At 40.3% G+C, this 72,089-nt stretch overlaps 1 long non-coding RNA gene across 1 annotated transcript; it reads left to right on the top strand.

Moving 5' to 3' along the window:
• The first annotated feature begins 36,842 nt into the window (after positions 1–36,842).
• On the top strand, positions 36,843–44,087 carry LOC114063716. Its single transcript, XR_003572599.1, has 2 exons — positions 36,843–43,239; positions 43,786–44,087. It is a non-coding gene; the product is annotated as an uncharacterized LOC114063716 (long non-coding RNA).
• Positions 44,088–72,089: the final 28,002 nt, after the last annotated feature.

Genomic DNA, 72,089 nt, shown 5'->3' with positions numbered 1-72,089 from the left:
TAGAAAACAACAAACAAATTGCAGGCAGAACCTAAACTCTAGATTTGGTAAGAGTGAAACAGAAACAACAACCCTTTGACTGTCTGAACTATAGAAACGATACTAATTCAACACTGAAGCCTCCTGCATCTAGTACCCAGAGGTTTTTGGCTTCCAGTGACTTTCTTTAGATTGTTTAGATTGTTTCATAAGTGACACTAAAAGGTACAAAACAAAATCCTGAAAGGTCTGCCTGCTCCAAAAATTTTAAATTTTGGCAGCTTTACTGCTGTACAGCAGGTGGGGAAACCATAGGAGATATGGCTTGCAAAAAATAAATGTTTGTTCCATTTTCCGTTTCTTTATTACAACTCTCCCTAAAAAACGAAACAATTCTTAAAAAATGCTTCTATATTATTGCCCATCTAACTTCTGATTTCTGCTGCCTCACTTCCAAGTAACTGCCTTGAACACATAAAAATCTGCTGATGTACTCTTATCCTTCCTCTTACCCCCCCATCCTGACAATCAGGGCCATTTAAAATAATGTTTTGTGAACTGTTGCATTATTTAGTTGCTGGTGTCACTAGAATGCTGGTAGGTTTCAATCAACCATTGAAATACACTTATGTGCTTCAGAGCATGTAAGTACATCAGTTTCTTATCTCAGGGTCTGACTCTGGAAACAAAAAATAACCCTGAAATACTTGGGTTAAGTATAGGTATGCAAAGCTTTGTTTCCTGTATGGCAGAGGCACCAAAAACATTGAAACCTCTTATGTCTTCTAGCTTCAGTGACTGTGGGCTATGCTGCATACCTAGCTTCACTCAAAGCTGGTTTGTCTACTTTTTGGAGGGAGGTGCAAACTGCCTAAAGGGCACTGGTTTCTTGGCAAAGCCACAAGCTAATTTTTTATGATAAGAAATGAGAGGTGCAAGTTAATACCCAGTCCCCAAGTGCACCCATTTTTGTGGTTCTGACTTAACGTGCCTTACAGTGACCAAAGTTCTACCAGGTAAAAATAGCTTATGGGGGTCATAATGCCAAACACTGGTCATGTTGTTTTACCAGCTTGTAACTTAAGATAATTCTGGCTTTACTGGAATTTGCTCTCACAAAACCAGGTTTTTACCTGATAGCAGAAAAGTAGGTAAGCCAGCTGCTCGAGAAGAAAATCTGCTCCGTAAAAGTGAGAAAAAGGTGCCTAGATCTGCTGCATGTGGGACAAAACGACATCTAACAGAGTTCTACTCTATCCCATTTTATTCTGGCAGTCCGTAGTCACCCCTGAGCTTTGACTGCTCCAGCGTACGATCTGTGGTGTGGTGTTCAATCACTGCTGTGAAAATGTGTGTCACCTCGTTGCAGAACTGTCCTCTAGGCCAGCACCTCGACCTTGTGAAAAGCACAGCAGACTTGCTTAAAAGGATGGGATTTCCAAAGGAGTCTAGAGGATTTGGGCACAACGTGTGCTGCTCTACAGGTTTTCATTAGGGATGTGTTCTCCTGCTCTGCAACTGGAGCACAGGAGCAGGAATCAAGACTGGTACCTCTGCACTAGTGGGGACACACCTGCAGGTGGCTTGCCTGTCTTGAAACTGTGAAACCAGAATGTGACATCTTCATTTTCATAGTCATCGATACTTCCCTTCTCATCAGGCTGTTCTCTGTGGCATTCAGGAGAACCCTGTAGCACCATGGAGCAAGAGGCACAACCCAGCTACTGGCCAACACTCCTCTTCAGTGTGGCCATCACTGACATGGGGTTACCAAGGTTTAGAGGGCCCCTTGGGTGAAGATGCTGTGAATGATGGAGTGAAGCAGCTGGCAGAGGGGTGTGCAGGGTCAGCAGGCAGCGGGCAATGCTTGCTCTTCGCTGGTGTTTTATCGCAGAGGGTTTTCCTATTGCCTTTTAGGCATGATTTCTCTCAATCTGGCAGAGCTGGGTACCTGGCAGAGCAGCTGTATGGTCAACAGCCACTGCATGGCATGTCTTGCTTCTTGGTGTAAGAATGCTGTGCATCATGTGTGAGATCTCTGCCACGGAAATGACAATCTTGCTTGAACCTTGAGCCCCTCAAAAACCAGAACCCCAGCCTCTTCCATGGCAGCTTCCCAGCCCATCCTTGGCCACAGCTGAAGGAGATGTGCACAGGAGGTGAAAGCAGAGAAAAGAGCAAAATGTGACCACACCAGGGCATCAGCTTTGTAAAGCAAATTTATAACAGTAATAACTGGACTGGATAGTAGACCTGAGCATCGTTAGGGCACAGTGTCTAGATCTCCTTTTGAAGTCTAAAATCTACCTTGCCAACTGCCAGCTACTGATGTTCAACTCCACACACCCACTCTTGCTTTTGGACCGTGAGCTGTTCAGGATGCATCTGGAGGGACCTTCCTCACCCAATGTGGGCACTGATGTCAAAAGGTTTAATTGATGTATTTGATTGTCCATCAAGCTGAAAAAAGGTAGGACCCTAGCTTAAATGTGCTGTTTCACCTCCTCTCTCCACTGAACACCTCAGAAACCTCCATACTTGATACTTATTTTAGGCACTTGAGGGATGCACCTCCATAGACTTAGCTTGCTGTGCTGCGTCAGAGACACAGCACTGTAACCTAGTGACAATAATCTAACACTAATACATGAACAATAATCTCAGATTGTTTTAGAACGTATGTCAATGATAAACATTTATTTTGTTACAGAGAGCATTTGTGACAGCAGATCTATTCATGTTAGAGTATAATTAAACGGTCTGTGAAGATGTAGTCACAGCATAGGATGATTCCCATATTGCTTTAGCCCGACGGGCTTTTAAAAGTCGCTTGGGCCAAATTCTTTACTTCGTTACACCTCGTATCATTAATTCCACCAGGGAAAAAAAATCAATCCAATCAGTGCAGTCACTGTGCAAGAGAGATGACTTTGCACAGTGAGAAGCAATCAGGAGTCTGAACTGCACCGACTTTAGTCCTTCCACAACTTAATTCTCCACCAACTTATATCTTACCTGACTTTTCAAGAATTAGTGGCAAGTGAGATTATTAACCACTGACCCACTCTCTGTCTTAATTATAGGGGAGTATTTGTGGCGGACTGGCAAAAAAGAGAAGTTTTAGGCACGCCTGAAAGTAATATTGCAAGTCTGAGTTTGATTATTACTCTTATTATAAGTGTATTCTGCGTTTTCACTCTTCCATCACTTTCCCAGTACAGATGAGCGCAGATATTTGAAAAGTAATACAGACCCCTATTGAAAACAATGGTTTGGAAAATTGCAATAAATGAATGGGTAGCAAATTGCACACCTTTTCATCTGTGTATTACTTGTTTAAAGCCAGTATGAAGGTGAACTTGCTTAAAATAAGCGTTTTTTAGAGATTTAAAGGTTTCTGCACCAGTGATTTGGTTGTGTCAGTCCAATTGTCACTGTGGTTGGTTGGACTCATAGTGGACTCATAAATGAAATATGGTTATTTCTTGAACATAAAGATGGACCCTAATCACTGGGATTTTTACCACCTATCACATCTCTACAAGAAGGTATTTGCTTACTGTGACACAACAAACTACTTGACGCAATCTTAAGTGAAGACATGTGAGTATTCCCAATGAAATCAACAAGTCTTTAGCACACCCTGCAGCTACTGGGTATGGGAAACATTATTCCAAAACTGAGCATTTTCTTTGCAGAGTTGAAGATTTAATCAATGTTTAATTATAAAGGCTTCTATTTCAGACATTTTACAGGTAAAGTATCTCTATATGTAGGACCGTTTCACAAAAGACATTTAAGTAAATGTACAGAGGGAACACATCATATTGCATAAGGCAGCCCATGTCTGTAATCAATAATGTGTTTTGTGGAGCTTATACTTAATGGAAACACAAGAGAAAATTGCATCAGGAAACTAAAATACGCAAAGATGCATAGCAAGCATTTACGGTGGTCTCAGTTATATGAAAAGTAATAAAAATATGAAATCCATCCATATGGTTTAAATAAATGGAAGCGTGTGTTCCGAGTTAATGAAACATGCTTAGCGGAGAACCATTCCTTCTTCTGCTGGGAAGCTGGGATGTAGCATCACCTTGTGCTGCAGCCAAGCCAGGAAGGCCCCTCTTCTGAGGACCAGTGCCAGTATTTCCAGATGCGGAGTGGTGTAGTCAAGGCTACTGTGTTTGATTCTCAACTCTGGCCCTTGGACACTGGGGAGGATTCCCTTGGCCTGAAGGGCCATTCCTGGTAGGGTTCTCATGCCTTAGTGAGGTAAGGTCAAGAGAAGGGGAGAAGGAGGAATCAGGTGTGACCAAAAGTAACTGCTATTGCTACAGTTGTAGAGCGCAATATTACTACGGCAATAATAATTTCTAAAAAAAAATAGCCAAAATTTGTAACTGCAGCTAGTCCTGAAAGCAAGCTGTAAGCTCCACACCGTTTGGCAGCTGAGGGATGGAGCCAGGCAGACGGCTGGAGTTTTTAACTACTCAGCAGTACCCTGCTGGGCTACTGCTGCAGTCACAGTTGGAGAGACTTTGGTAGGCTTTGCATTGCCCTTGTCTTTTAAAGAACAAAAGCAGCTAAATGCAAAGCAGCAGTTCTTGACATTGTGCTTTCTAGTAAACATATGGTAGAGTTTCCCATATACCACGTGATAATACAGCTAATAAAAAAAAAATTTACAAATACATTAAAAAAATCAGCAAGTTATTGACCTCAGCTCTTCAAGATCTTTTTAAAGTGTCAGAAGTATCACACTATATATGCCATGAACAATCTTAACTCTGGCTCAGTCCTGCCTCTGGGTGGAAAACTGCTTGATGTGAGGCAGCAAAGAGGCTTTTGAAGTTCATTGCCAATTCCCTATCAAGGAGACCTTAGGGTGAATCAGATAAGGGCCTGACTGTACCCCTTAAAACCAGACCCTGCATGTGCATTCAAGTATTCTGTGTGAATGCAACGAGTAAGAATTGAATAAAACTCCCCTCCCAGTCAATATATCTTACCATTTTTGGTCTAAGAGAGATGGTTTGAGAAAAATCTATGGGGTGCAGAGAAAGAGGAAAACAATGTAACATTTTATGAAATCTCTGATCATGCATTATTTGCTTTCTGTTCCACAAACTATCAGTTTGATAGTATCTTCAGGCTATTCTCCTGATGGATGAGACAGGATCATCCAAACAGGGAACAGAGCCAACATTACAGGACCCTTGTAATCATGGGCAAAAACAAAGTGGGAGGAACTGTGCGTGCAACACACACATATGCAACAAAACTCACTGAGTGTTCTTAATTGATTATGAAACAAAGACTCAAATTGCTACCCTCATGAACAAAAAATGTTAACTATGTTTGGGTAATTAATATATCCAGTGAAATGTCAGACTAAGTGCAGCTGTTATACAACCACAAAAAGCAGAAAATTTGTGTATAATTGCTCATTCAGCTATATTAATTGATACTGCAAAACAAATACTGTTTTGTGTTTATGGGAAATAGAAACTTCAACAGTAAATTAAATTTCATCAATGAGATTTTTCTGATGAAACTTTACTTATTGGTTTTCAGCTTAGCAACTTTTGTCCATCTTTTCCTTTGAAAAAAATGGGGATTTTGAATAAGTAACATAAAATAGGATCAGATTTATGGCATTACAGTTGACCCTCATACATTTAGTCACCTTAGAGAAAGTCAGAATTATTTAAACCATGAACTCCTTCATCAAGTGGAGTGCTTAGCAGTCACAGCTAGAGGAATGCATTTTATAAACATCTAGTGGTATTTATTTCTGAAACAGTTTATGCTTTAAAGGACTCTTTTTGATAGACATTGTTCCTGGTGCATGAAGACTAGAGAAAACATATGATTAAATTATCTTTTTTTTGCATAGCAGTGCAATATATGATCAAGTAAATAAAGATGTCTATATGGATAGAAAATGTATCTCAGCTCAGAACCACACAAAACCTTGTAAATAAATTTTTGGCCTAATAAAAGCTATGTGATGAATGTATGGAATTCAGAGAATGTATTTATCTTGGAAGCTCCTGAGATCTTGTTCTTCTGGAAAGTTTCTCTGGAAAGTATATAGCTACTTCTTTTTGTTGGTGTTACAGGATAGGACAGGTACTGGGAAGCATTTATGAAAATAGAGATGAGATGACCTTGAGGCACTGAAGATTGCAGTTTATTACAAGGGCTACAGAAATAAAAAAAATGCTGTGATACATTTGAACCTCAGTAACTACTTCAGAAGCAGTTTTAAGGCAAGCAACTCAGAATGCACTACATATCACACTATGCATATTTTGTTGGAAGTTGTGATGTTTTCTTTAAGGAGTCAAGGAAAAGAAAGGAGGGTGGGAAAGTGACAATTACCCTGCTCTGCATCAAGTGCTGTCTCACCTTCAGGAATCTCACAAAGATTTTGTTGCTCCACCAGACCCAAAGAGTCTCATGGACATAAAGCAGTGAGTAGATCCTCCTCTACAGCTCTACATGGAAAAAACCAAACACAAAGCACCAGAGAAAGAGTTGCTGGCAGCAACTTTAGGGGGTGAAATTTTATATCCCATCACACTCAAGGATGAAAGGAAAAAAGACAAAAAGAAGTGATATTCAGCTCCTGCTATTTTATTGTTAGAGGTTTTATTGGCTGCCCTCTAGTGAGACAGCTCAGTGGCACAGTCCCTAACCTTGGTATAGGAGTTGACTGGGCAGGAGTCAAGATGCTGTGCTTAACCTCCTTATCTTGGTCTGTAGTATTTAGGTTTGCAGCATTGCATTCTCAGTCAATAGTGATTAGGCACTGGACATGTGTGGAGGGGGCAGGAACGAGAAGGTGTGTGGTACTACTCTGGAAATTTCTCAGCATTGTCTTGATGACAATTAAAGGGTGAATTTCTCATTAAAAACATGGGTAACAGCATGTAGTAGCTTTTCAGAGTTATTTTACATTCTAAAATTTAAGGATGGATGATTGCTAATTGTTATCCATAAAAGATCATATTACCCATGTGTTTTAAAGTCTAGTTTAGCTAGCTAAGTGTGATACTCATTACAGGCCACCATTTCTTACAAAATCCGTCTTGCACATAAAGTTGTTCTTTCTTCACTTCAAGTACCTCAAAACCCCTGTGAAACTTTGATATTCTCAGAACCTTTGCAGCCACAACCTCCAGCATGCTCTGACTTCCTAGGGGAGCCCTACCTAGCAAAACCTGTGTTCAACTCGAGGTTCAGGAGTCCTCTTGCTCAAGTTTGGTGCTGGTCAGACCTCCACTAGCAGAGGAGCAGGTCTATACACTCAGAGTGTGCTTCCACACCTGGGCATGCTGCTAGCCTGTTTGGCTTAGCTCATGTTTGACTTTTGAAATAAAGAGGGAAGGTCGCGCCACATGAAAGAGGTTTGATAACTCTGGGAAATGAGACAAAGGCTCCTTTTTCTGAGTTGCTTTCAGTTCCTATGACCCACATATTCATACAAGAACATAATCTCCCAACACTCACTTGACGTGCAGAGGCCTCTCTTGAATCCATGCCTGTAAGGGTTGCATGGCCTGCTGTTTTAGTTCTCTCCAATACTACACTTTTTCCCCTGACTCTTTGCTCAAGCTGTATTCACAGGGAAGGGTCTGAGCACTCAAAACAGTTGTGAGTGAGGTGCTCATACTTTAAGAAGGGTCTGCATCAGCACCTTCACATGTTCTATGTTAGTGGGAGGTGGAAAGGATAGGTCAAAACTGTATGACCAGAAAGTTGGAAAAGGCCATTTACTCACCACCTGTGGCAATGGATATGTTGTAAGAAAATATTATTTTATAGCACTTCCAATTTAGTCTGCAATAGTCATAATTTGGCATATACCCTCTACCACAGCAGGCAAAACTCTATTAAGTTGTGTTAGATGTAAGGGAAAAATAATGAAATTTTTCTTCCATAAATCATAAAACTCTAAGTCTTTGGAATCTTGTAGTGGTCTTGTAATCCCAGTCCCTGCTTACATTACTTTATCTTTATGAAGGTGATAAAAAAACATAATATAGTGTACTTGATTATAAATTATAATTTTATAAGCATCAAAAAATGCAAACTTGCAAAGCTTTTGTTCATGCTTATGTTTTCACATGCTTAAGTGCCAGCAGATGTTCAATGATCAATAAAACTCAATTTATATACATTATTCTAAAGCCTCCTTGATCATAAATGCAGGCTGGGAATGTCTAACTTCACTCTGAGTAAGAATGATGATAGTAGACTACAAAGTTGCAATACAGAACGCTATTGTGGCAAGTTTTACTTCAATTCTAGAAATGAAACATTTCTTGATTTTCATTGAGACTGCTGGGACAGAGCCCACGATTTAGAACCTGCACTGTAGATTCATGGAAACAGCAAGTGACTAAAATTAACTTCAACGTTGTCAGGCACGGTTGACTGAGAAGGATCTTGCTTATTATGGTTAACTAAATGTCCCCAGAGGCTATAGACTTCATAACAAGGTGTCCCTGAATTGTGGTATTTGCATTTGCAAGGATAAACAAACATAGCTTTATTGAGGGGTGACCACTGATTCACACAGAGATCGTAGGAAAGCAGGTTCAAAGATGAACTTCTTTCCAGAACCGACTCTCCAAAGACAAAAGCTTGGAGTGTGAGACAATGCACATGAGAGTACATCTCATGAGAGTATGACTGGAAGAACAAGCTATTCTGAAACCAGGTGTCTGTCAGATGTAATAGGAGATGGTTAAAAGTGGAGCAAGAAGGGCCACTTCTATGCACTTCCTGTGTTAAATAAAAAAGATGAAACAAACAGCAGAAGCAAAAAGATGAAGTGTTATGTTGCCTTGCCTTTTCCTGTCTCTTCACTCCACTTTGTCCACAGAGTTAGCAAGCCCAGCAGAATTAGACAAGAGTAACAAGAGACCAGCTCACTTCCCCTCAGCCACAGAGTTACCTCAGTACTGAAACTATAATTTCTGTCTTTCCAGATCTCTGCACTTTACCCCTTGCCTTGGATACAAATGGGACATTTGGTCAGTCAGGGGCTTTAACTTTGCTTAGACAGTCACCAGACTCCTGTTCCTTCAGCATGCAAAGCCAGCTGTGAGATTGCTGCTGCCCATCCCCTTCCAGCATGGACATTGTACAACACCATTCCAATGCGTCAGTGAAGAATTTGCATTCGGGAGAAACAGGTTAGGCCAGCCACTTTCCAACTGTAAGCTCCCATAAGAACAATCGTGCATAGTTACAACCCTCAGGTAATTTTTCAAAGTTACTTCTTTCTGTAAACTCCAAATTGTTTTTTCAAATATAATCTCAAATTACTTTCTCTTTTGTTAAAATACTTCCTTTTAGTTGTCAGCTGTAGTTTAAATTAAAAAGAAACCAGCCTGCAGAATTAGTCTATAAATCTTTGCAACTGCCTTACATGGAGGAGAAATTAGCCTAATAATTATTTTCCTTTGCTACTTAAAGCTGGATTTTTTTAGATACAAACAGAGCTTATGTTATTCTTGGTTAAGACTAAGCCTGTAAGAGTATACCCATGAAATTTTCAGCTGTAAATTTTCTTAGTATAAGACTCCTTTGAAACATGATAAACTGTGGAACTCAGAGATGCTTTTGTTCTCACTGTAGATGTTTATTTTTGTCATATAATCTTCTGAAAGGGTGCATGTTGTAATTTTTAGTTAAATCATTCATGTACAGGCATTGCCTGTATCCAGTTCTACATAATATCTGTCAACAAATTCATTACTGATGGTGAAAAGGATTTTCTGCCAACACATTTTTTTCCTTGCTTATCCAGCTACAACCCTTCTTTCATTCTAAGAGTCATCCTGATTCAGAATTCACAAACTCAGTTGGCTCTTTATTGCTAATGATACTGGGCTTTCAATTGGGTTCTTTCTCCTTCTGTGCAGTGACACAGTACTGCTAGGGTTTTCTTAATCATTTAGTGATGTACTGTTCAGATATTTGTACCTAACCCACCTGTCATAAATTTCTCAAGAGGCTGTAGTGCAATTTTTTTATATATAATTCTCCTGCCAAACAGTCTCTTGAACCCCCTCACATGCTAGTATGTTCATAAGTGCTTTCACATTGAAATGAAGAAAATATCCTTTCTTGAAAGTATTGGCATCTGTTCTTGCTGGAGCAGTCTGAACTGCATACACAGAATGTCATGCTGCCCCTGAGACTGCGACCTTGTTTCTCAGAAATGTACAATGGAAACTTAGCATGGGGAGGGAAGACCCAGCGTTAAACCCCAAGTTTCCATGCAAAGAAAGTCTCATTGCTGGTTCAGCAGGCAGCCTTCCTGTTGCATTAGTACTGAACCAGCATTCCAAAACATGATGTGGCACTTTTCAAGACATGTCATCTTCAACTTGTTGCTGTTAAACATCTCCTTATGCCATACAGTAATTTACTGACCTCCTCCAACCACTGCATGTGCATGTGTGTGCATGGCTGGTATTCATTTAAGATGCATTCACAAATATCAAAAATTGTAGAGTGCCCTTTCATAAGTCAGTTTTTGAGGCAAAGATATGCCTTTGAGACAACATTATTGTTTAACAACTCTTATTAAAACAAACTTAGTTTTACACTTGACAGGACTTGGTCATGTCTAACTTCAAGAATTATATATTTAATCTTTTCACACGTGTATCTTTCACTGGTTAAACTGAGCAAAAATTATGGACATAATTCATGGTGACAACACAGCAGACAAAGACAGGACATGGAGCCAAGTAAAGAAATATGATTTTCACCTTAGTAATAATTTCTAGGTGTTCTGATATACAGCTGGAAGCTGTAGTTTGGATGTAAAGTTTTTGACTGCATTTTTAAAGGTTTTCTTCTCTGAATATTTTGCCAGATCCACACGTTTTGCTATCGATCTATACGGACCACTGCACTTGAAACAGACTTTTCCATTGAGCTGCTTTCCCAGAACAATAGCAATACCATTCATGTAGGTTTGTGTCCAAGGGACACAGAGGTTGGGCTTGTCTCGTCGCCCTGAGCTCCAGGTGTATGTGGCTATGCGTCACAGCTGGCACCGTGTGCCTCCTTGGGCTCTGTGGGACCTTCTTGTGTAAATAATTGCAGAGAGTTGATAAACGGGTACTTTGTATTGTGCTAGTGGCAGGGTTTTGTTAGCATTTCCTTTGATCGTTTCGTAAGGAAACTGCTGTTATTTATCCAGGAGGTACTCACAGTAATATGTTCATTTACTAAGTCGGAACGTAAAGGATCAAGCCTCATTGCCTCTAAACTGCAGATGTGCTAAATGCTCCCTGTGTCTGGAAGAAGTCACACCGAGGAGAGATGTGCTATCTGCAAATAATTTTCTAAAAACCTCCAAAGAGTAAGGGACTCTTATTTAAAAATTCTTTTATTTCAGAAATCAATGTGTCTGTCCTTCTTTTGATCCTGAATTGCCTTGGGGAGAAGCATTTGAGCTTCCTCTTTGGAAAAATACTTCTTTTACACAGCTGTCTGATATATTGATGGTGAAAATCATTCTCTTCTCTGGAAAAACTTCTAGTGATAAGGGGAAGAAAGAGTGTAAACTTCAAAGGCAAAAAAGACAGAGGTCTTCCTTTCCTTTTAGAATATAGTCTATAAGTCCTCCCAATTTCTCTAGATAAAGGTGGTTGAGACCCCAAAATGCTGCTGCTGGTATTCATGTAGTCATTGAACACAATCCCATAAGCTGTGTATGGAGTGAGGCAGAGACGACCTGACCTTACTGGCAGTGCCCCTCACTCTTGAGATGCCTTGTCCCCACATCCTGCAGGTTTTGGAGAGTGGTAGTGGAGACTGCCTAGTCAGCAGAACATTTGCTGTTTCCTTGGTCCTTAACTGGACCTCTTAATTGATGTCTGGTATGCTGGTACCACCAGAAGTCCTCAGTTTGTACTGAACTTGGAGCAAATTAATCTCTTTTGGTCTCTGTGCCAGCACAAGCCGTGCATGCAGAGCTCTTATACAAACCAAAAGAACCGTGGCCTGGGACTTCAGCATCTTTCCCTGGCATTTTTACCCTATGCAATTGGCTTTTAACCACAGAAATTCTGTATTGAACTCCAAGCAGCTTCACATGATGGAAGGAACTTCTTTAAATTTCCCAAATTCCTCCAAAACTATCCAAACTTCCCATGAAAAGCTTCAAGCAGGTGATCTCACTGCTCCTATATACCCATATCATCTTATTGCAGTGTAGTGTTGTAGGACTTACGCTGAAACTCACTGGGCTCTTCACAGGACCAGTTCAGTTTATGAAGCTGGCAGAGAGCTGTGCACAGTTTTCTGATGGCTTTAGTTTTCTCCTGAGCTCCTGAGTCGGAAAGGTCTATGGTGGGTTCTGCTGTACACCAGACTCAGCACAAGGAAAGCTGACATGGAAACTGGAGCCAGCAGTGAAACTGAGAAGAGGATCTTCTTCTGTTTTTGGAACCAGCACTAATCAGATTTGATCAAGTCATGTTGTGTGTCTTCACTCTCAGATAGTCCTGTGGGGCCTTCTATTATCAGTGGAGGAATATAAGTCCTTTGGACAGTGACTAGAAAGCACAAGTTGTCTCTGCAAGCAGGTCCTATGCTCATACTGATCTTAAAAAGGTACTCTTTTCAAAATTAGGAGAGGGTTTTTACTTTTGAAGTTTCCTCATTCTCCAAAAAAATCAGAGGATAGAGACCTACTGTGCTAGTAAGACAAAATTTTAAAAGACTTCTCTAGCTTGAAGTTTTCATTTGTCTGAGGTTAATGCCTTACCAACAGCAGTTTATCCTCAGAGCCAAACAAACAGTACATGCTTCTCTCAGCTTTCAGGACCTTTTATTCCAGTATTGCAATGCACAAGATTCAGAGGCAGAATAGGAAATTTGCAACTTCCTAGTATGAAGTGCTACTCTCTCACCCTCAGACAGCATACAGGAATTTTGCAAACTGCCTTAGAAAGATAAAAAACGGTAAAATCATAGATAGAATGGCAGATTCTGCATTTATCCCCTTGATAATGCTTGAAAAGAAAAATAAGGCAATACTGGTTGTGGTAGAAAATAGACACTTCAAACCTATGAGGATTTATTTAGAAAACAGATTTCAAGTTGTTCTGGACTCACACAGCCTCCTATAGCTTCACCTCAGGACATCAGATGGCTTCATTTCCTGGCATGGAGATTAGCTGGCTGACTCTCTCAGTAAGAACATTTGATCTGAACTCCCAAACATCCTGATTCAGAGCAGAAAATACTGCACAGAACACATGTATTCTGCAAAACGGGGAGATTAGCAATATGGTCCTCACCGTGTCAACTGCCATCGTGCTGATCACAGTGTCCTGATATGCTGCAGTATCTTCTGGAGAAAAAGAAGTCAGGAACATGGTTGACCTTGCTAAGGGTTCATTCTAACACCCTTCAGCAGTGACATATTGATAGATGCTTAACCATAGGCTTCTGGGACCTGTCTGAAGGATATGTTCAATGCATCCAAATCCTATTTAAATGTTCAGATGGGGCTTCCTTATGAGCAGCTGCAAACACAACTTAAATTGAAAATTTAAGCTTTTAACACTTCACTTCAGAATATGCAATCAACAAAACCCACATCTATTTACTGTTTCCTTGTTAATCACCTTTCAGAAAGGTGAGGAGCTTACAAGATTTATTTACAATGCTGCCACAGATTGACTTCCAAGAAGACAAATTTCCAGTATGACCTCATTCAAAATACCATTTCAATTTCCAATTTCTGTTGAGATCACATATTTCAGAGTTTGTGTCTTGGAAGTTTGGGGATTTGCCTGCAGTTATGTATGGTATTTAATTTCTCTGCAGTAGAAAGAAATAGGGTGGGGTAAGGGACATACTTGGCAGCAAGAAATTCTTTCCAAAACACAGCATGCAGTATGAAGTGCCTGGCCTTGAACATGCTGTGAGAAGCAGTCCTCATTGGGGTGATGCTTTATCACTTTATCTGGCTCTGGTACTTTTGTAGTGGCATCATTATTTTGTCTCACTTTGCAGCATCAAACAACCTCAATGACAGAGGAAGGCAAGGGTTTATTCAGTAAGAATTCTGGCAAGAGTTTTGGTTATGAGATTGGAAACAAAAGGCTGCAGGAAGGACAGGTGTGAAACATGATTCCAGTTAAAGTGCATCAAATGGATATCTTGGCAACTGCTTATTCCTGTTTATTTGGGAGACTTGAGGTGTCTTTGCTGTTACGACTGGGGCTGGTACCTCCCAGCAGCACCCTGATTTTGAGGGCTGTCCTTGGGTTTGCAGAAGGAAGGCTGCTCTAGGAACAGGTTGCTCATGCTGCTGCTGGGCTGTGCCTTGGCTTGGGCTCTCCCCTCCTGGGCAGTAATTTCCCTGCTGCTGTACCAGCCCTAAAGGCGGCTGGTCTGACTTGCATTTACTAATTCCCATATATGCACAAGCAAGTAAATTTTTTTCCTCTCTCTCTCCCCTCCTCATTTACTTTGCATACTACTTCCTGATTCATATTTACTACTGACACAGTCTGAAAATCTTCCACTTGCCACGTAGACCGGTTCACATGCCCTGCTCTGGACTATTCAGGCAGCTACTCATGGCAGGTTTGTTTCAGCCTGGAAACCTGAAGAGCAAGCTCTCCTGTGCTCAGCTCATACCCAATCCACCTGTGGGAAGATTCAATTTGCACCTAATCTAAACTGTTACCTTATGCATTTAAACAAGAATTGCAGCTTCCAACAGCTGATATTTGATACTATAGAGGATATTAGTTATACATGTACTTTACATACTATAAAGTTCACAAAATCATACTATAAACAGGGATCTGACCAGCTTTCTCTGAAGCCCATATGCACCACATGAGCAAAGCAGCTGATAAAGCCAGTGACAAAGGTACTTTGTCCAACTTTCTGATGGTTTTAGAGGTTCTGCCGTCCAGCTTTCCCAAACCGCAAACTAGCAATACAAAACGCTGCAACTTGGATGCTGTCTGGGTGTCCTCACCATGCAGCAAAAAGCCTTTCAGGCCACGTTCTGGCTTGAGACCCTGGGTGAGGACAAAAACTGCTTGCTCAGAGGCTCTGAGCAGGCTCCTAGTAGCTTCTCCTAACAATCAAGCTTTCTCCTTCCTTCCTCCAGCCATTTGTTTCCACCCTGCAAACATACTAGCACATCCTGGCACAACTATTCATGTAGTTACATGGGCACCTGAACTGGGGAACTGATCCCAGTTAAAAATAACTCAAGCAAAAGGAAAGGTTATTTTTTAACCCAGCTGAGTTCCCCAGTCCAGTTTCAGGAGCAGTTGTAATGCCACAGGGAGGGTGCAGCACGAGACCTGCAGGAAGCGACAGCAGTGAAGGGAGAGGTAGGAGCTGCCTGGGCTGCCACTGCTGCTGGGCAACATCCATGTCATCCCTCACTGCTATTTACAGCTCCTGTAGAAGGTGCATCAGGTAAGCTGGTGCTTGTGAGCTGACAAAGGCAAGGACACAGGATAAGATTCTGCCAGCCTGGGCAGGGAAGGCTAGTCTGGCAGGTGTACCCAGGGGTTTCATCACACATTGCTCCCTTTGACTCAGCTCTCATGGCAGAGACGGCGACTGTGTTACATGGCTGTAATGGCCTGAAGATGACCTAGTATCTGTGTATACAAACACATGGAGAGAAAAGTCTCTTGTGCTGTAAGTGCTCATTTTCTTCTACTGCAGATTGTGAAACATACATTAACCACTGATATGACCCTATACTCCCACATTTCTGAGTAGCTCATAATACTGATAGACAATCACTAGATCTGCAAGACTTACAAGAGAAGAACGGTCTAGATTTTTCCTCCACACTGATGGAGATCAGGATTAGCTTTGGACACTGATTTATGCCTGTTTGAAACCATTGTGAGTAGTGGGAAAGATCTGGAGTGCAGGCAGAGGGGATCCTCCTTCCACTTATGCTGATGCATTTGGGTGAGTTGCTTTCCAAGAGTTCAGAGATAGCTGTCTGCAAACATCCTTCCCCTTTAGCCTTTGAACACACTGTTAATGATGTGATTTTCATCTGATGTATCTAACAGGCAGGTATTTCCTTCCTGCCCTTCCCCTTGCTCTTTTGGAATGGCTACATAGCTTCTTTTTGGCAGATGTACTTTATACACTGCGTTCAAAGAACTATATAAGAGCAACAGCATGACAGACAACCCATAAAACATGAAAGGGCTGCTCATATCACCGTGCGTGTCAAGCTAATGTTACCCTCTAGCCATATGCAACCATTATACGTACCCTAATCGTTAAAAACTGTATAAAATGCTTTGCAAAGAATAGCACTGCCTTATCAAGGGATAGCACAGATAATTTAAATCTCCACTGCCTGATACAGTATTATTTTGTATGTAACTATACAGTATTACTGTAAATACAATATAATGTATATGTATCTTTATATCTGTACAGGATTACAGTATAATTATCCTCAGAAAATGAGTTGCTTCCTTCTGAAAGTAGCAGGCAAAGATCTCTAGCTTTTCCTGTCATACCAAAACAAAATAGGTTTCAATGGGGTTTCTTCAAAACTGTTGGAAAAATGAAAGCATCTTCAGGTTTTAGTGTGAGCTCCTTTCAGAAGATATGGCCCTAAATGAAGCCTTGGAAAATAATACTGAAAAAATGCTGCTTTGTATGGCAAGGGGAAATGTATGTGATCACTTAACTAGCACTTGAAATTTATTATGGTGGCTATTACAAAACCAGATGTTGGAACAGACCATTTTCATATAAATATAAGATATATGAATTTTATTACAATGCATTGATAAGATCTATTGCCTCAATAACTCATACGTTTCCAAATGAGCACGGCATCACAGACAAAGAGGCTTGTAGGGACCTGTGAAAATCATCTAGTTCTTATCCTTGTGCCTCAGTGGTTTGTGTAACTGAGTTTTAAAAACCTCCAGTTCAGTTCTTAGAGTTAGAAAAAGTTTTGTCCTAATGTTTAGCTTAATTCTTTCTTCATTTTAATCCCATTGTTCCTTGTCCTTCCTACATGGGAAATATTTCCTTTTTGGAGTCTTCCGTAAAATACTTCATGACTTTTCTCTTGTTGCTCAGTTTTCTTTTCTCTAGATGAAACATCCCCAATTTTAAGATCTCCAAACCAAATTCTGCCATATTGGTCTATATCTTTCTTGAAACTCATTTCCTAAAACTGGGCACAAGCCTCCAGCTTAGCTTCTATTAATGCTGAGTAGAGTGGAATATTACTTCAAATGTCCTACAGACAATAATTTTCTTCATTCATCCCACTGTGATATTTACCATTTTCATACCAGGGGGACCTTGTTGATTCCTATTCAACTTGTGATCTACAACAAGCCCCGGAACCTTTTCTGCAGAACTCTTCCCTACCCAGTTAATCCTTATTCTTTCTTTGTGCAGTTAATTCTTCTTGCTTTAGTAATTTTGCTGTTGCAAAACCTTTTGCTTATTTGATTCTATTTTATTTCTAGGTAATTTCTATAGTTTGCCAAGATCCTTTGCAGTTCTTCTCCTTCCTTCCAGCCTTCCAGGTTTGCATCTGTAATATTAATGCATACACATTTTTCCATCTCACAAATAAAAAATATGAAAAGTACCTTAAGACAGACTCTTTGAAGACCTAATAAATACTTCCTGATTAGTTTCTGGACAATTTTGTCCCCACTCCTTGGCAAGTTCATTCCTTTATATTTACTTAGCTAGCCCATTTAGGGAGTTTTTTACTAAAGGCATGAAATATGGCAGCTAATCCTTCTCTGTATTCACATGGTCCACCACCTAGCAAAAATTTAGTTGCTTTGGTCCAATTTGTCCTTAGCAAATCAGTGTCAGCCATTATTTATCTCACTTTTATTGTAGCTGCTTGTAAACTGTTCCAATGTTTTTCTGGAAATTAAATTTTGGCTGACTCCATTGCTGTTTTCAGCCTCCTTTACAGACAGTCGTGTCTCTCCCTCTGTGGTGCCCGGGGAAAAAAATGCACGAAGCTATTTAGTGTCAGGGGATGCCTCTGTTACACAGCACAAATTACATCCTCTTCTCATGATGGCACATGAGATGACAGACATATAAACTTTTTCATCCTTCCGTGATCAGATTACACCACGCAGTTAGTAAAGAACTGGGATCACTGTATACTTTTTCCACCACTGGTTCCTCTCTTGATCACAGGTTTGCAGGCACTAGGCTTATGGTGTAATTCAACTGAAGCAAAACTTGCATCAGACTCTGCCAAGTACACTTGGGTTTTGAGATAATAGTGACCAGCGTACCATGACCCACAGCAGATCGTGAAGTAGACATTGCTTGGGCAACTTAAAAATGCTTCTTTGCTCTTCTTCTGCCTGTTCTCCTGTTGAAAAAAAGTCACACAGGCATTAGCAACATCTCCATTCAGTAGTATTAAGTCATTGACACAAAACTGACTCTTCTTATATCTAATTTGAAGTCAAGTTTTCTTTCTGCTTTCATTCTCTGATTACAGGTTTGAATAATGCCCTTTTGTCTAAGGAGCTTGCAGAAAATAACAGATTAGGAGGTAATTCATTTTTGTGAGGCATCATGGGTGAAGCTCTGATCCAAATAAAGCTTACAGGATTTTCACCACTGGCATGTCAAGAATCAGAGTTTCCCTCTGAGCAGATTTTTATATTTTTTAATACCAATGACAAAAGACTGGAATGAATCATCATTCACCAGTTGTCCTTGGTGCAAATACAGATGTGCACTCTACTCCTCAAAGATTGTCTACAAATTTCCTCTTTCCCAGAGAGTGGTGCTTGGCAACTGTCCAGATACCAACATTTTCCCTTTGAAAATTATTGATTATATAGTCCTAACAATTGATAAATCTTTCACTGTTTGAGCCAAACTCTGTCTTTGTTTAGAGGCCAAAAGGAAGATTAGGAAACATTCTTGTCTTGAGGTAAAGAAAAATTATCATATTTAAGTGGAGGGAAGAAAATAATAGTCAAAAGAATATGTAAGGCATCTGGCTTTCATATTCTACAATTTGTTTAAGCTGGTGACTATTTTCTGATGAAAAAAAAGCCTTCACAACAAAACAAAAGAGAAATCAACAAGAGCCTTTACCTACAGCAAAGTATAAAATAAATTATCTAAGCATACTGACCTGTTACAGCACATTTATAAGAACAAGTAATTTTCCTGAATGACAATAGCACTCTCCCTCTTTTTTTTTTCAATTTTTATTTTCCAAACTGAGAACAAAGTTATTTCCTTCCTTTTTTTTTTTTTATTTATTTTTTTTTATTTTTTTTATTTTTTTAATTATTATTATTATTTATTTTTTAAACCACAGTGCAGGTATGGTGTTCCTAGTTTTACCCTTTTTGTTTTGTTTTGATTCTTTATCCTGCTCATCTCACTGTGGATGGAAACACGATGGCAGCTCGGCTGGGATATAACAGCTCTGACACTGGGTGTTTCCAAGCACCATGTGCACAATCCCAGGCAACTCAGTTCACAGCACTGTCATAGTTTTAGTGGTATGTTCTGAAATTTTAAGAATATAATCCCTTTTGTGATTTTACATTGTTTTGCTAATGTCTGCAAAGCAGAAATGCAGCTTTTTAAGCAGGGAGTATCTTATCTTCTGTGTGCAATGGCTAAATAGTTTCACGTTGAGACTACTACTTTAATGGCATCGTTCTTCTGGTGCTGCCATCCTTCACCATGTGTTGCAGACAAATGAGTAATGATGACCTAGATGATTGTATAGTTACTCATAAGTTATGCTGAAGTGGCAAACAGAAATGAATTTTCTGAAACCCAGTGTGGGCAGGAGAAGATTATTTTTTCCTTGACATTTGCTTTTTCTTTTCCATCTATCTGGATAGCTTCCATTTCTTTCAAGTCTTTTCTTGATATCTTTCTTGCACTCCTATTTGGTCCTGTATTAAAAAAGTACATTTAAAGTAGAGGAGATGGAAGTGCCAATGCTCAGTCTCTGTTGATATGTTGCCACATGAAATCATAGAAAACTTCAGAGATAGCACAACATAGATTACTCTTGGAAAGGTCTGGAGAGTCTCACTTTCAGCGTCTCACTCCGTGTCAAACAACAAATAGGAGATTTCTGAAACAGGGCAGGATTTGTGTCTGAATCTTGTGTCTTTTCCATCAAATTTTGATCCCTCTGTTTTGATGTCATCCACAGAAAACAGGATTTGTCTTGTTATTTTAAGCAACCATGCTTGTGACTAAAGGTTATTATATTAACACATATTAATAGTGTAGGCCCTAAACATGTCTTCAAACCATCTATAATAAAGGTATATTTAAGGAATTTCCGTAGGCATAAATTAGCTCTAACTATAACTTAAGAAACAAGTACTTTTAATGACGCAGTATTCAGTGGCTCCTGGGCACACACATCTGACATACTTACCTAACAGCAGCACTCACACAGGTGGGTTTCAAGGAATCATGAGCCTCTAGCCAGGGTATGGGTCAAACTTGACTCTGAGGATTCTTTACTATTCAAAATCAGATGCAAAACACTGAAGTAGACTGGCTGAGCTCGGTATGGGTTCATGGTGCCAATGCAGAGAGCACAAGTTGTAAGAGCACTTCCTCTCCAGTTAATGTTTGTGATGACTATGTACTAGTCCCTTCACTCATGGCAGTCAAGGAAGAGCCCAAATTGGTCTAGTCATGCCTGGGAGAGGTAACAAGGAAACAGATCTGATGTTGAACCAATAACACCTTTCACATGAAATGATAAAGTAGAGCTTGCTGAAGGAACAGTACGACAAGCAGATATTGCAGGAGAAGCCAAAGGTCCATAGTCTGCTAGTGATGATGAGTCATTCCACTCCTTTTCCAGGATGTTTGCACTCAAGGTCCAGACTGTGGATATCCCTATTCAATTTCCGTAGCCTTGCAGTGTTGTTATGCATCAGACGAAAATGAAAGGATTGACTGCCAGGGTGTTTTGTGGGGGAAAAAAAAAATCTATGACTACCCAAAAGGGAAGGTAGAACTGGAAAACACAGCAAAGCTAAGAGCACCTTGATTTGTCTAGTAAATTTTGACCATCACTTCACATTGCAGTAGTTCCTGCACTCCTGTAGACACCTCCAGCCAGGGAGAGATTCCAACCAACCTTAGCTCTCATTCAGGCTGTTAATAGAGAAGATACCAATCACTATAATGCAGTGATAATGGTAGTTGGTTTAATCCTTGGCCTTTATCATAAAAGGACATGAAACAGTCCTAAAGACAGCCTCCCAAGACAAAGCTCCAGGCAGAGAACTCTTAACATAAAAATTGCTGCAGAGTGGTATTCAGAGGGGATTTGGGGACATTGCAGAGTAGTGCTCCTCTTTCTTGAAGGCAAAGGTGTATTTAGGGAGTCATGGACCTTGAAAATGGTGGCTTTTGCTATAGTGTGGTGGATGCACGTGTGGGAAATCATCATGTTTTTTGACTAATGATGATCTTCTAATTAAGACCCATACTGTTTGGGCTGGCCAAACTATATTTGCTACAGGGAGAGGGAGCAAGATTGATTTGGTGTGGAAGAAAAACTGAGTTGAAGCAATCTTTTTTTCTTTTATTTCTGTATTCATTAAGAGCATACAGTGAATTCAACAGCCACTGTGAAGAAGGAAATATAGTGAAGTGACTGCTCTGAACTGGCATAACAAATTGTATGATCCAAGAGCTCCAGAAGAGCATAACAAAGGCATGGTAAAACATGTCATGATAAAACATAGACTATACACATCATGAAAGGGTCTCAGCTTTTGCTACTGTATGCAGTTTGACAAATGATGCAAAGATAAAAATAACTGATAAAACAATGAAAAAAAGCATTACCAGGATACCAATCATTCAGTGGAGCGCAAAGCAGAACACAGTGAGATGGTAGGTAATGATAATTATAGTGGTGAATAAACATGTGAAGCAGGTTACTAGTAATCCTTGCATGTATTGGGGAAGTCAGGCTGGGATGCTTAGTTCCAAAAGAAAATTTGCTTTACATTAAATTGTTTTATTGTAGACTTCTTGCTGCTATAAATGTTCAAAATAAAATCCTATTCCTAGGAGGGAGAACTCTGCAGCCTTCATTATTGTATTTGCCCAAGTAGCCTCACAACTAGGATTTTGTCTTCACTCTAAGACCCGAATCTTCTTTGCTGCTGACAAAACTCACTTCTTTTTGTCCTACCAACTCCCAATGGACCACCACCCTCTATGTGACAAGTTTATGCACTGGAAACCAGCTGTCATGCCCCTTGTCATTCCCCTCAGGAAGGAGGCGACTCAGTCTCTCCCACCATTCTTCATATGTTCTTATCACTTTTGTTGATTCTGTCTACTACTCTCTAATTCACCTATCTTTTTAAGTGTGTCTGGAGCTGGAAAGGGGATTTCTGTTGAAACTTCCCAACCTCCACTTCTTACACACAGTTTAGCTCTGAATACACGTAACAGTACCATGTTATTAGTTCATTGAGTTTGAAATCTATCATATCTTGAGTAGGCTTTTTTCCCCTGAAAATATTGTGTTTATTTCCTATTGTATAAATGTTCATTTCATTTCATTCCCAAGTAGAATGCCTTGGATACATTTTTACTGAACTTCATCTCATTTGTTTCATTTGGAGTGAAGACTATTTTGAATTCAAATCAAAGCACCTGGAAGCTCTCCCCTCCCTATTCCTCACTGCCACATGTGAATTTTGTAGGTGTATTTTCTGTTCCAATATTCATATCATCCATATCAAGCTGAAACCAGATATACAAGATCTTCCAGTGAGATTCCATTTAAAACATCACCCGTGTGTGCCACATAACTGTGTCTGTAACTTTCTGTGTGCAGTCATTTAGATAGCAATTTTACTTGCACTTAACCAGACAACATTTTCAGTTGGTATCCAGCTTGTTCTTAAGAATGTTACAAAGAGTCATGCCAGAGCTCTTACTAAAATAAAGATACAGCATATTGAATGCTGTGAGCGTGAGTTATCTGGGAAACGAAGGAAATCAATGGGACTGGGTGTGGCTGGGTCTTGGTTTTACTTCGTAACACCTTCCTATCCTCCAAGTGCTTGTAAGTATATTGCACACTGAGTTGTTGGAGTCTCTTTCCGGCTGTCAAAGGTGGGCTGGCTGTTTTATGATTAATTTTCTCCTTTTAACAGACAGGTATTGTATTATATTTATACTTTTATCTATTCTAGCCTATCCTAAATTTCCCTCTTGTCCCTCAGGTCAACATACTCCCAGGCAAGTTCTAACAACTCAGACATGACTGTGACTTGTTCCTTCAGTACTTCTGGATGAATGTGGTCACACCTTGAATATACGTTTAGATAAGCATTTCTAAGTGTTCCCTTTGTGCTCTGGTCTTCCCCCTTATTCTTTTGTCTAAACTAATTTCATTAGGCGTTCCACACAACAAACCTCTTTAGAGAAGACCGAAACAATTAATTATTTGGCCTCTGTTGTGCAGTTTGTTATTTGCTCTCTCTGTTATATATCTATACTTCTTTTGTCATCGTATGTTCTGGTAACATTTTCTGCTTCCCTTTTATGCCTCCTACTATTTGTAACTTCTTGTATGCCCAAATGTTTTGCTTTGTCCTTCTATATTGTATACTCAGACATAGAGAGGTGTCCTGATTTTCCAGGATTTCTATGGGGCTTTGATTTCCAGGTGCCTAAAGAACACCTTAGAATACCATATCAATCTGCTATTGTGCTTTCTTTCTTTTTTTTTTTTTTTTTTTTTTTTTTTTTTTTTTTTTTTTTTTTTTTTTTTTTTTTTTTTTTTTTTTTTTTTTTTTTTTTTTTTTTTTTTTTTTTTTTTTTTTTTTTTTTTTTTTTTTTTTTTTTTTTTTTTTTTTTTTTTTTTTTTTTTTTTTTTTTTTTATCTGAACAGTTTATTAAAAAACCTTTAATATGTATTTTCTTCAGTATCTGCTAGTGGTCCTCTATTCTTTTATGCTTCCAATTACCTTCTCAAGAGACCCACACACCAGCTTATGAATTTTTAGAAATCTGTTCTTTTGTAGTTTATCCTTAATAGTAAGGCTCTTCTTGAAATAGTGGTCTGTCATTTCACACTTGCTTTCTTTCACGCAGACTGCCTTCCACACTTTTAAGCAACCTCTCATTATTAGCTGAAACAAATTCAGTTTAGCCGTGTCCCCAGATGTTGTCCTTCCCCACACCACACCTTCTGAGAGAAGAACTGCTCTCCATGTATTACATGACCCTGTCAGCTGTCTGTGTCCTCCTCTATTGCTTTTTATAAGACACTATGCTATTCAATGTGCCTCGTAGGAGCAAGGTCAACTCTTAAACTTCTCCATGAGTTGTTCAAGCAAAAACAGCCTCATGTATTTCTTCTTTCCCATGATTTCGTTTTCTCCAAAAGACATCCAACAGAACATCCATCTTGTTCTTTTCTCTCCTCATTTTCACACAAAGGGAGTAAGGAAGCCAACTTCTTAGCTCTCACTGAAGTTGAAAGCAAGTATACACATCTAAATGCCTTGTTGTGTCTATTCTTCTGGGAAAGAAAGCTGTGTCTGTGTTCCTGTTCCGTCTCCCTGATTTGTTCCATCAAAACTTCATGGCACCTATGATGTCATGGGTTTGTGCATAAGAAGACTTTGAATTTTCCTGTTTAATCAACATATTACTGATGTTGCATATAGCTATTTTGGATATTCAACTCTTTGCCCCATCACTCTCTCTCAGGATTTTGTGCTTTTTGGTAACCTCTTCCTTATGGAGACTATTAAAAAAGTACTTGTTACTGCCAAGTGAAGGGTATAGTGGTGGCTTTGTGATGCAGATACTGGTCAACCAGGAACTTGACTGAGACTGCAAAGTTACTGTAATTCCCATCTATCTCTGGACAGGCTCCAGATAGTAGTAGCTTTCAGTCTCTGCCAACCTGGTTTGGAGCAGTTTCCCTGTGTGTGATTTCTTATGTCTGTCGGCCAAATCAGAGAGCCAGTCCAAAAATCTTGTACTTTGAGGGTGTTTGATATCCATGGGAGCTGTCTGGGTCAGGAAACCAAAGACTAGTTTATAACAGATTGGAAAAAAAAAAATTTAAAAAAACCGTAGAAATTATATGGCTAGCATTTTAGTTACAAATAGAACTGTCATGTAAATTAACAATGTAAATCAGAATATCTTCTTTTTTTGTGCAAGTGTTGCCTGGCAGTCCTAATAAAAATTGAAGCTGAGCTGGAATTGTTCATACAGAACAGGAGAAGGAGTTGCAGCCTCCCCTGACGTGTGACATGGTTGTCAATGAAGTGTCACATTGGCTGTTTTACAGAGCCCACAGTGTGCAGCCTAGGTGGAAATCACAGCTGGAGAAGCTGCCACTTAGAGTTCCTTCTCTCCCCTCAGGTGCAAGTCCTTCATCAGAGAGTAACACCAAAAGCACTGAGAAAATCATCACCCTTTACAAGGCATTAATGGCAGATCTCTTAGAGCCCTAACCTATATATATAGCTTTCCTTTGTATACCTCAGACATTATTACTTAATTCAACATTATGAGTAATTAATATGTATAATTAATAACATGTTTATATACTTCATACAGTATAAGGAGGAAAATGCTAAAGCTTGTCAGAACACTGTCAGTTGTTATAAATGACAAATAGGCAACAAAACTGACAGTGCAATTTGCCATTCATGTGAGTTACTTTCTAACTGGATTTTATATGTATACTGACTTCTCTGTTCCTGATTTTCAGGAATGTTTGCACATTTTCAGATAAAGACAGATTTGTGCTCATCTATTTCTTTATAGATGTTTCAAGGAGATGAGTAGGAAGCCCATCCTGGACCAGACAGATAGAATGTTCTGAACTACATGTTCAGAGGACAAATGACTGAGAAGTCCTATTTGTTTTCATTTAACACAGCAAGTCAGACATAATCACACATTAAATACCATTATGAACTATGACCGCTAATAATCCATGTTTGCCAAGTGTAAGAGAAAAGCCAGTTTAAGCACTCCCTGTTCAGCAAATCCTTCCCACTAAATTCTACCTTTTCAAAAATCTCAAGTCTACAAAAACCCTTGCAAATCTAGTGCACCAAAGCAAAGCAATAGTCATGATCCCTTTACTAAAATCTACCTGTCCCAAGCCTGTAGCTAAGCATATCCAGATACCATTTGCTTCTGAATCTCAGTTCATCTCAGCTGCTGGGTAAAACCACAGAGACTCGTGTTTTAGATACTTGTGGCAAGGCTAAAATTATAAAATAACTCACATCCAAACCTTGAACTGCACCTGGGTAGAAGCAGGAACTAACACTCTTTACAGAGATGTGTGTTCCTCGTACACAAAAGTATAGAATGCTAAAAACTGATAATTTTGGCTTTAAACAGACAGAAGGACTTCTTTAACGTCTGAGAAGCCCTACAAACCAGCTGACCTACCCTAGAGACCGGGCAGCTCAGAGCAGGATGCAAGATTTGTGTCTTTAGTGAATGTACAGAATAAGCCTTTTTTTTTTGTCTTCTCCAGAATTTATTCAAGCTAATATCTAATTAGAACTGAGAACTTGCTGTGCTCTTTGCTGCTGCTGCTATGACAGTTCCTAAAAGCATTTTGTGAACATCAGTTGTGTGTGGTAGTTCTGCGATGAGTTCCCAAGCTACTGAAGGAGAGGAGAGGGACAATATGAGCTCTGTTTTATTATTGCACAGTACAGATAATGATACACTAACCATATCAAAAGGAGCTTTGTAATTATTGGCTCAGGAGCTCTTGTGGTTATTTTACATTTAACCCACATACCAATTTGGTGTCTGCTGGCACATGGTGGCCATATGGAGGGCAGAAAGCATTACTGCCTATCACAGGAGAATATAATCTGGAGAGCGGAGGCATTTTCATGTGTTGAACAAAGTTCCACCCACATCATAAATTGGTCATTCTGCCACATCATAAGCTGCAGAAAAAAAAATCACTGAAATCTTCACAGAGACTCTATAGGACTTCAGTCAGAGACTGTCTTCTGTGCAGTCTGTGAATGCATTTTGCTGCGTAATACTGGTATATATTTTTGGAGCAGTGCTGAAAGGCACACAAACTCTTTCCCCTCCACGAAAAATGTTAACGAGACAAGTTGTCTCCTGATTAAGACGGGCAAAGAAAAGTATGGAAATTTATGCAAGGTGAGAATCCATCATGATTACTTGTAATTGCATCTTTTCACCTATTGACTTTCTGGAATCAAAGTTTAAAAATGGCTGAAGAATATATATATGTGTGTATATATATATATATATGCAACTTTGTGTTGATTATTTTATCACACACAAAAATATTTCTATGGATAAAACACACTTGCCTGTTCACCTACATAAATGTGCTTTTATTTATGTGTATGTGTGTGTTCCTCTGCCTCTGTATTTGTTGGGAAGGGGTGCTGTAGAACTTTCATTCAAGTCCTACATGTATTCTACTATTTTGGGCAAGGGGTATGATTCCTTTTCTGAGGGGAGACTGAAAATGAGACCAAAAAAATTCATTTGAAATTAAATACTCAGTTGTCTTGCTGGCCTTGTACTACAGTATAGCATAAATGGCAAGGGAACTTAAACATATGGAAGGGGGGATTTTGTTTGCATTGCCTAAACAAATATTTTTTAGTAGTATAAAAATAGGTGGAACAGGAAGATAGGCAGGACCAATGCAGAAGAAAAGCATGTTTGTGCCCAATTCACCAGAGAGATTGCTACAGAACATTTTATCATAATGAAAACATTACCCTTGGAATGCCAGCAAGATCAATGTCAATTCAAGTTGCCTGTTCTTTTTACTTCTAGCCGCTAAACTTAGACTTGTCCTAGAGCTTTTGTGACTAGCTGATTTTTTTTTTTTTTATTTCAGAAAATGTTCTCTTTCATTCACGAATCAATAGCTCTTTGCTAGTCCTGGCTTTGCTGCTTGCACTTCTCTGTCAGCCCTTGCTAAGGGCTGTTGCTAAGGGCCAGAGGAAGTGTCCTCTTGCATTCTGCTCAGAAATCAGGGAGGAAAAGCACATTTCTGTGAGGTGCAAATGAAATACTTTGCCCACTGCTGTCCTGCAACATAGGAAATATGATTCTAGCTGGAACAAGCTGCTCATGATTAGGATCCCCCTGTGTTTCAGAATTTTGACAGGCTATTCCTAATCTCATAAAATTAGGAGACTTCCATGGTGGGATCTAGGGAGCAACATTTTTCTTACGGTAAAGGACTCCAAGGAATCTGTTTCCAAAGGAAACTTCTATAAATTTTCCTCCTTCACTTGATAAAGCTAACAGAAATCTTTCTGTGGATTTCAATGAGAAAAGAAAATCCTCTAGTCAAATAGCTGCTTTATTTGAAAGCAACTGAGTGGGAAATATGTAAGTTTGTGAAAACTTCTATAGACAACTAATTAAAAAATCTAGTGAAATTCTCCATTTAATGATACAGATTCTACCTGGAGGGAACAGAAACCTTCAGACCCATGCAATAACCCTCATTTACTTTCTGATGTATTTAATTTTGAATACACTGTTCATTTATTCTGTCTTTTTATTTAATTACATTTCATGGTGCATTGTACAGCTAGCTTCGACAAAATCACATAGTTTTCAAAAAGAGACATACTCATATTATGGCTTACTATGCCTAGGAAGTCTTGCACAGCCATTACACCACTCTTTCAAGTTACTCTATTAATACCTGATGACTGCATCAATTAGTAGTTTTACTGCATAGTTACCCTCCAGCACAGCAGAAATACAGTTCTTTGGAAAGTTGTGTGCAGGGGAAGCTGCGCTATCCAGGTTTCTCATGCACATGAGCTTGGGATCAAACAGCCTGCACTATTGAGGTCATGTGTGCATTGATAAGGAACAATAGTGAGGGTTATATGATCAACATAAACATGAATACATAATCCAATCACATCAGGAAAGCCCATGTGGTTGCATCTGCACTACCCTATCCAAGGGCTGAACACTCCGTATATGCTTACTGCTTACAGTGCTAATGAGCCTGTCTTGTTCCTCTGAACAATTTGTGCTGGAGTTGGAATATGTTTCCTGTGGTTCATCAGAAGAACTGGCAAGCAAACAAGGCTGATAGATGTAGTTCAGACTTATGAGGATTTCCTGGTAAGATTGTTTTTTCCCTGTTCAACTAATTATGAAAGTAATGGTGGAGATGAATATCCATTTCCCTTTGTTTGCAGTTGCAAAAGTTTGGCATTCACTGATGTTTCCTGATGGTGTAGAAAACTCAGAAAAGTAATGGGCTGCTGGAATGGTTTGGCCTGAAGATTCTTCCTTTGGACCTGAGAGGATGGTGAACTGAATTATGTGTCCCACAAGGTGTAAGCTGTAAATCAATCCTGAGCAGAAGTGAAAGTCTGAGTGACCATTAATGTTCTGAACTTCAAACCTCATTTCACCCCTTCAGGACTTGGACAGGACAAAGACACTTTTCCTGCTTTGGGATAAGGAAATAGTGAAAGAGGAAACTTTTGAATTGTATTCTTCAGAAATTCTCAGGAGGTGTGATGAGTGCACTTCCTCTTCCAAGACTGCTATGGAAAGCCATAGTATTCTGAAGGAGGTATAGATGGTCTCTGAAGGCTGGTTGTATGATGCTTCATTCAGTGGGATTCCAAGTCATCATACCCAGCCTGTTACCTCAGAGACAGAAGCTGATGTTTTAAACATGATCATGGAGCTGGGTACCTTCTGGAGTAGTCAGGCTGCATCCTGGGTGAATACCAAAGCTGCCAAGTGTTCAGCACTATGACAGTCTCCAAGGCAGCTAGAAATGGTATGACCCAGGAAAACCCACAGCTCTGGTATTCATGTGGAAGCATAGCATCTCTTCCATTCCCAGTCAGCTAAAGCCTTTCCATTAGATTAGGTCTTTCCTGATCAAATGCCTCTGTGTCATAGGATTGTTTGAGAATTTATGATGTATGTGTTAAGGAGATCGAGGAAAGGGCTCTTCTCGTAAAGATTCAGTTTCTTTTCCCTGAATAACTGTACCTTCCCCAAATTCATGCTTTGATGTAGATAGTAGAAATTAAATACATGTGTAGGGATATTCTCATTTTAAATGTTTGCTGGATATTATTTTTAAAGATATTTTTAAATAGTAGTTACTACCCAGGATTTTATTGCTTTGGATACTTAGCAAGTAGGTTTCATATAATATTTGTGTTTGTTCCTTAAGGGTGAGCTAAGACCCTAAAAATTAAGGAAAAAAAAATAAATAAAGAAGGGATTTGCCAGGCAAATGCTTTGGAGGAGGATTAGAAAAGCTGTCGCACAACACAACTGTCACATATGTCTTTTCCACCACCCTCCATCTTCTTTGGTTATTCAGTATGTAAGAATAGTTTTCATTTCTCAAATGCTTACCAAATTTCCCTACAAGACTAGTATCTGCAAATGATATCACTCTTACCCAGAGAAAATGTATTTGCGGGGAGGATGGGGTGACTTTCTTTAATATTCTTTGAACTCTCAACTAGTCTGCAGTTGTATTACTGCGTTACTGACATTTATTCATTAAATTTTGCCACATGAATTCTTTCCCTCAGCCTTGGTCACCAGTTGAGATTTGCTAGGCTTGAGAAGCTTTAGGTTAGATATTAGGAAAACATTCTTCAGAGGGTAGCTGGGTACTGGAACAGGCTCCCCAGGGAAGTGGTCACAGCACCAAGCCTGACAGAGCTCAAGAAGCATTTGGACAGTGCTCTCAGGCACATGGTGGGATTCTTGGGATATATAGGGCCAGGAGTTGGACTCCCTGGTCTTTGTGGGTCCCTTCCAACTCAGGATATTCTATGATTCTATAAGAAAATGTTGCAGTTGAATACTGAGGCCACAGGGCGATGCCCACTGGAAAAATGGCAGTGATGGTGTAGGGCATTAGAGCTTTCACCACAGGAATAGCCTATGCAAGTGCTTCTCCATCACTGTGAAAGCAACTGATTTAACTCCAACTACCAATGTAGGGCAGACAGAACAAGTAGGTAACTTCATGACTGTCCCAGCCATTTATGCAAGAAGCATTTGGCTACAGCCTGCATAGTTCTCATTCTAGTTATTTACCTTCTTTTCACATTGTTGCAGCCAGAAGATTGTTAAGTGCCTTTTTAGGGCAGGTTTGAATTCAGTGAGACTACTTACATAAGTAGCTGTTTGTCAATTTGAGCAGTATGACCCTTGGTTTCCATTTCTAGGACACATCATTCAAGAAACTTAGGCCCCTTACGTCAGCAAGCGCTGGGTTGCTCCTTCTCAGTCCTGGTCCTGCAGTCTGTCGACAAGCTTCAGCACAATCCCCATTCAAGTTACTATAAACTGAATAAACTGTGGCTTGTGGTGGATGGTACAGAATTTGGTTGTTTATTTACCTCTGGCTGATTTTCTTGTATCACTGATTTCTAAAAATGAGAGGTTAAATGCCTTCAAGTCTTTGTCCTAGATACCACCATGTCAGTGTGTTTGAACTCTACAGAGGATCATATGTGTATCCCTTTGTAAATGCCATTCCAATAATTCTCCCTTGCATGATTATTTCTGAAAGGCTCCAAAGTAAAGCTTGGTGGGAATTTTCCCACAGTATATTTGTTTGTATCCAAAAATGCTGACTTGCTGAAATGGAACCTTTTTGTGGGAAAGTATTTGTTCTAGTAAGAAGGCTTCTCAGATTCAGAAGTGAATTTCTGGAAGGAAAAAAAAAAGACAAACTTTCACTTCTTTTCCTCAAAGTAGATGGCTACTCATTGCTCAGGCATTCCCTGGAGGAAATGGGCAAGAGAGGTTCAAATCCACTGTGAATCAGTGTTAGCCTCTTTCTGGGTCAGCAAGGCATAGCTGAACAGCTTCAGACAGGGTAAAAAGAGTATTCTAATTGGGTTCTGTCTTTTTATGCCTGTTTGGCATTTTTCTCAGAAAGATCCTAATTTCATTTTAATGCTCAACAAAAGCACATTTTAAAATGTCTATTGTTTTCAAATATACTAATGTTTTGCAGATAGTCTTACACTAATCCAGCAGTGATCGCCTTGCAGATTCCTTGATATCTTCTTTAAAATAAGGGTGACAGATTCACTCTGTTTGGGATCTGTAATGTCTATGGAGCCCTTCTGACTCTTTGCAGTTTTTTTAGGAGACATCCGGGGTTTAAGCCTACAAATATAAGTTCGTATAAGCTGCTATGAGCTTTAGTTACTGAACTAATGGAGGCATTCATACACTTGAAGCCAGCATGTTACAAACTGATAAAAGTATTATTAAAGTCAATAGAAAGATTTCCACTGGACTTGAATGAAAGTTCATTATGTCCTTGCATCCTAAAGTTTTAATTTGACAGCTGATCTTATTTTGTCATGTTCATATTTCAGCAAAATTATATCAGTCACGCACCTCTACAATTACAGAAAGAAGTATCAACTTTGTCTACTTTTTAGAGAGTGTAGGAATTGAGGAAATCTGAATCCTTCTCTGACTTACCACTGACTTGCTTAGGCTATCTGTCATTATTTATTAACTTTAGTTATTAATTTTATGATTTTAAGATGCAAGGAAATTTAGGCACTAGGAAATATAACATTCAGCATAATATTGCATTACAGTGCTCATAATCCTAATTTACTCAATGGCAATTTCACAATTATGACCTTATAATGCAGTTTTAATGCTCATTTATTATAGTAATGAAGACTAGAATTACACAAATATAACACAAATCATATTTAAACAAGCAATCTCTGACAATAACAACTAGGAATTAGAATGATATGCCACTGAGTTTCTATGTATCATTTTTCTTTTATCAATAAGTAATGCTACAAAATTTCATAATATAAATCGTTTACATTTGTTTTAAAACATTCTATAATATTGATTGATGCCTTTGGCTGAGTACTTTTTGCACAAATACCATAAAAGTTTTCCAACTAATGAGAAAATTAATTTTCCATCCTGAATAACTCCAGTTTCCAACTAGATTTAAATACTAATTGTTACAATGTACTAATTGCTTCAAAATGAAAAAAACCACAAACCATCAACAACAAACCAAACCAAAATAAAAACACAAGCCTCCCCCCCCCCCCGTTTACTATTTCACAAGGCTGGAAGAGGAGGACATCTGCAAAACAGTCTTCTGTTCATAAAAGTAAATACTGTAACAAAACTATTCCCAGCTTTTAAGTTAAGGCTACTATCTGTCAAATATTGTTCAGCCTTACTTCACAAAAAGTCACAGCCTTGTCCTCTCTATCATGTGCTTTTGCCTGTCTCTCATAGTAACCACATCCTTGAATATTCTTTGTTGGAACCATGCTGGCAAAACAGATGAACTCTTATAGTAAAATGCAACACTAATTATTATTCCTTAATCTTAATTTATGAGTTTTACCTTATAATGTAAATTGCAATAATACTCTTACTGAAGTTTATCCCAATTAAACTGCGAAAAGCATTGTAGAATTAAGTAAAATATTATATCATAGTGGTTTTCATATATTTTACATTTTATTTTATTACAGTACTATTTTTTAAACTGTAGATGAAATATTTTAGGACATATTGTATGTCTTAAGGTACATTTTTAAGAGTCATAAATCATAGGTTTCCAGCAACTGGTAATACTAAAACAAACACTTCTTCAAAGCAGTGAAACATATATCAGAAATCAGTGGTCAGTGACCAAAGAAAATCAACTGACTTTTGAAAAATCCCATTGTAGTGTGCATTTGTAGGTAGAAGTATTTTAAATTTGGAAGCTTTCTCCATGAGTCATGCCCTAAACCCAAGTTGTAACTGAAAGAAGATGTTACCATTCCAGCCCTGCATGCCTCCCCAGCCACAAATGCCAAATCATTCTTCAATTAATAATGTGAATGATGAAAGAATAAATAGCTTTGCCTTTTTGCTGAACATGAGGGCCCCCATAGCATCTTGAAATGTATGTTATTCAACACAAAGCATCATAACGTTCAAAAACATAACACTCCGCTGCGTGTTGTATGGATCTGTACTCACTGCTGCAGTGAGAGATTCTGGTGGATGAGAAATAGCCTCCGACAAAGCCAGCGGATAAAATTATTAAGTAAAGATAAAACCGTATCAAGCCTCCCCAGAGCTGCAAAACAATAGTTAGCTTACACTAGTCTTGACTCTGAGCCTGAGAATGCAGTGGTTTCTCATGTCATTGCACCAAGTACTTTTGCTACATTTTAAGGCATGATGCAACGGTTTAAAAAGCGGAAAACATATCATGCAGAATATTCTGGCTGAAATCCCAGGTCCACTAAAATCAATGGGAGTTTTTACTCTGGTTTTATGTCATGCATTGGTTATTTCTCCTCCCTTGTTCTTTTCACTTAAACTCATTTTGGGGTATTCTTTGGTACATGCCACGATATTGGAGTTCATTAAAGCACTGCATGTTTCATTACATAATCAGAAGGCAAGTTTGCACCAAACATAGGAACATTATTTCTATTTGCAGAAACAAAAATTATGCATTTTTCCTCACAACTGTTGTTTGATAGATATATGATGGGTAAGAGGAAGTGGGGGTTTATTAAACTTTAAAAAAATTGATTATACATCTGTTGCATGTTTTTTTGTGTACATCACCTGCAATATGTGACCTTCTGTTGGATATGACTTAAAAGTAACCGCATGCCCTGCTGTAAGTTAAACACTAGAACATAAATACCTACATTTTATCTGAAGCAGACGATAAAATAAGAAAACATATTTCCATTTTCTGACTGACCTCAATCTCTGAATGAGGACCCCTGCACATTACATTAGCAGGCTGGGCTCCATTACACTGCTGTGTGCTCTGCTCAATCTACTGAAATATTGATTTTTTTTTTACGGAGCATACACACTGTAAAATCAATATTCCTGTACACACAGCCGAGTGGCAGTGGCATAGCTGGGGCCTACTCTGTGACCTAGCAGAGAGACAGTATGTGGAGGGAGTAGCAATAGAGGGGGAACAGGAAGATAAGAAATACTACTACACATGGAAAACCACAGCAAGACGGAATAGTGTTGATGACTGAAGAGCAAGGTGAAGGTGCAGACAGGGAGGGAGGAACAGTCTTCATAAACATAACAAAAAGGCTTGGGAAAGACTTGCCATTTGTTTTGCAGACAAAGGAGCTAAAGAAGAAGAGACAAAATCTAATTTCAGACATTTTTCAGTTTATTTCCCTTTCAGATACCGAAATGGCAGTCAGGTTTCAGTTAACAGGTATCGCTGTGATCCTGCAACAAGGACCACCTAAATGCTGGAGTTCACTAGCACAGCAATACTGTTGCAGGACAGGGCCCACACATCTCCTCCCATGAACACCTTCATGTACACAGCCCTTGTATTGGTGAACGGTTCTCCTGGAACTCTTACGGTTGAGGCCTCCATGACTGGAGTAGCCCTGGATCAGTCCTTCAAACTGTGATCAGTCCTTCAAACTGTGAGCGGCGTTAGCCTAGTGAACATGCTGAACAGTAAGAGTGCTTTAAGTTCTAGGCTTTAATTCTATGTAAGAGAGAAAAACATTTGCAGGAATTATTTTCAAATCTTTATTTAGAAAACTGTGCACTATCAGCGTACTATGAGTTCCACACGGCACTAGCGAAGTCCTGACACCTTCTCAAGAGGGGAGCAGAAAACATTGTTTTCAGACAGCAAATGCCTCTCAGCTTTTCTTTTGGGGAGAGGGAACACATTCTTCAGTAAAAGCTATTATATTCTTTCCCAGGTCCTTCAAATTTGAAGCGGCAACTGGAGACAGCCGAGAGTTCTCCTGCTTTCACCCCCCACACCGCAGCCCCGGCTGCTGTCTTGGGGGGGAGCCAGGACACCCGAAGTGGCCGTGGAGCAGAGCACGGCAGCAGTCAGCGCCAGGGGCAGCACCTCCGCCACCTCACACTGAGCCACTGCCCCGCGGGGACTGCGGGGGGCGGACGGGTACCGCCGAGGACGGGGCTGGGCAGGACCACCCCCAGCGGGCCCGCGGGCACCTCCCGCCAGCCTGCCCCGCACCCCCAGCTCCGTCCCGCGGCCGCCCGAGCCGAGCCGGCGTGCACAGATCCACCGGGGAACCGCGGCCACCTCCCCCTGCCCTGCGCACCGCCCCTCGCCCTGGCACAGCCTGCGGGCCCCCGCTGGCGGCCCCGCCCCCAGGTGGGCGGAGCAGGGCGGGCGGCGGGGCGGGGCCGCCTGCGAGGCGGCTTTGGCGCGGAGCGGCGACAGCAGCCGTGACCTCCGACCCCGCCCGCCGCCGGCCAATAAGAGCGCGGCTCGTCCCCGAACCCAAAATTTCCACGTCGGCAAAAGTCAAGATGGAGCGGCGGGCGCGCGGCGCGGGCGGGCGAGCGAGCGACACCGGCCAGCACCGGCACCGCCGCCCCGCGGGACGCGGCCGCGCCGCACCGGACGGGGCCCCCGCCGCCGCAGGGGCTGCGGGCGGCGCCGGACCTGTTGCGCTCGTCTTCAGGGGAAGGGTTGGCGGGGCGGGGGGGCGCCGCTCGGGTCCCCCCCGCGGGGGCCTGCGGGGCCGCGGGGTGATGCCCAGCGCTGTCCGGAGGCGCCGCAGGGCCGCGGCGCCGAGGCTGTCAGCGGCAGCCGGCAGCCCCCGCTGGCTGCACCGGCAGAGCTCCGGGCAGCTGCTCGGCCGCGGCTTACGCAGGGCGGCCCGTTAGCTCCGGGTGGCGGGGGGTGGAGGGGTTGCTTTTTTGGATATTCCTTTAAGAAAAAAAAAAAAAAAGTCTTTTCGGCTTCTTACCCCCCTTCCCTGGCCAGCGGGTCTCCCGCCGAGCCGCGGGGGAGGAGGAGGGGGCTCCCTTCCCCATCTCTAACCGTGCGCGCCTTCCCTTCCCAGGCAGGGAAACTTGTGCTGGCGGGCGGCCTCGGCGCCGGTACCGGCGGAGGACTAGAGCCTCCGGAAGCAAAGTTCTGTGACACTCCGACTCTGGGTACGATAGCAGTCAGTGCACTACAGAACTTTGTCTCCGGCGGCGGCGGCGGCCCCGGCGCCTCAGGTGGACACGTCACTGCGGGGATGGCGAGCCCGGGCGCTGCCGAGCGCTGGAACCTGCGCTGCAGCCTCGGAATAAAGTCTGTGCTGTCGTGGCCTCCCGCTCTGAAGTTTTGTTGGGGTGTCTTTTTTTTTTTTTTTATTTTCCACGGTAAATATAGCGCAACATCTGGGTACCGAGGGTTATTTCAGTGCAGTCAGGGCGGCCTGGCTGTCGGCATAAATGTGAAACTAACTGGTGCTTGGTGTAGCTGAGTCGCTGGTGGGTACGTAAATGTGCTTGACGCTGCGCCTAACTCTGCATTGTTTTAAGTGTGTAACACAATATAGTAGCCTACCTAGGGACGGGAATGTGGTAAGACTTCATACTCCTAGCAAAAATCTGAGCCATAGAGCCCTGATGTAACACAATGCAGTCAGTGTGCTTATTCAGTGTTTAGGCCTTGCCTTGTGGCACTGGGCTGTTTTCCTCTTTAGGAACCTCAGACTTCCAACTTTAGTTGAATAGTGGCTACAACTTCAAGCCTCTGCATATTCAAAGATCACAAAGTTTGTTGTGAGTGGGTACTGCAAGGCTTCATCCTCACTGCTGCGGTTAGGAGGCTTTGGAAGGATAAATGGCACCTGTATTTATTAGTGCAGTTGCAAGGCTTTATAATGTAACCTTGTCTGACACCTGCACAATACTTAACATGGGACAGTGCTTAAGGGCTGAGAAAGAAAGGGCCAAACGCAACTTTTTTCAGTTTAAGTTAACATCTGGCAGAATTACAGGAGCTGGCCTGCCCTTCTTAAGAAATTTTGCAGAGTTTCTTGATGTATAAACTAAGCTGTGGAGTTCTTGTGAGGTGAATATAATCAGCTGATCATCTTTCATCATAATGAGAGTAATATGAAAAAACATATTGCTAGAGGATCAGATGGAGTAAGGTATGGCAATTTTTTTTAAATTGAAAACCAGTATGTGCTATAGAGTATGTTAGCAAGGAAGTCTTTACAACAGCTGCATTGTATGGCAGATATGCTGCTTTTATATTTATATATATATATATATATATACGTATACATATGTGTGTGTATGCATATATATTAGAGGTCTCATATTCTGTTAGCTTTTTGTAGCTAATGATCCCCTTTGAGCTCACTAGAAACCTAAATGAACTTTTCCTTTCTGCCAGACTGAATGTGGAAGGTACAGCAAGATTATACGGTTCATGGAACTGGGCTGGAAACTGAAATGCTATTCTAAGTACATGTTTTTTAGCTCAAACCGTTTAATCAAAGGGTAGGTAAAGTGAGGAGCACTTACTGTATGGCAGCCCATGTGACCAGCTAGGGCTATATTTGGATGCTGGAGGTTTAAGGAATCCTTTTTGCTAACCATTTTTGGCCAATTGCCTGCAGCTTTATGTTGTGCAGTGTGACGTCTGCTAAAAAGGACTTGGAGGTCTGGTGTCTGCAAACTGTTTAATCAGTGCAGTTATAGGGAAACACCTTGTACTGTCAGGGCTAAACTCCCACTGTATTTAATTTAGGGGTGGTTCCTGCCTAGCAGGATATGTAATGCAAATTGCAGTTTCCAATTTTTGTACTAAATAGCCTTTTGGAGTGTGTGTGTTGGGGTGCAGTAGAACTTAAAAAGGCTTTTAGACACTCAGATTTGATGGTTAAAACTCTACAGTTCTGGAAGCAAACAGACTGGAGTGTATGCTTATACTTTCTGGGTAAGTGTAACATGTTTGTAACATCTTAGCTTGTTGCAGTATAAATTCAGCCCAGACTAGGGGGACACAATACTGAAGTCACTTGCTGTGTATTGGGTGTAATGGCAGATGGCAAACCTGAATCCGGCTGTGGTGGGAATGAAGAGTTCATCTGCCTTCTCTTTAAAACGTTACAGCTGGAACTGATACTCTGCCTGCTTTAGTTTCCTGGTAGTCAGACTGACCAGTTGTAAAGGCAAGGCGAGTGAATATTGCTCGACCTCTTGGTAGCCCACGCTTGTACTTGCCACACGTCTGCAGCATGTTGTACCTCCTGTCCTACAAGTAATACTTGAATAGTGACCTTTTGGTGACACTTCTGCTTTGGTGCAGGAAATCATGTGGACTTCAGATAAGAGTAAAAAAGATCTTAACACTTCCGATTTAGTGCTTTATTCTTGCACTGAAGTGTATGGGATCTGATAGTACCCTGGTATTTCAACTTTCTCATTTCTTTGCAGTGTAAGACTTATGAGGCAAGCTTGAAGTGTGCTTGGGGCCTTGAATGGGAGATAAAGTTTTGGTTAACCTATTAACAGTAGTTTTTGATTAAGGTGACGCAGGAATTGGAAACAGAAAAAGAACTGGTCATGCTATTTAATATAGAGTCTGAATGCCAAACTATAAATGCATTTATACACGTTATTTTCCAATGACTCATTGGCATTGTCTGCTTCCCTTCCAGTGCATCAGTGGAGATGTACTCTAAACTGCTGCTTTATTTTTTAGTGCTTTTTGACACTTCAGAGTGTCTATTCCAATTACAGTCCTTTCCTCATTGGAAAAGTGGCAAATGAGCATGCTGAGTAAATTACAAGAATTTCCAAAATAGTACAAGTCTGTTATTTGAAGGGGCAGAGGCAGAGGAAATTATACCAACCTATTTTTTTGTTCTGCAAACTGGGGAAGAGTAAAGGAGTTTGCTGTAAAGTACTCTGAAGATTGAAGCTGAAGGGATCTGAGCATGGCCCAGACTCCCTGCTTGTATTGATTTAGTTGTATGTACATGCTTGGAATCTGGACAGAGGTGCTGAAGTTTTCATTCAGTATTTTAAAAGAGTTATTTTGGAATTTTAAAATATAAATGGTGTTATCCCATGCCTTTTTGTTTCTTTTGGGTTGGGATCTCCTTAATTGCCAAGATCTAGGTATATCTGGCCCTGCTGGGAGTGATGATGGGCCAGTGTGTAAGTTAAAGTGTTGGTGCTTTTTATTTTTTATTTTTTCTTGGTGCTGGGAGAATAACTAGGAGCACAGGGAATATAGACTAAAGGCAAACTGCACAGCCTGTAGCTGGTTAGTCTCAGAATGCCGCTGGACCTGATAGAGCTGAGGAATGTGCTTACTTTAGCTTCCAGAGATTGGATTTTGAACTGAAGTTTTAAGCAAAAAATATAACTCTTTTACCAAAAAATGCTCTTAAAAAAGATGACAAGGACAAGCCTTTCATGTGTGTTTTCATGGAACTGACTTGCTCTGTTTAACTAGAAACAGAGGTAGACTTACTGACTTCTAGCAACTGTGTGACAAACAATTTATAAATAGACCGTAGAGTCCCAGGAAATACAAATAAAGTATTGGAAGTCATGAGCTGACTACCAAAACCCCTGGAATATTTATTTTTGTCTGCTGCTTGGGCAGTTATATTCAGGAGACTTCTCTGGAACCACATAAAGTGCCCTGAAAGCCCACCCAGAGCAGCAGCTTTGGAGACTTGTTTTGCTTCTGGTGGTAGTGATGGTCTTTTCCCAAAATCCTAGGGCAGCAGGATAGAAATGTTTTGCAGGATATCCAAGTTACCAACACACAAGAAGTAGAGTTGCAGTATTTGAGGTGAGTTAATGACACTGTGCAGTGTAGCTGGAGCCAGAAGAGGCGAACCTGGTCCTGGTACAAACAGGACACTGAGCTATTAGTAAGTGGATTTGTAGGATTGGAAATGAACTGCTAAGCAATCCTGAATTTATTTTCTGTTTTATTTTGGGAGGGAAGTAAAAATTACAAAATCTTGACAAATGCCATTCAAATAAGGCTATTTTCTTGCGTTGTGTAGCAGACAAGGTAGGAACTCAGCCAGGTGCCCATTGTGCTTACTGTACTCTGCAAATAATCTCTGCTGTAACCGGGATTTATTTTTTGGAATACTGATGCTAATACTATTGAAGATAGCTTAGAGCAGTTGAGTCTCTATTTAAGATATTAGAGGTGGTGTGCTGAAAACTCATCCTAATTAGCTGCAGAATGAGGGAGCTGAAACTTGGCTTCATATAGCCAACATAAAAGTAATTACTTGCTAAATTATATATATGTATATATTAGCTTTCTGAAATGAGCATACAGAATCCTGAGCCTTATCAAAAAACAGCGTTAGACTATTGGTGAATGATTGCCACTTTATTCTGAGTTAGGTTGAGCTGCCTTTTTGTGCAATGACAGTTTTTATCCTGTCTGGTGGCTCTTACCTTGCAAGTTTTGGAAACCACATTCTTGCACCAACACTTGATCTCTTGCAGAGTTCCTATGAATGTTCTTCAACTGTAGTAAAAGGATTAATTTCTCTTTTTATTAAAAGTAAGTCTCAATGCTGAATATTGACCGACTTGCACAGTAAAATATTAAATATGTTTTCTAGTAACTTGCGGTAGCACTAGTTGTGAAAATATCATTGGTAGTATGGGAGACTGAAACCAGTGGCAGTAGCACATTTCACTTGGGCAAGTAGTCCCGCTGAGGCAAGCAGAAGCTATCTAATACTCTGCATTTCGGCAGCTGGGTGACTTGAATGTGTCTAAATTTATATATATAGTCAAGTAAGTTCAATTGCAGTGAGTTCTATCACTTGCTGTAGTGACTCCCAGCTCCCATTAGCACATCCCCACGCTGTGGCTGACTATAACAGTTTCTTCAGGTGCTGCTTCCTTGCAAGAGGCAGAGAAAGGATGGTCTTTGTTTGTGGAAATGTACAGCAATCAGCTGTCATCCTTTAGTGTCTGCAAACTGAAGCATGGGAGGCTCTGTCTGAATAATAGGAAGCACTTCTTCACTGTGGTGGTGACCGAGCACTTACACAGGTTGCACGGGGAGGTTATAAAGTCTCCATACTTGAAGATACCTAAAAGTTGTCTGAATAGAATCATGAGCAGCCTGCTCTAGGTGGCCCTTCTTGAGCATGGGGTTGGACCAGATGACCTCTGGAGTTCATTTCCAACCTCAATCATTGTGTGATTCTGTAATTATTTTCCTCATTTTATACACAGTAAACTATTTTGCTTCTGTCTTTTTCCTATTCCACAGTTTCTTCCATTGCTACTTATTGTCACATGTCCTTACATTAATAAAGCGGAGGGGGGGGAGAAGGGTTACAGGTCAATGTTCATCTGAATAAATGTAATGTAAAGCATATAGTGATCACCTTTGACACTGGAGTTGAGGCTTAAAGGTTTAAAAAAAAAAGAATCCCATCAGAAGTATGTTCTTGATTTAACCTTCATAAGTAGTAAAGTACAGGATTAAATATGTGTTTAATGCAGAGGATTTATCACTTTCCTGGTGACTCTTAATTGCTTACAAGTACTGGGTTTTGCTCTTCAGTTATGGCTGGGCTGAGGTAGCAACTGAAGCTCAAAGATTTCTTTTGCATAAGGCTTTCCCCGTGCTGTGATGTCAATAGACTGATGAAATATTCCTAATGTGATTGCAACTTTTAACCAAACTGCAGCAGTACCAGTGAGACTTGCTCCTTGCCCCTTCACCAGGGAAAAGGAGCTGTTCTGAGGTGGGGGAAGTCATGGAAGGGCATGACAAACCACGCTTGCATACAGAGGGAAGGACCTTGCCAGGGCAGAAATGGGGATGAGGTGAGGATTAGCTGCAGTTGAAGATGAAAGGAGCTGCCAAGTAGTGTCAGATAGGTACGAAGGCTTCAAATAATAAGGAATATCTGCTTGACTGCACTGACTCCTCTTCAAGGTTGCTTGTGTTTAGTCTTCAGGGAGTTGCATCACTGCATCCCCCACACAGCCATTAAGGCAAGAAGCTGATAGTGTAGAGCAAGCCTTGAAGAAAAGGTACATTTCACACTAGTTCTTAAACTCTTGTAGTCCTCGCCTTGAAGAGTAAATATGCTGGGGAGTGTTTGCTTTGCTGCTGCTTTGTAACATACTGCACTCTGCTGCAGGTATGGCTTGAGGGACCAGGAGGAAGAAGGAGATACAGATACATCTGGAAAGAGAAGCAAAAAGTGGGAGAGAACAGAGTGGAGGGTGGAAGAGTCTGTAGAAGTTGCCAAATGAGCAAGATTTAGATTCTGCTGTGAAGTTTGTTGTCCAGGTGACCGTGACTTGGTACGCATCTTTCAAGATGTTAAGCTGCTGGACTGTACATTGACCAAGATAATTTGGGAGCTTTGTGTGTAATTACACTGTGTGAGAGGAGCTTTTGCCTCTTGAGGTACTTTAATAAGTATCTTTAATATTCATGTACCTGAAACATGATCATGAAATACTATAATAGCATAACATGGGACTAAAATTTATGTTGTGCATTAATTTGAAAATAAAAGTAGACTTCAAATTCTGCATTCTTATGGCTTATATAAATCTGTTAGTTCAAATATGTTAGCTAAAAGAATGAGGACTTGCAGTACTCAAGCAATTGTTGTTGGCAAACAAACCGTAATTCTCTCTTTAGAGAGAATCAGGAGACACTATAGAACACTGCCATGGAAGTGGAGCTGTGTTAAACCCTTACACAGTAAACAATCAATAGAGTCCTAAAGAAGGAGGGAAGGCTCAGAAGTTCTCCAAGGTGAAATTTTCAGACGACAGCATCATAAGGAAATAAATAGATGACAACAATTTTGATTTCCAACCTGATGTGTTCTCTGCCAGTCAAATCCAAAATGGAACTGAAAAGCATGGAATAATTCGTGGAGGCAAAGCTCAGTGGTAAAGAAGAGCTGCTCTCTGGATCACTCCTGGAAGAGGAAACAGGCTCAAGTCTGCAGGAGGGTGCTTCTCTTATAAAAGTTTTTTTCAAAAGTATTTTAAAATAACCTCTTCAACTTATACTCAGTTGTGGGTTTATGTACTGGCTGGTTTGTTGAAATATTAATCTTGTAGTTTCATTAAGCACAATGCATTCCATGTGGGTTTGATTAAGAAGCAAGAATAAAAATACAATGAAAATTGAATTCTGTCTTTAAAATATTTCATTACTCAAATTGTATGTTCTTGGCTTAATGGTAAGCATTCAGTTCTGGATTGGTTCACATATTGTTTAAATTTTGGTGTTAAATGTAACTGGGATCAAGCAAACAAAATGGGAAGATGTAAAGGCAGCTCTTAGCAGTTGGATGTAAATGAGGGAAGGGCATGGGGGCAGTGTAACTCTGAGCCTAGGTTCACAGCATTTAGTGCTGAGATACTTCTTCAGCATTGTATGGACCACTTGCCATGTGCAGTAAGCAGCATGAAGGCTAGTGAAAGCATGGAAAGCCTATATTGCAGGCCCATGTTGATTTTGGTCTCAGTGCTGTGAAATCTTTGTGTTCAAATCATGTTAAATTGCCATCTTGTTGTTAGGGTAATATTAAAATGATGGGTTTTATATAACCACATTTTCTCTCTTCCTGAGAGAGAGGTGGGGTCAAGTGTCTTCTCCCAAGTAACAGGTGATAGGACAAGAGGAAATGGCTTCAAGTTGTGCCAAGGGAGATTTAGATTGGATACTAGAAAAAAATTCTTCACTGAAAGAGTTGTCAGGCATTGGAACAAACTGCCCAGGGAAGTGGTTGAGTTGCCAAGGCATGTAAATGTGGTGCTTAGGGACGTGGTTTAGCGATGGACTTGGTGGTGCTGACTTAACAGTTGGACTTGGTGATCTTAAAGGTCTTTTTTAACCTAAATGATTCTCTTAAGCTCACTAAGGCAGATACAGTGGTGACAGTCACTGTTTCAGTGTAGAAGACAAGTAGAAGTATTGCTACCTATGTAAAACTTCCAATGAAATGTGGTCAGTCACATTCAAAGTTATTGAATGTGAAAAGAAACCTAATAAAACACTTTGAACTACAAGTGGATTTTATAGTTTCCAGACTGAAATTATTTCTCTGCACTAAGAATAAAAAACATTTGAGAGGACTTGCTGTTGGATCATGTTTTGCTAAATTGATGCTATTTGTTCTGTTTCATAAACTGTTATTTTGGGGTGGAGAAAAGTTGAATGATATATAATTATCTAAATATATACATATAAACACACATATATGGATGTAAAAACTATAGCTTTACATTTTGATGCTTATAAAGTTTTTTCAAGTGCATGGTATACAGAAGGGGTTTTTTTGAACATAGATATTGTATAGCCAAAAAGTAATTGACTGCAGACACTAATAAATCTGTTGTTTTTTTTTCGTTGTTGTTTTTTTTTTTTTTTGAAGAAAGATTTAATTACACCACATGTAATAACAGAGTGGGTGCATACGGGGGGAAGGAATACCTGTGTGTAGCATTGGGCAAAGGATGGCAGCCCTGCCAGCTTAGAGAATTCCTTTTGAGCAATGAGCATTGCAGCAAAATATCCATCTTGGGCAAGGCACTGTATTCTCTCAAGGAAAAGGGACAAAGAATGAAAGGATCTTTTCACAAGTATAGGGAAACTTTCTGTGACTGTGTAGACATGCTGTATAGACAAAGTAAAATATTTGGGAGGTGAATAAGGTTAGTACTGTAAACCACTGAAAAAGTGGGGAAATCCAAAAGTGGATTTGCTATTCTACTTGGAGGAGGTGTTGTTTGTTTTTTTTGGTTTGTTTTTTTTTTTTTTTTGGGTTTTGGTTTGTTTTTTTTTTTTTTTAATTAGCAAACATTTTCATCAAATAGGGAGTAAAAGTTATATATAGAAGAACAAACACATAAAGGACATGCTGTGGAGAAAAGCATACAGTTTTCAAGTGCTTTGAATATCAGAGTTTGGGATATGTAGTTAGGCTGTAATGCATCCAACAGAACTGGTTTTGGAGAGAGTTTTTGTATGTCTATTTGGCTCAGTCTAGCAGTTTTTCTAAGGGTAGGGGCTATACCACTGTTGCACAAATGTCCTCAATGATAGAACTGGGGGACAACAGGCAATGAGTAGAGGCTCTGAGCAGCTTTGGATATAACTGCTAGATATACAGTAAAGGATGATAGGGTCTTGTTCAACCAAAACAAGTGGGTGAGGAGCTGGGATGGCATGGAGGCAGGGAGAAAGCATGATGGTGGGGGAGCTGGCATGCAGAGAGGTGATGCAAAGCCTCTGAGAATAGAGGATAGTGTGAGGAAGTTTGTGTCTGATGTGGCTGTTTGAATCATCAATTGCCAGAAGGCTGTCAAGATGCCAAGTATTTGTGGGAGCCAGATCTTAATAAAGAGAGTGAGGAGCTGAAGGCATTTGTTAATGGAGACACAGTTACTGTACATGATGGTGGAAAGCACAAAACGCATCACAGCCAGAGGTGCTGAGGAGTTCTTAGTGATAAAACTGTCAAAACTGGAGCCTGGTGGTTTAGGTGGTAACAGGAACAAAGTGCTGATACATTCAAACAGAAAAGGAGCTTTGGCTTTAATCCATGATGTGAAAAGTTTCATGCATATTCATGAACAGACGTTATCTGTAACTTGGTGTAACACACTCTTGGTGCTTACCTAAATGAACTGGAAAATACTACTTCTTAAATTGACAAGTACATGATGTGCAGGTTGAATACAACCAGAAAGAGATTTACTGTTGCAAATGTACTCTCTGTAGTATGTAACAAGAGTGCTGTGAAGCAAAATCTGGATCTAAACTGCACGCCTACCTGTTCTCTCTCAGACAACAAAAGCTATGTTTTTGCAGGGACATAGTATGGACAGTGAGCTGGGCTGCAGCTCTGGAGCAGGTCTTTCAGATGACAAATAAGGCTGCCAGCAGTAGGATGCCCTGGTAGTGAGTGTATTGCTTGCCCACAGCACTTCAAATGGAGGTGTCTTAGGAGTTGTGGGGATTTCTTTCCAAGCCATTACAATGACCATCCCCATAGTATTATAGGGGAATGCTTGTAGAGTGAGGAAAGTCATTTAGGGGGGTGACAAACCTAAGAAGGGCTGGAGACAGTTTATGTTGACTTAAAATGAAGAAATAACTTATTGCACAAGCTGGAAACACAAGTGAGTTTCTATGCTTGGTCTGTGTCCAAGCCTTGTGCTGAAGATGTGGACAGTCCATTGTGTATTGACAGTCATGCATAGTCTTAAGTGTTTGTGTAGGCTCATAATTAACATGATCCAGCCTTCTCCTGATAGAACTTGTTTGATATTTTTATTACTGCTTTATACTGAAGAGCCAGACCTACTCCTGCAGTGGGCCTCCCTTTTAAAAGCACTGATCCTCTTGCTTTGCTGAAGCACTGATGTGCAGCATGCCTACTGGAGCTATCTATCATGTTTTGGAGCTAGTGGCTGGGCAATGTCGATTCCTAGGAAAAGGACACCTTTGAAGGCATTTGAATTTGCATGAGGAACTGCAAAACTAGGGATAAGCATCTTGTTAAGTGCATATATTACATTGTAGCCTATTTAAAGTTGTTAAAGTTTTTGCTTTTCAGCAGTCACTGTCCCCATTCAAAAGTGCAGAGGTTTTAAACGTTCTATTTTAATGTGAACACCAAAGGAAAAAAAAAGAGAGCAGGCATCACAGGGGTTAAGGTGCTTACTAGCTGGAAAAGAAAGGAATGGTAACAGGTAGCAGCCAAATGCAAAATGACTGGTTTTGGCCTGCAGCATTTTGGCAGGAAAAAATTTAAAAGGCGGGTGAGAAAGGCTCCCTGCTAAATAGTTGCAGTAACGAGACAGTCCTGTGCATGCCCATGGGCAAGATCTCCACCAATAATCCTATCAGTTTGTGAATTTCTGTGTCATGCTGTCCCTAATGAATAAATCCCTCGATATGCCAGAGACACTTATTGCTGATACATCTCATAATTTCCTTAGCATTGCTTCTCAGAATTATTCTATGGGAGAAAAAACCTAAAATCTATCTTTTCACTTCAGCACTTTCAAAACAAAAAGGAGTCTGCAGTGTATCACAAGTGTTGTTATTCAAAACCAATCCTTCCTATGTTTATTTGATTCCTTATTCTTGCATTTAAATCAGTACATTTCTGCCAAGAAGACACTTATTGAGGAGTTATCTTGTAAAAGAAAGAGTCAAACTTGTCTGTCTTTTTCAAGGAGATACCAGGCTACAAATGGATTATGAAACATTACTTAAGTCATTACTAACCACAGCCTCATAAAAGAGGAACAATAAAATCTCAGATTCTCTGTGTGGATTTGAACTGTGCAATCAGAAAAGTTTCTTAGTGGTGGAGTTGCATAGAAGACAAAAGAAAACCCAGCATGTATGAGGTTGCTAGAAAATAGAATAATCAGTTAGAAGGGTTTTGCTGACATTATATGCATTCATGTTCATAGTTACAGGACTCCTCGTCCCCCTCTCCCTCATAGTTTTTTTAAGTATTTAACATTATCTGAAAAGCTAAGCTGGATAGAAATCTGCACCTGATTTTCTAGGTTTAAAAATGAAACCTCAACCCTATAATTTCAATTCTTTCATAGAAGGTTTTGTTCACATTTGAAAGCTGCTAAACAAAACAAAAGATAAAAAACACATTTTATATTCCAAAATACATGATTCTTCATCTTTAAATATGGAGTCTCTTAGCTCTAGTTATTTGTAGTATGAGCATTATTCATCTGAGCTCATGCACTAGAATATTTATAACTCAGAGCAGGAGAAGTGAAAGACATCAGATGTAGAGAAATATTTCCTTCCTCAGTGCTGGGAGGAATCCGGCTGCTGCTGTTCATTAGTGAAGGTTGTGCAGCAATGTTCTGCAATAAGTGACGCTCTGGCAGCTTGATGGTTGGTTTTGTGTGAGGTATTAAGGGCCACCCTGGAAAGTCAGACTTTGTTTAAATGCCAGTCAAACAGTCGACAAAACTGATCCCAGCAACAGAAACAAACTGCTTTTTAAATCACTTCTGCTTCCAATGCAGCTCAAAAGAGAAAAAACAATACGCTGTATCATGGCCCTCGCTCACGTGTCCTAACACTGCACACACCTTTGAAAATTCATTCTGCCCCAGTTCTGTCGATGTGCAGCATCCCATTTGGAGCTGATGGTCGTCCTTATGGGAGTAGGGTAGAAACAACAGCAGACAGTGGACAGTGTATTTTCAAAACTAAACTGAAAAATAATATAATAATTTAATTTAAAAAATTAATAAAAAAAAAGTACTCATCCTCAAGAGCTCCATATGTATGTGTAATAGTATTATACCATTTGAGGGAGATTTGTTTATTTTTTCACCTTAAAAAAGTAACAAAGACTCATGAACAGAATAAGCTGTTATAAACATGGAGGGCATCTGAAGCTCAAAACTCAGAAGACAATTTCCAGGACTGCTGGCCATTACCATTAATTCTGTTAATCTGCTCTGCAACCTCTTGTGTCATTTGTTTTTCAGTTCTTTCATTGATGGATATCTCTTGAACTGAGAAAAATCCAGTCCCTGCTAGAATGAATAATAATATTTTTAAAAAAATCTGGAAGACTTGTAAGTTGTACCATGGTCCTGCAGCAGCTGTACCAGCAGGCCAGTATTACATGTTCCCCTGCAAGTCACAAACTACCCATGGCGATGGTCACACTTTTGTCATGTACTTATGTGGTGGTAAGTAACAAAGGCTTCCTAGTGCTGCTATAGAAATGACATCACCAGATAACAGCAATAATGATGAACTCTGAAAATTAAAGTGACCATCTCCCAACCCAGTTATCCTTGGCATTAAAGCAACTAATCCTTATGAACTCAGCTTTATTTTGTGGTCAACCACCACCAACAATATTAAGTGAACATTAGATGTTATCATACTCTTTATACAAGTGATGAAAGGCCACTTCTCACAGTAATTGAAAGGGGACTGGTTTTTTTTGTCACAGTGAAGGAACTCCATTACAGGTGTTATTTTATTATCAATGGCAAAGTGCTGTAGGACTCCCGGTGTGTTTCTCCCTCTGAACAACCCCAGCAGAAGTTCTCAGAGAAGAATGATGTGAAGCTAGTATGGCCTTTGTCAGCCCTCAGACTAATTCCCTCCCTCCACCAGTGCTTACAGAAACTGATGGAGATCCTTCAGAAAGCAATAATGAAAAATGTGAAATTTACATGTTTGGCGTTAATTCTGTGCATCCACTTATTCCACAGACCAGGTGCTGGGTTATATGGACCAGGCAGGAATAGTGCCCTGGTTCAGGTAGGCTGGAGCATCAGCAGGACAAGGACCAGACTAAACCTTCAGAAGTAATTTCAAAGGCCATAATAGTCATCAAGATCCACCAGCAAACAGGGTACTGGACACCAGCTGCTCAGTCATGCTCATTTCACATAGCTAAGAACACCACCACACCTCTCCCTCCCACTCAGCCACTAGCAAAACCCACTCCTGACATAACCTGGCTAGCAAGACATTCTTGAATTAATTTCCTTCTTTCAATAGCTTCTTGAGGGTTTCAGATACCTGAGAGGACTTTACCCTGTCAAACAACCCTTGTAACATTCACTATTCCTCACCTCAAGACCTATAAAAATTACACTTTTTCAATTCTTCTACTGAGCTGCTTCTGTCTCATAAAAAATCCATGTTCTTCCCTACGGTGTAGAAATCCTCCCAGTAATTCTAGCCATTTGGCACTGAGAACAAAAGCTAGTATAAATATGCAGTGATATTGGTAAGCAGAAGGCTAAGAACCAGCCTGCTGAAACTGCAGAGAAAGACAGCATAGCAGCTAATGTTCTCCTTATCTGGAAATGTCAGTGCTTGATAGGAATCATTTAAGGCATTTGAAACTGGTTCCATTTTACAGAAACTCAAATTAGCAACCCACAGAGTACAATGCTGAAGCAAATGGCTGCTTTCCTTCCAAGCTCTCCAACATAATTTGTGGAGAAGATGCTTTGCTCCCTCAGGAGGTCAGACAGCATATTTTCCAGTGAAATTCTAGAAATATGGAAAAAAATGTCTGAGAAATCCTTTTGCTCGTGCCAGTATTTTAACTGCATTCTTACATATACATGAAAACCTCCCTGGTTTTCATCCAGGGAGGAAAGCATTTAATTTAAAGATCAGCCCTTATACTTTTCTATGGTATAAGAAAACTCAATTTGAATTAATTTCAAATTTAATTTCAAATAATCTACTTTGAATGTACTGTTAAACTAGGAATTACCTAGATATGATTAATAAGTGGGGACATTTAAAAAAAGGGAAGAATTTCTCAGAAGAAATATTAACTAACTACACTTCTTTTTCTTAAAATTTCTTAGCTCAGAACACTTAATGATGCCTGTACTACCCATGACACTTTATATTGAAGTTCTTGTTCTTAAGAAGAGCTAATATAAAGCTTTAACTTTTGTCCATTTTAGTGCTAACCCTCAGTTTGGGAGAAGAAAAAAAATTAAGCAACCTTTCACATGCTGTAAATGGTATAATTCATCATCCCACTCATACATTGTTTATGTGATTGCTATCATGCATACTGATTTAGGACACTGATCCATCATTTCCTATGTTCCAGGTTGGCAAGTGGCTCTGTGTTAACTCATTCCTCATGTGTCTTGGGAATGTACCCATCAGAGAAAATTCCCTGGCACTCACTGAAGAGCTCAGAACACATCTTCTTTTGAGCAAAAAGCATGTCTTAAATCTATGTACTGCTTGAACAAAGCTTGCATGAAAACACAAAAAGCAACTCTATCTTAAATAATGCAAAAAAAGTTTAAAAATTATGAATTCTATAAAGAGTGGAGCAAATATGCCCAAAATATCCAGAGACTTCAGTCAGTGATCACTTAACTGGAAATAATTGTTAAATTTCAGGAAATGTGAAATAAGATTCAATTTGTTTATGCCTCAGGTGTGGCACTTACAACTTTTAATCAATATCTAGTAGGTTTGTAAATATTCCAAGACTGAACTTATTCCTTCTGCTGCAGAAGGTTAGATCCTCAGCTGCCACAAGATTCGTAACTGATGAATGTCTGTAATTAAGCAAATTACATCAAGTAGAGTTTTCTTTGTGTGTCCCCTTTTTGGTATGACATTTGGTATTTTGGGACACTAACAGGTCTGAGTGACTCCCCAGGGACCACCCATTTTCAGCTACTGGCAGAGCAGTTTAAGAGCAGCTTGGCCACAGGATGGAGACATCTCCATAAGTTCCTCTCTGCAAACTCCACTCCCTTTGGCCACCCCATAGACGGGACATGACGTTTAAGCATACAGCCAAGTTCAGCCCCAGAGAGTTATTGCTGTAGCCGCTATCAGATTCCTTGGGGGTGTCACTACTTCCTTTCTCTGCCAGGAACCTTCCTCCCATGGGGGGATGAGGCCTATGGTAAACTCCATGGCTATTGAGAACAGTTATTGCCTTCATATGGAGAGCTTTGCCTTTGTATGTATCTAATAGGAGCTTGGTTTTTGAGATAAGTCCAATTTGATTGATTTCTTTCATCTGTGGCAAATGTAATTTCTAAGTTGCCCTTATTTTGGTCATTCATCAGATCTAGGCACCCTTACTATCTCATAGCATTGCTGTTATGTAAATACTGCCTAGAAAATGTTATGTAAAATTAGTTAATCTCATCTAAATGCATTTGGTATAGGGCTTTGGTTTGAAGGAATTCTTAAAAGACTATAGTTTTATAATGTAAGTGGCCGATTTTTCATCTAGGTCTGCTAACCAGTTTGGTTAGAAAATGTAGAGGTCATATGACCCCCTGAAACAAATCAGTAACACAAAGTAGTGAGTGATAGCATGAAACAGAATAGTTTTGTTTTCTGTTGGGGAGAAGAAATTTATGTAGGGCAACAGTTCGAGGCACTCCTAGGGCATCAGTGGAGTGCTGTGGGAGCAGGGGCTGGAGCAGGATCATGGGTGTCACAGCAGCAGTTCTGGGGTCGGGAGATGGGATTTATGGCCCTCAGCCACCACCACACTTGGGGGTAAGGGCTAGGTGTCAAAAAACTTTAATCAGGCTTCCTGCCAGATTTAAGACTGCTGAACCCCATAGACAATGTCCTCAGTGTTTAAAGAGGGGAAGAATCATTAAAGGGAAAGACTACAGACTTACCAGGATGAAAACATTCTGGTTTCTCAGGTCTTGGTGTATCTGTGGGAATATTTGGTGATCAGTGCCCTATATCTTCTACCTCTCTTTCCTGTTGTACTGATAAGAAATACCTTGGTGCATGTGTGGGAACTGAAGGCCAGCACTTTAGGAGATTAGCAAGGAGGCATCACTAAAAGCACTGAGCAAGCCTGTTTGCTTAGGGGAGAGAACCCTAGTACTGGGTGCTAGCTTTCACTGACATGCTTCCTTCTGTTTGAGAGAAGCTGATAAAGGCATTTGACCATTCTCACTGTGGGAAAGAGAATGGGTCTGCGAGAACATCCCTGTGCATCCCAGTGAGGCATCCTTCCCACCATCTGCACTTTGGATGTGAAAAAATTGTCTGGTTCTAGTGTTGGCTTTTTCTGTGATAAGTGTTGAGCATAACAGGCATAGATGGTTGTTTCCTTTTAGCAAAACTGATATCCTGAAGGCTTCTGTTTCCAAAATACAACATTGAAAATTACTCTCTAAACTTTGAAATTCTATGTGTTGTCACTCTCTTTTTAGCAGATTTGAGAAATTGTTATTTCACATCAGCAAGAGTTGTTATTCTGATTCTTTGGAAGGAATTTGTCACTGGTAACTATTAAAAGAGACATTTAACAGGACATTTAAGACAGAAAGGCTATTTCTGAGACCATTTACTTTTGTCTCAGGGAAGGTACATGAGGGTCTGTGATGCTTCATCTGAAAGGCTTTGCTTATTGTAGTTGGAACCATATGGGTCAAAGAACAAAAGTGTTACTCTTTGGCAGCGAAGGAATAGTCTCACTTTAACAAATCATCCATCTGGTGACCTTTCAACCCACACCTGTTAGCAAAGAGGACACTGTTTTATGCAAGCACAAAGCAAAACCATTGGATAACTGCTGTGCTCCTATTTTGCCCTAGTCAGGCAATTCAAACCCTGCCATCTTTCTCTAATTTAATTTAAATTATTTTGTTTACTAGTTACTGCTTGCAAACTGCAATGCAGGTCATGTGGAAATGACCATCACTTTCCAAATTTGACGTTTGAAAAGAGAGTACCATTGGCACAGAGACTAGCTCAGACTGTGATGAGAAGAAACTTCTACATATCTGCTAGGACTGACTTGTATTCAGTTGTGAAGCACAGACATGTTTGTTTTGCTCGTGTCTTCTGTGGCTATTCAGATGATTCAGGGAGAAAAAATGGTGCTGGAGGATATCCAAAGACAGTGAAGGGTCTGGAGCACAAGTTTCAGGAGGAGCAACTGGGAAAGCTGGGGTTGTTTAGCCTGAAGAAAAGGAGGCTCAGAGGAGACCTTACTGCTCTCCACAACTATCTGAAAAGAGGGTGTAGGAGGGTGGGGTTGGTCTCTTGACTGACTGGGGTCGGTCTCTTGATTGCAAATATCTTATAATAATACAAATGAATTCACAAGCTTTGGAAAGGATTTGTCAAACACAAGAGGCTCAAGAGAAACTTCCTTGACTGACTTGGAAGCAAATGTTGAAAGATGTTTAGTTTTCAGTCTTATTTGGGTACATTAATTTTTTGGAAAAGCTACCTGTGGGCAAATGAGAAGGACCAGGCCCTAAGATCTGGATAACAAAGATACAATTTTCTTTGTGTGTCCAGGCTATTGTGTCTCAGCTCTTGATTTCTTAATGTGAGGTCCCTTCAGCACGGATTACTCCTGATTTGGTATTCTGCACCTCTTCATCATTATCTGAATTCAAATCAACACATCTTTTGGGACAGTCTTAAACAGCTGTTCTGGAGTAGCACTCTTCTGTCCCTATCATATATGTGCTAATAAGAGATCAAAAACTCTGCATTTCTTTTCCACCTGAGCCACCTTGTGGGCCCTTTTCCTATAGCAAAAACGTTACTTTTAAGAGAAAAGATAACATTCACAGTGTGCATTTCAGGGAACCATAGTGGAAACTGATGAAGAAGAGAGCAGCACTGTGGGACTTGACCCATCAGTGCTTGATCACCAGACTCTTCAGGGACCTTTTGGAAATAAATTAACTTGTTATGATGTAGTTCCCAGAAGACCAACACCTCAAAAATCAAGACTGAGCACCCGGACAGTCGTGTTCAGATATAGACATGGACATGGGTATGGCAATGGGTTTACTCCCTTGATTAATACTGATCTTGTCAGGACTCTAAAATACATTCAGCCAAGTTCACTAACACATTTTCTTGACACTGTTCTCACACCAGAAAGAAATCTGGGAACTCATGAAATTAGGTTTAACATTGCCTTCCAGCCCCTGACAGAGAAGCCGTTCTATCCATGGGGGTGGGAATCATCTGTTAGGGTGCTCTTCTCCTTATTATACAAAGCATCTTGAATGGTGCCCCAGAGGGCAATAGTGTGGGGGAATCTTAAGCCAGTGAAGATGCAGTGGGTCCATGTGAAATGGTTTTCATAAAATCAGAGAATGGTTTGGCTCAGAAGGGACCTTTGAAGATCACCTAGTCCAATTCCTCTGCTGTGGACAGGGATATCTGCCATTACAGCAGCTTGCTCAAAGACCTGTCCAACCTGACCTTGAACATTTCCACTGATGGTACTTCCACAACTACTTCAGCAGGTGAAAGGAAGAGTTTAACAGAGGAGGATTTCTGTGCCCTTCACAGCCAGCCCGTGGAGGATTTATAATATTTTTTTCACAAGCAAAGAGCATTCGGATGCTTCTAGACTCCATCCTTGGTTTTTTGAATCACATATGGCAAAAAATAGAATAAACAACAATGCCAGCCTTCAGAAGTCAGCATGGTGTGCCCCTCTTTCGGCACAGGACCCTCTGATCTGTGGGGGTCCACATCTCTGGCTCCCCTGGAAAGGAAAATGCAGCAAAGAAGACATTTCTTGATGATGTTTTCCAGCATTTAAGTAATGGACCGTGGTTCCCAGGACTCCTTCTCAGGCACAGAGTTCTTAGAAGTCACTGTGGTGCTCCAAAGGTGAGGGAACTCACAAATATGAGCAGGGAGGGTTTAATAACTCAGTTACAGGGGAGGCCCCATAAAAATACTCTTGCTGTGCTGCATCTGAAGTGTGTCAAAACCTGGCCTTGGCAGGCAGCAAAGGGAGGGAGGTCCAAAGGTTTATTTATCAAGTTCCTGGATGGGTGTTGAGCAGGCAGGCTGGGAACTCTGGGCATTGCTGGCCGTGGAGGTGAGCATGAGGGCAACACTGCTACTCAGTATTTTTAGTGATGAGGAGCAAAGTACTCACTGTAACCCCATGTCAAGGAGTGCAGGGTTAACACTCGGCTTGCTGTGTGTGCTTGGGTGGTGAGACCAGCAGCTGTCAAATTTCCAGCCTTTGCTTGAGGAATTTATCAACATGAAAACAAACAACCAACATGTTTCATGTTTCTCTTGCATTTCTCAGGGTTGTTGAGCAGATTTTTCAATTCTTTCAGCTCCACAGCAGAGATAAAGTTTTGGTGTGACTGTCGTTTTCTTTCTTTTCTTCCTAGCCCTTGTTTTTTTACTCCAGACCAGACCCACCTGGAGGGCAGAACCTCCCCAATGTTCACAGTGCTTGGAGAAAGCCTGGCACAGGCTAGATGATGACTCCTTGGCCTGCTAGTCTCAAAACCTATTTATGCGAATGTACACCATCACATAAAAGTTTCTTTCTGTATGAGAATGAGAGGGTTTGGTTGTTTTTGGGTTTTGTCCCTTCAGATTAAAGGTAACATAAAAAGTGTTTTATCTGCTCTGGACTGTGGTTTGAGTTTCTGGGTTGCTCCATCAGAATCTGCTGATAGTGCTAAGCCCTGAAATGTGAAAACAACTACTTTAGCTGTCACATTATCAATGCAATGACCACCTTTGTGATGCCTGCATAACACACAGAGAAAATACATACATAATTTTAAAAGGCTTCTTTATGAGGTTTGTGTTGCAGCAATTCTGAAACAGCATCTTTGCCTGCCCGGCACTGTTGCCTGCTCATAGCTAAGATCAGGCTTTGCTCCATACCCTGAAAAGATTTGGATTTCAAATAATTTGGGCCTTTTAAGAAACACAAAGGCCCAAAAATATTCCAGGGAAAACTGGAGACGATTGCCCAGTGAGACAATAAGCTGTAAGTGCTCTGACCTCATAGTATCACTAAATTATTATGTTCCTGAACAATACTGTATTGTGGAAACAAGAAGCACTGGCTGCAGCCTTCTGTTATCAATCAGCCAGCAGCACAGCAACAAAGTTAGTTTAACTCTCTCTCTCAGAAACACACCAATCAATAGCACTGTGTATGGAGCAGATATGGACAGCCAGACCGTGATGTTTAATTAATTCTAAATTACTATTGGTTCATAAATGACCAGATTTTAGCTGTGTAAGCGACAGGATATGACCATTGTGAGTATCTGTATTTCCCAGAACCTAAAAGAGGCATCTTAAAACACAGCAAGTCAGGGAAAGTACACACAGCTGAGCAATTGCAACTGCTTGGTATTTTTAAAAGCAGTTCTTTAGTCATTAGCTAAAATGAATTGGGTCTGTGCAATGATGGCACATAGTCTTTGTTCCTAAGGCTTGTGCCTCAGCCTTTAAATTCATTCACTTATGTCTTAATGTCCTACTGTGTCAAGCTGGGGTTGGATTTTAGATATACTTATTTAATTTGTACTTCTCTTTTTATTTTTGCACAGATGCTACTGGACCTCCAGTTCTCCCCCTCTACTTTGGGGAAGGACTTTTGTTGTGTTTTTTGTTGTTGTTGTTTTTGGGGTTTTGTTTGTTTTTGTTTTTGTTTGTTGGTTTGGTTTGGTTTTGGTTTGGGTTTGGGTTTTTTTTCCGTTTGGTTGGGTTTTTTTCAATCATTTTTGCATCATCGGGCTTTATACTTTTATTTCTGTCATGGGGAAGGTGTGGGAATAGCATGTTTGTGGAGATACTTGTATGCCGAGGGATGTGCAGGCACGTGCACACCTGTGGTGTGGGCACCCGCAAGTATAGGCACTCGCACGTACAGACACACAGGCACATTTAATCCTAATTACAGGCATTAGGAGGATGAAGAACTCCGCAGGGAATCGGGGGGAGCACCCGGCGCGGAGCCAGCGGCTGCGCGGTCGCGGAGCTCCCCCTGCTGCCCGCCCGCCGCCACGCCCGCTCCTCCCGCAGACTGAGCAGGGCTACGCGGGACCCTTAGGTGAGGTCTCACACCTGCCTGTGTGGGAAGCAGGTCCCAGGTACCCACCCGACCAGCTGGAAATTTCCCATCACCACACCCCACACGTTTCTACTAAAACCTCTGTTGCCTAATATGAGAGGGAAGGCTGGTGTGATGTCCCTACTGCAGGCAGGGATGAGCCGTGGACCTCGCAGCCAGGGAACTTCTCTGTCGCTCTGGCAGAAGCATCTTTCAGTTTGGACTGAAAATGACCTACAGCCCAGTGTTTCCACTGAACAAGAATTGTGCTTTCTGGCCACCCCTCTCCAGCCTGACTGAGGCCCCCTTGTTTCACCAGCAGAGCATATTCCCTCCTATTGTATTAAAGAAGTGTGTGACACCAAATACAGTGTGCAGTGGACAGCAGCATTGCCCATAGCATATAATGATATGAAAGAAGTTCCCTTATAGGTTCACAGGTTTTGTTGTCATTGCTCTGCCACAGTAAGTGAAAGGGATTTGTAATTGTGCATATTTCAAAAAGGTGAAGTGAAAGGAGTCCTGCAGCTGTAGTTATGCCTGCGCAGATCTGAGTGTGGAAGCTGAGACCTAATATCCCTACCCTAATAGTCTGGGCAGGAGCCTGTAACAAGCTCAAGCAATCTTGAGCCAAGGCAAGTGGAGATGGCTGAACTGTCCACATCATCCAGACCTGGAAGGGATCAACACCACAAATTCTCTCTCACCTACTCTTAAATACACAGTTAGTCAGTGGGCAGGATGAAAAGCTTACGCCATGATGTACAGTGAGATTAATGGAAGGTGTGTGTGTGGGAGGGTGTGATGGTGGAAAAGGGGGGGGAGCCCTATGGAGGGATATTTTGAGCCCAGGGTGATCTTTTGGCCTTCTGGCCAAAGCAGAAATATGCTATATGATGAAGGCAATGCTGTGACCTGGCCTCATTCTAGGATTGCCAAATCATCTGGATTACAAAGACCAACTTCTATTATTTTTGCATTGAAAGTCCTGCATTATAAGTTTAACAGTAATGAACTTCCTTGGATGTTCACTGCTTCACTGCTTGTCTGACAACCCAAAACCTGCAAGACCAGAGATGCAGCTACTTCACACAAGCAAATAAATATATTTACTGTACAAACTACCCTTCATGCATAATGAGATCCAAGTCACTGGACAAAGGTAACTCATCTAAGACCATTCCAGATTCTGATAAGCAAAATGCACCAGCCCTACCTAGTGTGTAGCCCTGTCCCTGCAAAAGCAACTATCCCTTCATGGGCTGCTGGCTTATAAATCATGGGGCTTATTTCTTCATTGCAGGAATGTACTGCAGATTTATAAAGCATTTAAGACCCTGTGGTTAATGTTTCATCTGTTCATGAATATCCTGAGGGACCAAACTATTGTTTAATCTTCTTACAAAATTAACAGTGATTTATAAAAAAAGTTGTTTCAAACATATTTCTTTTATTAGCAATACCATTGAATGTCAAAACCAGAACCTAGATTTATCTACTGTTCATGCTGCCCATATAATATATAATGCTTTGTGCATTAAGTAAGGAAAAAGTAAATATTGCTCCTGCTGAGTGAAGGTCTACAGATAGATGGCTTCACTTTTAAGGTGATTTGGATCTAGATCAACATTCAGCAACTTTATGAGTTAATAGAGCACTGAGTGTGCTAGAGGTCTCAAGCACTTCTTGCCTTTAAAGAGGTTTTGCAAGTCAAAGTGAAAAAAATCCCAACCAACCTAACCAACCAAACAAAAAAAAATAGGTTTTTTTGCCCTGTCTGGTTGCCAGAGCACTGCTTGAATTTCCTCATGTAGTTCAGGTTGAACACTGGGGACAAAAAAATCACTGACTTTTGAAAAGTTGATATAGAAAAACATGATTCAAACTGGGAATCAAAATTAGAGCCTCCTACAATTGTAGAAGTTCTGAAAAGGTCTGTAAAAATGGGATAACCAAGGGGCATCAGGTCCCGCAGACTCCATTTTCCAGAAGTTACTGGAGAAAACCTTTTTTCTCTTCAGCCTTCAGACTCTGAAGGCAAAAAGTCCTTCTGCATCATGTCACATGTCTGGTCATTTATAGGCTGAACACAGACCTCAGAGCCACCCTGCACCTGGAACCATCCCAGTCCCACCAGCAGAACAAGCCCCAGGTCAGAGCATTTGAGCCTGAGCTCAAATCATCTTTGCACAGCCCTGAGCAGCAAGAAGTAATAGGAAAAAACTGGGATTCAACATCAACATCTGGGCTGATGCATACAGGCAAGAAAAGCAGTGATAAATATTTGTATTTAGTCACTTCTCAAGGGGCATATTAAAGGAGGAAGTGTGTTTGTTATTCCCAGTCAGAAACAACAGTGGGACTCGAGGGCTGAGGTTGAAAGTGCATATCAATAATTCAGTGCAGAATATATTACAGGGATATAGTATAATTATCAAAAGCAAAACAAAGAAATTAAGAAAAAGTCACTCCAGCTCTCCAGTCACATTTTGTCAGAAAGTGTTTTTCTTTCTTTTTTTTTTTTTTTTTTTTTTTAATTGAGAAACAGAAGGGCAGTCTTTGCTTAGCACCTCTGCACTTTTGATTTTCAAGCCCATCTGAGAACTTCAGACTTTTCTGCACAGAGAAGGCAAGATGCAAGGAAAAAGAAGAGTCACTGAGCTGGAAACTATTTTCTCTAGGAGAAAAAGCTCAGTTAATAATCACAGGACTCTCAGAATTTAAGTTACATTTTAACTAGTGGTGAGATACAATAAGCATCTTAAAACTTCAGAATGTTGTCATTCTCCCCAAGAAACTAGAACTTCCCTTATGGAGGCAGTGTAACAAGCGTAGGAATTAAACTGAGTATTTTGGTGGTTTTGATCACATTCAAGTGAAAAATTCTCTTTGTTTTCTGTTGTATGTTAGTACATGCAAGTACGTAAGTAAAAACCTCACATACTTGAGCCCTACCTGACTTAAGTACATTTTATTTCACTCCGCATTCAAGAGCAATGCTAATTCATAACATCAGTGAGTGAAATTCAAAATGCAATGTTCAAAATTGGTGTGTGCAATTCTCATAATATCAAGAAGGGTGAAGATGGGCCTTTGGTTTCAAGCCTTTTTTCATCAATACTATGGCTGTGCCATCTGAACAATGGCCTGAGACAAGGAAGGGTTGGATTCGTGAAGTGAGGAGAAAAATAGAAGAGAGACTCCACTGACATTACCTCATGCAGCTTCCTGGGACCAGCTGGTTTAAGCAGAGAAATAGACTTTGCTATGTGAAAGATGCCCTTTTGTTTCACCCTTCCTTGTCAGGAAAGAGAGATTGATGGTGCCAAGCCATCAGCACTTCAAACTTTCCATGGTTTTAGAGTATATTTACCTGCTGCAACAGAGTCTCTGGAAATGAGATCCAAGGGGAAAAAAAAAAAAAAAAGAAGAAGAAGAAGCCAAGAAGCTATTACTCTAATCTTGCCCTTGCCCTTACTTTGGTCATCCTGGCAGGACCTAAAGCAAGGATTGTCTTTTCTCTTTTCCTATTTCTACTCTTCCCCTACTCCACCCTTAACTTTAAGACTATTATTAGCTACTGATATTGTACCATCATTTGCTGACATAATTAATTATTTGGGCCTTATTTTACTGTAATGCTTGGCAGCTCTCCTTACTGAAACTCTCAGCTGCCAAATGAGGTAAAAACAGACATAAAAATGTTCATTCAATAGCCATACATTAAAAAAAAAAATCATTCTAGCAATGAATCACTGTCTTAGTTATGGTTTCTTTTGCCATCTAAATGGCTCTTCTGGCTGAACCACAAATCCTAGCAGCAGAAGATTAGTGGGGAAAGAGCTACTTTCTCTCTAATTTCAATATAGATATGCAGGATACCTGTGCTGTCAGAAATGCAAGAGTTGTTCATCAGAAGAACAACTTCTGGTCTTCTTCCACAAGGGTGAGGGTGGCCTTTCATTAGATAATAACCTTAACATTAGGCATAAGGGACAAAAACTGTAAAAGTCAAGACCTTACCAATATCACAAACACGGTTTAAATCAGGATAGATGAAAATAGATATACATACACTCATGAGCTGTTAAAAGCAAAAGACTGTCCTGAAAAGCAGGTAATATATCACTCTTCCACTGAACTTTCCCCCTATGGTTCTCAGGATCCTTCACAGGATCCCTCTTATTTCATTTTATGTTTTGGAAATCAATGCAGATAAGGTCTTGAAGATTTGAGGTTTCAGGATCACAAAGAAGATCTCATCAGAAGGGAACATTGTTCTAAGAAAGTCCCCTCTTCCTCTAACTGGGAATTTGGTGGGACCAGATTTACAGCTCCATTCTCCTGACTCCAGGGCAGCAACCTTCCTGTCAGAGCCCTGTGTGCTGGGGAAGCCCCTTCAGAGGGCACAACCTCTTACAAACTCATTTACAGGACAGCAATTCACAGTAATCCAAAATGGCCTAGAAATATTCTATTGTGATTGAATAGACGCCACGTTTCAGTTTGGTAGACTAAAAAGCTATACTTGATAAAAATAAGGTGTTATTCTACCCAAATTTGACTGATATGATTTGTGGAAGAAAGTGTGATAAACAAAAGATCAAGAAAAAAATTTAGCCTTAGTTTATATTTTTCCATTGATTTCAGTGACTACAAAAGAGCTCCAGTTTTGTCCCTAAAAAGAAATCTGTTTTCCAGAGATAATGCACTCAAAGTGTATTATGAGACCCCTATAGGTAACAGTGAAAAGAAGAATTTGGGCACAAGTAAAAGGCACAGTAGTGAGAAGAAATCTCATTCTGAGTAGAAATCTTTCTACTTGGTTACCACACAATCTAATCCTGACAGTGCACTCCACTTGAAAAATGACATCCCTATCTCTAAGAATTGAAAGGTGGCAGAAAAAGCAGGCACTCGGTGTTTTAGTCTAAAGCAATTATGAGCTCCTCACAAGCTCGAAGACAAGAATTGATTTTCATTTCTAGATTATCAAGAGGTGGGGGCAAGCAGGTCAGGAAATCTGACCCTGTCTTGACCTGGTGGATTGGATTGTTCTCAGACCTGTTCAATATTGAAAAGGATTGTTTGGGATGGAAGAGGGGGAGGAAAAGAGAAAACCTTTGGCATATCTTGTGCCTACTGATATCTAAGAATCTTTTTTTACATCATTTTATGATCTTAATAATTCAACATATAGTCAAGTATTTTTAAGTGCTTATTTGAAAGACATTTGCCCATAAATGACCAAATCTGATAAAGACAGCAGAAACTGAGGAATGCTGAATCAGGAGAGCGTAAAAGTGATATAGAAGTAAGCACAGTCTGCCTTTAAAGGGGACCTGTAAATCTCTAGATCACTCCTTTGCTATACATGCACCTATAAACCAATTAGACAACCTATATATTTTGCTATATATTTGTGTAACACTATCTATTTCTAAAGACTTCAAACCCCAAACCCTTCCCCCATTACTTGGCTTCCACAGAAATTTTGTCATTTACTGAGGTGAGACATGAAGTGAAACACAATGAAACCTTGCTAATTCAAGTGCATAGGGACCATATCATTACTTGGATTACTGAAGACTGGAATTACTGTAATGTTGCTTTATTTTTCTTTTGATGCTTTAGATAAACTCATGTGACTTTTTTTTCCCATTATGAAATAACATTTGGTATACAGGGAATAATACACAAGTTAAACAATAACTTCTAGGAGCAGGTGTGAAAAATAACTTCTAGGAGCAGAAGGAGGTCAGGAACACCTCAAACACTAACCTAGTGTTGTGTTTTAACCTGGCAGGCAGCTAAACAGCACACAGTTATTCACTGACTTCTTCTGGCCTCAGTAGGATGGGGGAGAGAATTGGACAAAAAGTAAAATTTATGGGTTGAGATAAAGACAGTTTAAAAGGACAGAAAATGAATGGAAAAAATAATAATAATAACAACTATAAAATAATTGCAATGTACAAAACAAGTGATGCACCATGTTATTACTCTCCACCCACTGCCCAGACAATTCCTGAGCAGCATCCCCTGGCCAGCTGTCCCCTCAGTTTAGATACTGAGGTATATATTTCCTATGGTATAAAATATCCCTTTGGCCAGTTTGGATTAGATGTTATGCCTGTGTCTCCTTCCAGCTTCTTGTGTTCTCAGTCCACTCAATGGCTAAATATGAGAAGCTGAAGAGTCCTTGACCACCACTTAGCAACGACTAAAACAGCAATTTGTTATCAACATTATTCTCATCTTAACTCCAAAACACAGCACTGCACCAGATAGTGGGGGGGAAATCAATTCTATCTCAGCTGAAACCAGGGCACTTGTTGTGTGGGTTATCATAAATCAGCACACATCTGATTTCTTCAGGTACAGGATACCTCGCTCCATGTTGGTCCACTTGCCTGTGTAACATCTCATCCTTGAAGGGATATCTTCACACCTGAATAGGAGTGGCCTTCAAAGGCTGAGGACTCGTGACCCTATTGCAATCATTTTGTCAATGCCCTCTACCCTAGAAATGAATCCCAGCTGTTTGGCGTTCCTACCCTCTAATTCTAGGCTACTGGTCCCATTGTAGGTAGCCTGTACAAGCCCAGCATTGGAACAGACAAGGGACAATGTGCTCGCTTGGAAGATGACTGAAATCTTTTCACATACCTCACTGCAAACTCAGAGATAGAGATTGGGTGGTTACTGCCTTGTTTATGAGTTCTTATATCTTCCTACTTCTGTTCTCTTGGTGGCATTACTTTGGAATAGTCTACCTCATCCACTTCCCTCAGTAAGGGAAGAGTTTCTTCCTTTGTTAGATGACCTGACTTCTCCTTCCAGCATTTCCTCTTGTATATAGGAATGACTGATAATGACAGAGGCTGTTTCTCCAGTTCTGCCATGGTGCCTGTCATGGGGGTTGGAGTAGCTGCAGTACCCGTCACTCTTGTCAGATTAGGAGGCCTTCTCTTCCCCTGGAGGGTACTGAGTAGTGCTGAACAGGGCTCAGTAGGCATGAGCCAGGTCTCAGCATCCTGCAATGATTTGTGCCTCTCTGGAACTGCCAGTGTCACAGCACACTTTTTGAATATATTTAACTAGTTTTTCGGGGCTCTGCTCTTGTTCAGGTGTGACGTTCAAAACATTGGAGGTACACACTATCTCAGGTGCTTGCCCATACTGTCCCACACACTGATACTCAGAACTATTGGCCTTGTGGTAGACATCTTGGGGGTATTTAGTTGTTTAACTTTAAACAAGACCAAGAACACATTTAGTAATATGAGACATATCATCAGGAACATTCCAGTGTGAACATCCCAAGAATATTCAAAATCTCAAGAGCTATTGTAATTAGTCTGAAAAGAGGAAGGTGAAAAGGAGGGTGAAGAAGTGAGAGTCCCCCAGTTTTTCTCAGCCATAGCTTGCCTCTCTAAGGAGAAGACATAAAGAGTGTGATTATTACTGGTTTCGGAGAGATACCTCCCAGAGTATGGAGATAATGACAGCGCTGATTACAGATACCAGATCAGTCTCATGACCAGCAATTTTATCATATCATAAGCCAATATTACAAACCACAACAAAATGATAAACATAAGCCAGACACCAGAGGTGACAAACACCACAATAAGGAACATATACAGCAAGTAAGGTGCTATGTAATACAACTCTGAGAACAAATAAATCAACATTGTGATCAGTGATCAACTAATACAATGAATGTTTATTAAAAATTTGTTTCAGTACAGTCTGGTCAGACCTGTCATTATCTTCACATCTGGGCACCATGTTGGGTGTCAGGAAAATGACTGTTGTGGTTTAACAGATAAACACCACACAGCAGCTCACTCACTCCATTCCTCTCTCCCTTCAGCAGGATAGGAGAGAGAATCAGAAAGAAAGATTAAAGTTTGTGGGATGAGATAAAGATGGTTTGATAGGACAGGAAAGGAAGGGGAGGACATTTTTTTTTTTATTGCTGTTGTTGTGGGGGTTTTTATTTTTATTCTTAGGATATACAAAGCAAGTGATGCACAATGCTCTTGCTCACTACCCACTGACCATTGCCCAGACAGTTCCCAGTTCCCAAGCATTATCCCCTGACCAGTTTCCCCCCCAGTTTATATACTGAGCATGCTGTCATATGGTATGGAATATTCCTTTGTCCAGTTTGGGTCAGCTGTCCCAGCTGTGTCCCTCCCAACTTCTTGTGCCCCCAGCCTACTTGCTGGCAAGGCAATATGAGAAGCTGAAGAGTCCTTGACCACTGCTTAGCAACAACTAAAACATGAATGTGTTATCAACATTATTCTCATCTTAACTCCAAAACACAGCACTGCACCAACTACTGTGAAGAAAATTAACTCTATCCCTGTGGAAACCAGGACACTCAGCCCTTCAGATAAATCTGTTCCAGAGCAATGGGCTAAAGTTACCACTGAAATATTGCCATTTTTGTCAGAAATGCCACAGCTGCTTAACAGCCCACATCGACAGGAGTCCTCAAAGGAGAGAATAGGAAACACTCAGCATTTAGCCAACTGTAACTGCAGGACTGCTACAGCAAAATGGAGTTGGTCACTGCGAACTGTGTTACTGAAACCATCTGGTTTTCCAAACCCTCAGGAAAAGGGAGAGTTTTATGAAAGGGTGATGGAAAGAGGAAAGCAAAGCCATGCATGCATTTCAGCTAAGTGGAGGCATTCAGGGCAGGGGGGCAGCCACTAACACAAACAGAAATTGTGTTTTCTGTCTGGCTAACACATTAAAATGACCAGCATTTTCACTGCAATTTCAAACTGAGGTCTACCTTCAAAGTAAGAATAAACAGGCCTCTTTGTTTTTTTGCTGATGTATTACTGCCCTAAATCAAGCAAAAAAATTAAAATGAAAAGATCTAAGATGTCCCAAAGTAGATCACTTCTTCAGTGAGCCTTTTAATTTGAAAATCTAAAAAGAAATTATCTGCAAGCAGACCACATTCAAAATAACAAATGAACATCTTAGTGGGATTGTAGTGTCTTGCTTACAGGACTCTCAACCAGGAATCTGAGGCACAATGGCTCTGCATACATAAATGCTATAAAATTAGTGTAGACAGCTGGCAAAGCATTAATTAACAGCAGTAATGATTTCAAACCAGAGCTCTGGGGACTCCACAGGAAATAGGAAGTACACTGATCTTGCTTTCATGTATGTCTCTGACCTGGTTTCTTCACCGTAAATAAGAACAAAAAAACAATCCCTGTGTGAGTCAGAATACCACACAAGCCACCACCAGCAGACCTTGAGATAATGCACATTCTGAGAAGCACAAAAAGCTTTCTTTAGGTATGCTCCAGCATCAGACAGCTGCAAAAACGACTCTATATACTATGTATACAGTACTAGATAATTATTCACAAAGACTATTCTAAAGAATTCAAATTTAAAAAAAAAAAAGGTAGTTTTCCCCCCTTTCTATTGTAGCCTAATTTTAACATATTAGATGATTCATATTGTTCCCTGGATTGTCCCCAGGAGTATCGCACAAATAGAAGTGCACATAAATGCTAAGCTAATATGTAAATGAGAAATAATCTGAAGATTTATCTATGAACTCCAGCTTCTTTTAGCAAATTAATTCATTGACAGCAGAAGGGTTACTGTCTCTCTGTGAAACATAAGAGGGAAAATGTTGGTTCACAGAAGATTTATTTCTACAATAGACCTAACAGGTCCAATAATTATTATAGTTTACCATGTTGTTCCCGGGTTTGTGCTGAAGATTGCATTCCCTGTTAGCATAAAATATATCTGTAGGGAAAAGACAAGGAGAACAATTTAAAATGCGTAATATTTTCTCCTGAGAATGAACTCTACTAGAGCAGCATCTCCATATGCACAAGATGGAAGTGATAATCTGGAAATTATGTACTAGTAAAGCTCTGGGGAACAGACAAAGAACAGTGATGTTATGGCAATGGAGAAACTGGCTGGCCTCAAATGTGCCATTTGAACTATCCTTTCTACAGTGGAAAAAAAAAAAAAAAAGCAATCCTTTCTGCTTCGAGCTGGCAATGCCATGGGTTCTACCATCCCAGAGCCAGCCTGAGCCTTCCTGGCACCCTTGGCTCTGACCTGGGAAGGTGGGGGTGTGAGGGCAGACAGTTGGGTAGAGAAAAACACAAACACAGATTGCCCAGGGCTGGGAGAAGGCAATGTAGGGGCACCTCAAAATCACCCAGTCTCCACAGGATTGTGGGTTCGACAACTCTCTCCAGTTAGCATAGCAGCCCCAGAGCTGTATGCCCCTTGCTGCATGGAAACAGGGAATGACATATGCATGGCGACATCCATTGAAATGGCAAAGCCTGCGCCTTTTCTGCCTCCATAGGAAGAGATTGAATATTACACCTGTCCCTGACTTTCTGCATCAGAGATACATCAGCTCCCTGGTGCCTCCTCAACTGCTGTGTGTGCTTGAGCTGGTGCTTGAGCTTTGTTTGTTTTGTTTTGTGTTGATATTGAACAAGATTTCTTATGAATAAAAAACCATGGAATGAGTATTTCGACTTACTAGTGACAAAAGGGGCTGGGTAACCAAAACAGGTTGTACAAAACTGGTTAGCATTGGGGGAAAAAAAACCACAAACCAAACCAAACCAACAAAAAAACCCCAAACACTGAAGTGTTTATATACCTTTATATACATTCAAACCATAAACCTGACCAAGAGATGCAAAGTCACCTTGTATTCAGAGCGAGTGCAAACCTGAGCTAATGCAGCTCATGTTTCTCTAAAATGTCGCTCATTCCTGTCGCTTCCCTTACTCTGTTTTCCTTTTACCCTTTCTGGTTTACTACGATGTGATTCAAACCAAGGGCTGAAGCAGCACTTCGGTGCTACAGTTCAATGTTCCCGCAGTCCCCAACTCTCCGGTGGCAGATTAAAGAATTACCTCCGTGCCCTACTTGCCTGCACGGGCGATAACATAGCCCTCTTTCTCTGAGAGGTGAGAGCTGCAAACCTGCCTTCATTTCTCAGAGCAGCTAGGTAGGACTCCAGAGCTCATGCTGCTAACTGAACAAGCCTGAGACCTTGCACAGTAACAGGGTCTTGAGTGTTTAGACATTGTATTATGTGAAACTCTGGTCTTTTTATTCTGTGGTGCAGCAATCTCCAGAAAGATGTTCACATTTGCAAGAACTCGGTGTTTGCAAAACTACATGCATACAGATTGTTTTCGTGTGTGTGTGGTTTTTGTTTTGTTGTTGTTGTTGTTTTTTCCTAAAAGGCGGCAAGGGACAGTTTTCAGAGCCCCTATGACATGAGGCTCACAGCAAACAGTCAGGATACATGAGTGTGATAGATTTTACCATGACCAAATAATTCAAATAGAATTAGAGGGGCAGGTTGGGAACTCACAATTATAATGGTCTAAAGTGAAAGAAATGGCATACACCACCAAAGTGTAATATAATTCTAGTTCAGCAGAAATTATGAGGAGGAAGATTTCTGTTGCTGCTTTTCAGAAGCTCATGGCTTGAAAAAACCACAAAATATTAAGAAAACCTAAAGCAAACCACACACACAAAATTCAGTTTCAAGAGGTTAACTTTTTCAAACAGCAGAGGTTTTAATGTCCCTAAAAGTACCCAAGAGAATAAAAAATTAATTGTTCAGTTACTACAGTGTGCTTTATATATGCACTTACTTGAAAGTAGATTTAGTTTGTGTTTGGTGTGGGGAAAATCAGCCTCCTGATGCAGCTGTGAATTATCCCTGATATTTTTTACTTCTATCCACAGTAGGAATGTTTCTGGCATGCAAGAGCTCTGTTGTTTCTGACACTGTTTCTGCACAATGCTTTGTATTTCTAAGTCTTTCAACGGTGACTCTGGAGCATTGCAGACAAGATTCTTAACCTGCTTCAATGCAGCAAACTCTGAGTTACTGTCTGTAGACCTGTAAATTGAGAGAAGGTCACACACCTGGTTGGTCCCGAGGGTGAGAAACAGAAACTAGAAATTACACTCTGCTATTTTGTCCTCATCATCAGGCAATACAGTCTCAGGTGTAAACCACCCTTGAATCTCTATTGCAAAAATTTGCACTCATGGACTCCTTGTGTAGTTCACTGCTCCACTCTTTCTGTGAGTAGCTATCTATATAACTTACTGGGATGAATTAAATAAATGTGAAAGAACAAATCTGTTTCTCTAACATGCATAAATCTGCAAAATGTGTTATGTAGCAATTGTGCAAAATGCAATAATTATAACACCGAGAAAAATAGATCTAATCAGATTTCATGCTTATTTATGCTTTGGTATTACATGAAATAGAGTGAAATACAGTGTATGACTCCTTCAGGGCATAATCCAGTGTCTGTCAGAGTCACTGGGAAAACTCCCACACCTTGAATGAAGTAAGGACTATGTTGAATTAAGATATCCAAAAAGAAAAATACATTTGAACATTGACAAAAATAAAAGAGAGATATCAGTCCCAGATGATGTGAAGAAAGGGACAACCGGTAACTCCACAGTAAAGAATTACGAAAAAACATGCATCAGGAAACACAATTTCCAACAATGTAAATTTAGTTATTGGTTTACATTATGGTGTATAAGTATTTGTATCCCTTATACATGCCTATATTACCAGTACTTTGCTTTTTATTATCCATACGGTTACATCATCCTTTTAAAAGTCCTACTAAACTATTTGGATCTGCAGAATTTTCTGCTATTGAGCTCCAGATATCTTGATGAACTGTATCTCAAAAGTAATTTTGAAAGTTAAACTAAAACAGGATTTAAAACACAATAAAAGAAGCTGGAACCAATTCTTCAGCGATTGACTGGTTTTTGGTTGTCATTTTGTTTATTTTGCATGGGCCTGATCCTGTATCTTTATCCATCAAAACTCCCTTTGCAGTCTTGGGTAAATTAAATTCCAGGACCTTAATAGCAAATAAATCTGTCAATATCACAGATTCCCAGCTAGTAGGAAATGTTCCTACCTACGCCAATTTAGGTCAGGTAAAGAATCAAGCTGATGCAGTTGTGTTACCTTCTCCTGCTGTGCTCCTCTGCAGCAGGAATCTGTAACACTATTATATGAACAGGCAGTAATTTATTTGCATATTTGAAAGTATTTCTAAATAACAAGAAGCAGATGGTGTCTAGAAAAATACACAATTAGGCTAGAAATTAGTCCTGTCATGTAGGTTTAGAACAACAATTCAGTTAGTTTTTACCTCTGTTTTCAGTGGTTTACCATGTAATTCCTGTCAGCAACAATATGGCAAACATGCACAACTCCCCTATTGAATTATGCAATCAAGAGAATCACTGGAAAACAGTATACAAAAATTTTTAACTAAAATACCCGAAACAAAACCAAACAAAAAAACCCCAAGCAAACAAACAAACAAAACAAACAAAGGCATTTCACATATTTTGAAGTAAAGTAAGCACGAATTTTTATTATAAAAATAACTCCCCTGAAGATATGCTGTCAAGCACAGAAAGATGTACTGTAGACTTGTATTTTCCCCTCTTAGGCACGGTGGGATCTTCATACAGGAAATATACTAACACAGCAATCAGGTTTTCAATACCACGTCCTACAACCACGTTCTGGGTGTACTTCTAATTTTTTAGCCAAGACTGTTCCCTGGCAATGAGCTATATCCAGCATTTCGTACTATAGCTTCCTTGATTGTTCATTATGAGATTTATTTTTCATTAGATGGATTTTTCAGTCTTCATTTGCTTGATTCTTTA

This window comes from Empidonax traillii, unplaced genomic scaffold, assembly GCF_003031625.1.
Source record: "Empidonax traillii isolate 1590-97213 ecotype Southwest subspecies unplaced genomic scaffold, ASM303162v1 scaffold17:size2698205, whole genome shotgun sequence".
NCBI lineage: Eukaryota > Metazoa > Chordata > Aves > Passeriformes > Tyrannidae > Empidonax > Empidonax traillii.
The sequence above is the reverse complement of the archived record's forward strand: the minus strand, read 5'-3'. Positions and strand labels throughout refer to the sequence as shown.